The sequence below is a fragment of the Ixodes scapularis genome, unplaced genomic scaffold (assembly GCF_016920785.2).
Source record: "Ixodes scapularis isolate PalLabHiFi unplaced genomic scaffold, ASM1692078v2 PGA_scaffold10__122_contigs__length_95168666, whole genome shotgun sequence".
NCBI classification, from domain to species: Eukaryota; Metazoa; Arthropoda; class Arachnida; order Ixodida; family Ixodidae; genus Ixodes; species Ixodes scapularis.
In genome coordinates this window covers 74,794,675-74,866,763 of record NW_024609836.1, presented here as the reverse complement: position 1 = coordinate 74,866,763, position 72,089 = coordinate 74,794,675, and the positions used below count along the sequence as shown (strand labels likewise).

Sequence of the window (72,089 nt, the reverse complement as noted above, 5' to 3'; positions counted from 1 at the left end):
TCAACTCAGCGTTGTTGATAAAATTGAGTCATTGTCAAACCTTTGAAATATCAACATTAAGATAAATTCAGTTAGAAAATGTTACAACCTGAAACAGCCATTATCTCGAGAAAACTTGCACGCACCTTGCGAGCGTACCCCATGTTCATCGATGGTACAGCGTTAAGTTCGGTGTGCGCTCCATTCACGAAATGTTACGAGCACGGTCGAGAGGATAGCGTTGGAGAAAAGTCTTTTCAGTTTACAGAAGCAAACCACTGCCACCGGAGATTGGGGTCATGTAGAAACAGCCGCACTCACCTTGCCGGATTCCGTGCAAGATACATAGGTCCTCAGACTGTATTCAACGCTTTCTGTCGTTATTCGTGTACCCTAAAACCGAGCAATGGTGTCCCGATGACCGAGGGACTGTCGCCATCGATGCTTGTTGCTTGAATTAAGTTTGGGAGTTTAGAACAGAGAAGAAAGCGCAAACAAAGTTAGGGCAATGCAGATGCCTAACACCGGGACGCCAATAGAGGGCTTGACAAGATCTCTTGGCCAACCAGAAGCCGAAAAGAATCTCCTAGCCGTGGTTTGGGATTGGAGGGCAATGTTAAAGAGCACCTCATGTTTAAGAGAAAAAAAAAAAAAGCCGCTCACCTGATGTGCATTTCTGGAAACAGGCTTTGACTAGCAATAAATTATTGCCTCAGGAATGAAGTGCTGCTTCAGTAATGGTTCCTGCACAAACAATTCAAGTGTAAGAACACAAGCCCCAAAATTTTCTTGCCATCCTCCTCCGTCTACTTTTTTGTGCATCTAATTAATTTCATCCCTTGGCAAATCCTAAAGATTTCGAAGTGCTTATCCTACGTCTTTCTCTTAGAGCCTAGTTCATGTTGCAGAAACTTAGCTGAGTGGATAAGCTGGAGCGTTCATTGTTCATTGAGACACTTTCTCTTTCACCCCATCCTGTTCTTGAAAGCAGAAAATCCTCTCCCTTGACCACGGTCATTAACGACTTTTTACAGATCATACACAGGAGGTTGGCATTGAGAACACAAACTAATGTCTTTACTTTGAGCATGGAATAAATGTATGTCTGATCTACGGAAAGTTCCTGTTATACTAAGGCTCGTACTATTCCGTTGTCAAAGGAGCAGGCATTGTTCATAAAAACTTCGCTTCATTACATTGTTTCAGAGAACAATTGTTCTTTTTTTAATAGGGATCAATTAATCATATTAGGACAATTGTCAAATAATGGCAGATTCACGCGATGGATTGAATCGCAATTTTCATCCGTGGACCGTTTGTCACGTTACCATCATGTCGGCTATTCCTCCGATTTGCACCTCGTCAGCAGACGCCCAGACTTAAGGGCAAAGTGCCCTTCCATGCCCAGATTTTTAGCGGGTGAGTAAAGACCCGTTCACACTCTTGCGACCGAGTTAGACCGAGAGAGACCAGACCGGTTTTTAAGCCTCTTGCGACTTCTTAGGTCCAACTCCGCTGCATCGCATCCGGTCCTAAGAAGTCGCAAAAGGCTTAAAAACCGGTCTGGTCTCTCTCGGTCGAAGTCAGTCGCAAGAGTGTGAACGGGCCTTAACAGTAAAAGCGTTTACGGTAGAGCACCAACAGCAGAGCAATATTTTTGGTTTTCGAATGAGCCAAACAAAGATAGTGCACTGTACTTTGTCCATTCGCTGTTTCATTTTGTCGAACCATTCTTATTTTCCACTCGTGAAAGAAGCGGCAAGAACTTTGCCCAGCCGACAAGCCGCAAGTTCTGGTACTCCTCCGGGTCGGTGTCAAGAAGCTTCAGTAAAAACTTGCCTAGCAAGCTGCAAGCTTCCCTGCGTGTCCACCCAGTTTTCAACCCAGCCAAGACCTTTCTTACGGCTTTAGTGTGCTGAAGAGTGGTGCACAAGCAAGCAGTGCGTGAAGGTATTTCCAAATGCCCCTCCGCAACACCAGGACTTCATCACTTAGACGCTGAAGCCTCCTGGAGCAGGACGATACTTGTGTCATGTGGTTAGTAAAGCTAGTAGCACTTCACGCTAAGCCTGTCATGATGCTTTGTCTTGCTCGGTATATAACAGCAGCACACAATACTTTTTCATAATAGCACAGTGATCGTAGTCGCAAACATCACTTCTGACCTTGGAAAACTGTGCCACAGTGCGATGTTGGCATTTTGCGGAAATGCAGGGCCGGGAATAGGTTCAGTTTGTCCTCGCTGTCATCTGCTCGTCTCCTCCGTATGGATGTGCTTGGAGGACTGATGTTCCGTGGACGTCTTGTCACTTGATCAATTTATCTGCGGATAAGTTCATGTGAATCGGCAATAAGTGGACAGCGGAGTCTGCGGTGACTTAAAGGGGTTATAACACGAAAATTAAACGGATCTATTATTCTTGAAATGGATTGCTCATAGACTACATAGTATATACACCAAGTTACGCAATTTTAGAGCTCTGGTAATTGCACTATTCAATTTACGAATTTGTATCATTTTCATCTGGCGACCAGGCAACACTGCCCAAGTTAGTCACATCATGGTGCCCATAAAGCATGTGACCATGAACGCTCTTTCATTCTAGGGGCCCCCATGATCGCCCAAGCTCTCCTCGCCGCGGTACGATCAAAACCGCTCGCGCAACTCGGCAACCCAAATGCTTTTCTCGCTCTCGCCGCCGGCCCGTTGACCTTCCACCCTGCATGCGCCTGCGAGATATTCCCGGGCGACAGTGACCACAACGAGTTCGTCCGTAACTCGCCGTCACTGGAGTTTGTCGCCAGCGGGTCGCAGTCAAAATGAACAGCTTTCAACATTTTTTGATAGCAATCATACGCATCGCTGCTGCAATCAATGTCGAACACTCTGACAAGGCGAGCGATGTCGTAGACGTAATCATCACAAACCGCATGCTCGAAACGTGGAAGGTAAATGAGAAAACTGAAGCTCGAGACGCCAAAATAGCCAAATCTGTCAGTGCGTGCAAGGCAGACTTGTACCGTACGCATTACAAGTAATCAAATTACTTGTAATCGATTACTTTTTCGAGTAATTTTGTAATCAGTTGATTACTTTTATTAGGCAGTAATCAGAAGAGTAATCGGATTACTTTTTGAAGTAATAAAATTACTTGTAACCGTTACAATTTCTCCACAGGACCCCCCCCCCTCCCCCCCCCCCCCCCCCCCCCGGGCACACGCCTTTTTTTTATGAAACGACAAAAATAAAATTTGCTCTTTTTTTTTTTTCTTTTTTTTTTTCGAACGGAAAGACGAAAGATTTTTGCGGAGCTGTAGGAAACGAGGTCAATCTTTTTCTATGTACAGTTTCTGTGAAATATCCGTTTTTTTTTTGTTGTTTTTTTTTAGTTGGGACGGGAGTGGGAAGCACCAGTGAGTGACAAAGGCTATTCAGGGCCAAGTTTGAGGAAGCAGAATGTAGCTTTGTGAGTCCTTCGTTCAAACTAGCCCCCTCACGCACACACACAGAAATAAAAAAAATAAAAAAAAATCCTGCTTAGGGTACCTACTCGCGGCCCGTAGGAGAACCAGAACCGAAGAATGCCTAAAGCGGATCCAAAATATAACAAAGGCAGTTGAAATATTTCCACATTCCTCCTACGTGTCTTTGTGACAAGCAATGTGTTTCGAGTTGAGAAGTGGTCGGGGCGATCTCTTCGGCGAATGGATACTACACATGATCCGCTTCAAATCCTGGAGCTTCTGCTCTTTGTATCACATGCGAGCTCATTCACATGTGAATAATAAAATGAGCGACGCAAACTTTGAGCGACAACACTAGCTCAAGCTTAACAAGATCTAGAACCCCCTCCGCTTCCCCCCCCCCCCCCCCCCCCACACACACACACACTGGCGAACGCCCAAATCATCAAACGTCTTCAAACAAATTCTATGCTTGTGTCCGCATTGTGAAGGTGCAACGACCACGAAGAGGGAGCCAGTTTTTCTTCTTCAATACTTGTGCAAATGTGAAATATAGGTTGGAAATAGTTCATTGTTATGAGCGCTAAAGATGTGTCTTCACACAATAAAGTAATCGGAAAAGTAACGATTACTTCTTTAAGTAATGTCCAATTACTTTTGCCGTCGAGTAATCAAGTAATCTAATCGAATACTTTTTAGCCAAGAGTAATAGTAATTGTAATCGATTACTTTTTCTTAGTAACGTGTACAAGACTGGTGAAAGGAGACATCGCGCTGGAGGCTGGCTACAAAGCCAGCCTCCAGTTCTGCTTGGATCCGCCCCTCCGAGGGATTCACATTTAAGTGGATTTATCCACGAAACTATTGTGCCATTCTCAAAACAAATCTAGCAGGGTTACAGGAACATACAATGGGTCCTAGCAGTGTAGCTATCTTATATTGTATTTTTGGCGTGTCATTTCACGCCAAACATTTTTGTTGACGTTGCCTGCACGTCATAAAAGTGTGTCTCCTATCCAATTAGACATTGTCGAAGGAACGAGGAAACTGCTTAATAATGTCGCACACTGTTTACCTTAACCGTTTCTTTTTTCTTCAGTTTTTGATCCTAAGTTGTTTTTTCTATATTTATTGCACGTACAGCCCAAGCTGCACATGTCTCCACAATCAGTCGCCATCCTTAAAAATGTGTACAATAAAAAAAATACATGCTGCCATCTCTGAGCAGCACCGCAAACTATGCTCGGAACAAGCCTGGGTGTCCAAAAAGAGCCAAGGGGCGAAGTATAGTGCGCGGATGAGTTACACCCATCCTAAACGGTTTAGGAACAACCCTAGGTGGACGAGCGAGGCTCGTCCAAAATGGATTAAGGTGCACCAACACCTTCCACGTTGTTGAATCTTATGTAGTAGTATATGATCCTGAATTACCAGACTAGGTTACAGAAAGTAAAGAGTAAGAGGAGGACGGGACGTCATACCTTTTCATGTTCTCATTTTTTCGCCAGTCCTGTATTAAGTAAGAGGTTTTCATAGTAAAAGTGGCGGTTGTATTTTATCTACCCTTTTGTTTCTCGCAATCTCCTGCCTACCAACTCAACCAGCAAAGTAATGCCCCCACCCCAACACACATCCAACCCACAATAGATATTTTTGGATACAAGATGCCATGAATGTGCTGTGCACGTGAACCAAGCTGAAGGCAAATTTGCGGTCTGAGGGAATAAAGAGTTACAAAACTGACAAACATGGCAGTAGCATACTTTTCACTTTTGCACATGTACAAGAACCGCTAATTTCTATTAGAAAAGCGGAAAAGCCCAAGGCTATCAGGTTACTCACCGACAGCAACTACCAGGAAGAGAAAGGGGGGGGGGGGTCATGATTGTGAGGGCAGCTGGTCTGTAATGCTTGTGCTTTCCTGAAAGTTGCAAGTAAGACTTTTAAAGAAAAATGACCCAAACTATTGCAACAAAATATTCTTTCATTTCATTTCTCATACCAAAAAGGTTGGCACGAGGAACTTTGCCCGACTGACACGACGCAGAATCTGGTACTCATCTGCGTCGAAAAGCTTCTGTAAAGACGCGTCTACCACGCCGCAATCACTTTGAATCTCCAATCAATCTTTCACCCAGCAAGACCTTTCTTGTGGCTGTGGTGTACTGAAGGCACAAGTGCAAAGTGAGTGGAGGCATCTCCAAATGCCACTTAGCGGGCCCAGGACTTCACCGCCTCCACGCCAAAGTCTCCTCGAGCAGGACCATGCTTGTGTCTCTGCCATGGTTTGGTTTAGTAAGGCTAGTGGCAATTCGCACTAAGCCTATCATGGTGTTATGTCTCACTCCGAACGTAACAGTGGCGCACAGTTCTTGTTCAAAGCAGCAAATGTCGATTTCGATCTTGGACAACAGTGCCACAGTGTGGTCACAAAGATGTTTGGCTCGTCCTGGCTGTCATTTGCGTGTCTGCTCCTTCGTGTGGATGCGCTTGGGAGACGGACGAACCGCGGACATGATCAATCCGTCTGTGGATCAGTCCGTCGTGTGAATCAGCCATCAATGAAGAGTGCTGTTCATTTTGAACTTGATATAAATAGCCCTTTTGCAAAATCCCTCAAGCACGAAGATTTGTGCGAGACTGTCCCTCGCCTAGCCGCTCTGCCTTGAGATTGCATTGCCTTGTCGCTTGCCTCCTCTTAATCCTCTGTTTTTCGATTCCATTACCTGTCCTTATCTATTCCAATGTATATTTTATTGCTTCTAAGCATAGGGTAGACTTCGGGGGGGGCATCGAGGCTCGTGCCCCCCCTGGTGAGATCCGCGGGGGGGGGGGGGGGGGAGAGGGGGGCAGGGCAGGGCCTTACCCTCGGGCCCTGCCCCCCTAAGATACAGCGGTGTGCTGTATCTTAGTTAAGTAAGCGGCAGTCGAAGGCATACGCTACAGTCCGAGTAAATGGAGCGAGCGTGGGTGGCCAAATCAGAGCGCGCTCGGCTCTCGCATCACGATAGTTGATTCAGAGCTGTGCCTATCCCTATGACATGTGCGCGGCTGTTCATAAACGGCTCCTCTCGACTGTACGCGGGTCTAATTGAACCAACACAAACAGCTAACAGTGCGATAGGAATCTGTAGCAATGGTAGTACTCATACCGGGAAACGACGCGCGAAGCGGCGTGTCGGCACTCCCATCGAAAAAGGCAAAATAAAGACACAAATACTATATATATACAAGAAATATTGTGCACAGAAGAGAATAGAAACCCTTAGAAGCGATAAAAAATACACTGGAATAGATAAAAATATGTAATGGAATTGAAAAACAGGATTAAGAGAAGGCAAGCGACAAGGCAATGCGATCTCAAGGCAGAGCGGCCAGGCGAGGACAATCTCTCCTACAATTCCTTGCGGGCGGGCCGGGGCGCTCGGGAAAATAGCGAATCGTCTGTTAACTGAGCAGCACCTTTCTGTAGGATGGCTAACCCAACCTAAAACCCCTGGATATGTTTGTGTTAGTTTCTTAAGTGGTCTCAAAGTGCCAGTGCACGAGGCCCGTGCAGCACTTGGACGCAAATGTCAGTGTAGCCCTGAAATGAAAGGCATTTGGAAGTGAGTTGCATGTGTCTCTCGCGTTCATACAATTCAAGCTGAACCGTATGTACGCGATTTAGCGAGCAACGGCAATGAGCGACGGAGAGCTCTCATTGCTCGGTTTTTGGATCTCTAGAAAGCTTTGCTCCTCGCCTCGGTCGCTTGCTCCCGTCGCTTTCATGTGGCTTGCCTCGTCGTGCAGCTGATCGAGCGATAGCAAAAAGGGTCGCCATCACTTTTCTTGTTGCTCGATAAATTGCTTACATGCGTTTTATACTTTATAGTTGTTGGCACTTGCCAAAATGTGAAGCATGCATTTTATTCAGGGCTTTGCCCTTGCTGACTCTCAGACTGCTGGGATAACTTTAGGTTCCAGTGAAATACGACCACGTGATTTCTCCCTTTGCTTATGAGCTGAGGAGGAAGTAGTTTAAAACACTTTTTTTCTGTTTCTCTTAACACTATTCAATGCGCTTTTTTGTTTTTTCTCTCCTAACCTTTACAGTGAAGTACTGCCAGAGGGTTAGTAAATAAGTGCACCATACACATAATTTTTTTTTATAAGAAGTCAGTGCCCCAGTCGAGAGAGAACTCGTTTATACTCTTCGCAAGCAACAACATCAATACAGACCTTACTTCTAAAGGCGCACGTCACGCAATGTTTCGAGTAGTTTCCGAGGACGAAAATCGAACTTGAATCTAACCTCGCACAGTGGAAGCGAATACAAGCGCCATCACACTAACGGGTACCTTTAGCAGTCGTGGGTTCCGCAAAACACACCGCCTAGCTGTCTGGTACCAAGCCGCCACCCGATTTGCAGAAATCAAGCTCCTTGATACACTCACCAAGTGTCTCGCTTGGCCCCCCTTGCCTCCGGTGGGACCTTTGCCTTTGGTTGCGTTCCCGCAATCTGAGTGCCCGTGCAGTGACAGGTCGGTTCCGTGGCTTCCTTGGCAAAAGCTCGAGGGTCATCCAATGCGAAAAGCACCTGTGCGACAAGGAACCGCACACGTTCGCTTTCACGCCGACTGCACACAAAAGGATCACGTTATAAACGCTCCGAACAGAAAGGACTCAAAAAGTAAAACGAGTGAGCGAGCACTCACCAATTAGACTCATATCCACAGCTGGTATTATGGGCACGCCGGCACCTAGGACACTTTCTTTTTCCAAGAACGTTCATTGATGTTTGTTCCTAAAGCACCTAAAGTCTGAAAGCGCCCGAAAGTTGCGAAAGTTTTGAAACTCGCTCCGTTTTTGAAAGTTTTTGCGTTTTGTTACGATGGCGATGGCGATGCGGCGATGCTCGTTGGTTCCGAGTTCCGACCAAGTTTATTTAACGCAACGTGAATTTGCTTGTTTTATTCGACTTAAATTAAAACTTTAAGATATAAAAAAATTGTTTTAAGATTTATAAAATTATTTGTAATAAAGCATGTCGAAACGCAATGTGTACTAAACTGGAGCTTGGCTTCGTCAGCTTCGTTTCAATTTGACATGGCGGCGACCACTATTGTGCCGTGTACCGTGCTCGACCTATTTGCTGTGCATTGGTTGTCCTGTTATCCACCTCTTGCGATCCTCATCAGCCCCAAGCATGCTGCCAAGCATGCTGTCTAAGTATTGTGTCCTCGCCGGAAAGAATATCCAGTCTTCTTGGAAGCGTTGCTCGAATGTCGTCGGCACCCACGAACCGACTCGGCAAGCCTCACGTCGTTGCTTGGTTCCTCCGCGTTTCCGGCGATGGATCCCCCAGCCCTGGCCTCAGCCCTACAGGACGTAGCCGGTGAAAAACAATCTACGACAACGCGGTGTCTTTGGAATGCGATTGCTACGATCAGTGGCTCTTAAAACCTCAGTAGCCCCCCTTCAATAGTAAACTCTGCGATGTGAACGCCCTTACCTTCAGTGTCCGGAGACTGCTGCAAACCTCCGACGAGAGCGGACGTCTTCTCCGGGCTCCGCAAAGCCCAGAGAACTGTACGCGACTGTACGTGATCCTGGTATAAACATCGCCGCGCTCCGTCGGCCCGCCGCAGCACGTCCGCCGAGAGATCGGTTCGCTCGAGTCTCGTTCTGCGAGCGGCACGCCCGTTTCTGCTTCAAATATGGCTACAGCCGACATCGCCGCTTCGCAGCTCACCAATATCTCTGCGTCCATCCTGAGACAGGACATGAAAATCTCTCTAGAGCGAGACGACCAAGGTGGGAAATGGATCACCCCTGGAAAGCCCCGCAAATCTCGTCTTCCGGCCGACTTTGACCCCGAACTTCACGTAGTTATAGTGCATCTCCCAGTCCGTCCTGCTGGCGCAGCTGCGCTGCCTCTTGACAGTTTGCCGGCGTTCTTGCAAGCCGCTCAGCTCCTTGCTCATACATGTACCGATGTGTCGCTCCACCTCCGGCAAAATAACCGTCCTCCGCACCCATCACGAAGCGATCGTCAACTGGCTACTTCGCATCACCAATATCACCTTACAAAACATTTCCCCTCCCGTCCACTCCTACCTACCCCCGACGAGATCATCAATGATCTGGAGTCTTGTCAAGGTGACACCCTTCAAGCAAGGCGAGTAGGCACAACAGGTTCAGCCATCATCACCTTCATCGGAACCCATGTCCCTTACACAGTGTACTACCGCCGCCTTGAATTTCGCTGCCGTCCCCACAAACCTCGAGCCCATCATTGCAACAGCTGTGTCGAGTACGGACACCGCACTCTGGCCTGCCCGGGCAACCAGCGACGCTGCCCCCCGTGTTCCACCACCCTGGCCCGCCCAGACGAACCCCATCCCTGTACTCCCTGGTTTGCGTTGCCTCAACTCGCAGTGTGGTTCTCAAACAGGGCACTTGGTCCCGAATAAGCTGCTGCACCTTCACTCACTCCATGAGACGCATCCCTGAACAGTTCTAGCGGCATGTAAAGCGTGGATGCAGGATTCGGTTTATGGCAGTCACCTTGACAATTGCTACAGTGGAGCACACTGCTTACAGAAAGGATCGTGCTAAGAACTGTAGGGGTGTGCTGGTCGTGGTACCTTTTCTACTACCCTTTTGGCGACGCCACGACCTGGAGCTGGAACCTCTCACAAGCATGGCAAGGGGCTGCTATACTGTGCATGCTACCTGGCTTCCGTGAAAGCTGAGTACTATGACCTGCCCAGCGAGCCACTGGTGCTCATTAACACGATTTAATTAAATGTGTGCATACTAGACGTCTTCAAGTTGAGTCGCTCGGAATGCAGTGTATACCATGGAACCATTTCTAGTGGCCCCAAATACTCGACAGTTCGACGGTACAGTGTGCTCAGTCCACTTGTTCTCAACATGTTTATTAATCGTGATCCCTGCAATCAACTCGACTGCTGTTACGTACGACCTGATACTGGTGCCGCTTATCAGGTGGCCCAAGAAACCACCAGGGTTTGCAGAACAACATCGACAAGGTCTACTATAAACAGCCAGCTATGCTTCTTCGCACAGCCTGACGACAGTTTTGTTCAAAACGTGCGGAACACTGGGTTTTGTACTTAGCGTGTCCAGTAGACCAGGCCATAACAGACTTACGTGCCTTTCACCAGTGGCGTACCAACTTGGTTCTGAGAGGGGGGGGCAAACTAAACCCCCTTCCCCTCCCCCCCCTCCCCCCCCCCCCCCCCCCCCCCTGGACCGAGGAGCGGTGCCCTTGGTATCCCTTGGGCGCTGCCAGCCAGTGTTTGCCCTGCCCAGTGGTGGCTGTTTTAGGGGGGGGGGGGGGGCAAAACACATGACTTGCCCCCCCCCCTCCACTCTAAGAACTGGGGGACAAGCGCCCCCTTGACCACCCGGTTGGTACGCCCATGCCTTTCACAGCCCTGGTCCTGCCACACCTAAAGTATTGCAGCTCCATATGAGACTCCTGTGAGGTTGGTCTTGTAAGATCAGTTGAAAGTGTTCATCGAAGGGCAACTATACACTATTCTTCGGCAGCCAAGCTCACTCCGGATCACTCACTGCTTTGACATTGGCTAGAATTCTGGCCCTTCACTGGACGACCAGAGTTGATCTCAAGTGTGGCCCTCCAGCGGGTTGTCTTATTATGCCTCCTAAACAGCGTTGTGGAACTGCAAGTTCATGAGACAGCACTGAAGGGAGTTTGCAATAATTGGGCTGGTGCCTTTCAACCGTTTCGTACTGTAGAGCAACAGCCTTCCTTCTTGGTGTGGTCTTCACTGTTCTGGCAATCCCTTTATTTGCACTCACGCAGAACCCCCCTAACAATCATCACAAGCTCGAAAACATCTGTAGACAGGAAACTCGCTACGTTCACTCCCACTGATGTAGAGCAGTGCCTATGTGCTTTAACGTGAATTGCAGACTTTTACTTGATTTCTATTTTGTGTTTCCCCCCACTTTTATGTGTTCCTTTTGCAGGGTACTGCGGGTTTCTTGGTATAGTCTTTGGCCTCTTTACTATAACGAATTGCTCTTAGCAGGATTAGACGATAAAAGCACTTCTAACGCTTTTATCCTCTACTATGGTACTCTTTGGCACACAACTGTACTATTTTATTCAACCTAACGAAAAACGGGTTTTATGTCCGTTAACTAAGAAACGGACACACTGTCCGTCAGAATTACGACAAATTGTTTGTAAAATTACGGAATTTTTTTACAGTGTGCGACGTCCTTCTGTGGCGTAGGTGCAGCCCATGTATAGTACGGGTCTAGGCCAACTCGTCGAAAGCCAACTCGTCGACGGCCAACTCGTTGGCGGCCCATTCGTCGAATAGGCCCATTCGTCATAGGGCAACTGGTCGAAGGAAAACTTTTCGAAAAGGCCATCTGGTCGCCGCTTCTTTAAAGCCAAATATATAATCCTTTTCCTTCAATTTTGAAGCCAATACTGCCCTATAATAATCCGTGTTCTGTCTTTTATGTGCAACTCTTCCGCAAAAAAAGGTTTACAGTAAGCACTCTCTTTAAAAAAAACTGACATCCAGTCTGCTCTTTCTTGTCGAAGGTAACAACTTGCCGCTTTCGCCACTTTCACGGAACAGTGGGGCACGGTCACTACGTCGCTCGTGTATCACTGGGGCGCGTGTTAACCCACCCGGCCCATCAGTTGATGCAGCTTCGCGGCGACCGTCAGGGGCGGATCATCACAAAATTGTCGACCCAACTGACCCACCTGTTCACGCCATTCGCGGCGACAGTCTGCGGCGGCTCATTACAAAAGAAGTAATAAAGAAATGTAACTAAGGGACAATCCTGATATGACACATTTTTCAACTTGTCTAAAGGTTCTCTCCTGTCTTTACCCTCTTGTAAGTTTTCTTTCAATCTGGTAACTTAACAAAGGCGGTGTCCCTAGTCCAAACACAAATAAAAATTTACGTGAGAAGATAAAAAGGAACCACGAACTTTTACCGTGGACCGTCAATCAACCCACTCGACAAATCGCCCTTCGACCGATTGCCCCATTCGACAAGTTGCCCTTCGACGAATTGCCCTAATACGAATTGCCCTATTCGACGAATGGGCCAGCGACGAGTTGGCCGTCGACGAGTTGGCTTTCGACGAGTTGGCCGGATCCCGTATAGTACAATGGTTTGTTTTAGGCTTCATCTAGCAGTCTGAAGAGTCCAGGACATTTCGGTGCTCGAAATATTTGGTGTGCGGAGTTTTTGTTGCATGGTCGGTGGAAAACAAAGCGACGCAAAGAGTCGCTTTCGTCCTTATTTTACGATTATTTTTTGCCCGAACTTCATAAAAAAATGTCATCTTCTCTTTCTGCTCGACTTTTTAGCAGATACCACCGCCCTACGGGGGTTAGAGCATGTGTCTCTCGCCTCCGACCACAATGAATAAACTTGCACCCCTGTGTAGCGTCTTTTGGGAAGCCGGGATCAGGGACTGCAATGGTGCTCGACGATTCCTCAGGGGCGTTGCTAGCAACGCCGATTAGGTCACAGAGCAGTGAGCGCACGCGTTTTGTAAATAAAAGGGGTCCACATTACCCTTTGTGCATGATTATATTTCTTTAGAAGGCAGCTGGCCTCAGACTCTTACTTTATTACGTATACGACGACTCACTTGTGATACGTGGCCGTTATAGTATTTGGGAGGGCTAGAAACTGGCATTCTTTCCGGAATATATTATTATCAAACCACACATGCGAATGACTTCATATGCGTGTGCTTATGCACGTTACATACCTATCATCCAGACATAATTATGACAAATCTTAATAAAGATGTCCTAGACGTATATTCTAACCTTCAGAATATTAAAGCATGCTATTGCCAGAAATGACGGGCCGTTTACACCGAAATATCCGTGTACCTTACGTCTTCTATGAACATGTCCTCACAGGATCACACAGGCCAATAATTGCTTGATTACACCTATCGTATTTTTTCATTAGGGGGAAAAACATAGTCAAATAAGACATCTCGATAATTACATCCCTTATATTTTATGCGCCACTGCCGCCACAATATTTGAACATTCAAATGTCCGCAGTGCCTGCTGGAAAGCTCAGCCATTTGAACTTCCAAACGTGTATTTACACAAAAATCTCCATGCAGCAAAAAGTCCTTGCACCGAAAAGTCCGTGCTCCGAAATGTCGGCACCGAAACGACCTACACCGAAACGTCCTACACTGAATTGTTCGGATCCCCAGTCTGAAGAATCCAACAACCTTGCGAATAAAGACAAAGCCATTTGACTCTCTCTGTATTTTCTAAATTTGTAAAACGCCAAGTATCCGGGTTCATCAGAGATTTAAGCCATAACTGCAGCGACTGGCGGCTTCATAATAATATATAAAAACAAAACATATGCAATCTTTCACAAGAGCGGTCGTTGAAACAGGGCGCTCTCGCACTACCCCATGCCTCCCGCGCTTGGAAATATTGAATTTAAAAAAAAAAAGAAAAAGAAAGAAGCAATACTGGAACGGGGTGTGTGTGATTCATGCTGAAAGCGAGGAAGGGGGGGGGGGTGCACTTATCATTCTTCTTTGTTCAGTATACCAGGAACTCTGTGATAACGTTATTGCCCCGTTCAAGGTTTTAGAAACGCACAATGGGTCGCTTTAGAGCCTGCTTGGGGAATTCCTTCGGGTCGCTGAGGTGGGGCTTGATGGAAGTAGGACATCCGGACGCTACAAGCTGTTCCAGCCGATGCACTGCTGTGAGGGTTTCATATGACTTCTCGCTCCTTGGCGCGCATCGCAGCACTAAATCCGAATGCCACGTGTCACTTTTCCCAGCACTGAGTCACCTCCGATGTCTCATGGTATCGAGGCGCTCGAGGGGAAAAGGGGGGGAGAGGAGTCTCCACTGCGTTCTTTCTTGTGTTTGGGTTCAATGTTTCAAGCCCAAGTGTTTAAATAACGGGGAGGCTTGGGAGAAAGCTTCGAAAACCAGACAGCTTCTTGTGCAAATCGTGATTGATTTGAGCTTGAGCTACGAACTACGTGCATAGTGAAATGTCCGAAAATATTTGTACCCTTTTTTTATCCTTTTCATTGCCTCATCTAAAACTTTCTGGTTTTCTCGTGCGTAAATGACATCTTTAAAACAATTGTGATCTTGGGTGTTCCCTATTTTAGACAAGCTTAGTAGCACAAGTGTGACACAAATAGGCGGCGCACACCAAGTCACTGAGCCAGAAACTTTCTGGTTGTCGCGGGGTAGTCAGCACTGCATAGTGTACGCGTGCTTGTCCTCATGCGACTACCATTATATTGCCAGAGAAAAGCAGTTCTTTTTTTGGTCCTGACACTTAATTGAAAATATGGCATAGGATATAGTTGTCCTTCAATGCAAAAGGAACTATTTCCGAAAACGAGAAACGTTCTCCAAATACTATTTTAAAGCATTCAATTAAACGGCTTTGATCAAATGGCGTTTGATTCAATAACGTTCGATGAAATGGCTTCGATGAGACGGCGTTCGATGAAGTGTCCGGACCCAATCACCAGCATTAATGTGAAATACGAGTTAATCCTTCCTACGGGTAGCGGACATTTCATCGAACGCAATTTCATCGAACGCCGTTTCATCGAATGAATGGACATTTCATCGAACGCCATTTCATCGAACGCCGTTTTATCGAATCGCTAAGGGCCGTTTCATCGAATTTCTCTCTATCGAGTTTTGGGGCATAACAGTGCTTTATAGATGTTTTTCCTTACATTTGTTAAGACTAATGCAGTCATTGTGAAACTGTTTTTAAGGTGGAGTCAAATTACTAGAAATAAAAAGCGTTGGTATAAAAAGAAATAAAAAAAAATGGGTATGCGACTTACTGAAAAGTTTTACTCGTGTACACGACAGAAAACATGACACTGGAGGTAAAGGACCGACACTTAAGACACTTTGAAGTGTCTGTGTCGTTTTTTTACCGGCTGTCTGGGAGTTTCAGTAATGTGCAATTCACACCAGCTCGTTTGCCCATTTGCGCTTAGTTGAAGGTTTATTCACGGAAAGCATTTAACTGCCAGGGCAGCACGCTTATAACATAACGATACTCTGCTAGGAGAGCACACAAAATAAAACATAACGATACTCTGATTATCAGCTTTATGCTCAGATTGAACGTTTCTGCTTTTTTTTTTTAGTTTTCAAATTTTAAAGAGACAAAAGCTGCACAAAGTTTCAGCCAACATTGTTTCGGGCTACGCTTGGACTGGAACCATTTCCCCTTCAATGTCAACTTTATCACCGTCCCTTTTTGCCTATGAACGATATTCAGGGCGCCTTCTTACGAAGGCCAACCCGCATCAGAAAATAGTAAAGCCCTGGCTGTACTCTGTCACTGAAGGAGACAGAACCCTTTCGGATCCTCACATAACCCAAGGTTACACGTACACGCTGTTAGACAATAAAACACTACCCGCTTCCCAGAAAGCACATCGTGTTTTCTGGTTTTTTGGTTCTTTTTTCTCATTTTTAATTGTTCTATGTGACATAGAGAGGGGTCATTGTTTTATGGAGGCTTTCTTCTCGAAGCAGGATATGTTCACGATGGAACTTATCTCGTCACTGCACCCTGTGATTTAAAAAAGGGAGAATTATATGACGTTGTGTATAAAAATTAAAATAAATTACACAAATATTACAGGCTGTAACGGAGTTCGATGAAAGGGCGTTCGATGAAACGGCTTCGATGAAACGGTGTTCGATGAAATGGCGTTCGATGAAACGGTGTTCGATGAAATGGCTTCGATGAAATGGCGTTCGATGAAACGGCGTTCGACGAAATGTCCGGACCCACTTTCCTACCTTGCTCAGTCCACGGATAAAACCACCTCATCTGGTTGGTTGCTAATATCAATGACCTAACTTGATTATAAATGCCATCAGTGACATTTTTGCGGTGGCCCGTGACCTGCTTCTTTGTTTCTGTTTATTATTAGTAATTATTTGTTACAGATGTACAGACTATTTCGGCAGTGTATTTACCTTCCGCTCTATAACGACTTCGGGCCACGAGAGCGGATTCGATAAACAAGTACACAAAAGTAGTAATTGTGGTCGCGTTGTCAACTCTATCCCTTGCTTAATCATGTATACAACGCGTAGGAAGAAACGCGTTGATAACAATATAAGGGGAGAAGCTTGGAAAATTGTTAAGCGGGCGTTGGTTTTTAAAAGCCGGGGATCTTGAAGATGTGTGACAAAACGCGGGGGTTTGCGGCAGGCGTATGGAAACGGGGCTTTCGGATTTGGATTATTTCTTAAACTAATCATGGAATGGGGCAGAATCGTAAATGTTGGCGAGGAGCACTTTATTCTGTCAGGAAGACCCGGCTTGCTTTTGTAAGTAAACGGCCGTTGAAACAGATAACACTGGATTCTCCAGTAGCTTCGAAAAGCCACGTTACGTTCTCCGCTCAAACTGTGACATTGAACTTTAAAAATACGTGGAACAGAAAAAACGATCAGATAGAAAAGCTACACGGACTGAGTGTATCTCCGTTTCACCATAACTTGGTAAACGGCGAAAGCTACGATCCCCGTTGGCCAATCAGAGCAAGGGAGCGACGCACCAGACAGCTCTCCGTGGGAGGATCGTGTTTCTATGGCACATCGTCAAGTGCTTTGCTCCGATGCCCCGATTGGCTCACGAGGGTCGTAGCTTTATATCCTGTCTTCACAGGACTGGCTCTCACAACGCTTGAACGAGCACTTAACCCTTCGCCTTGTCCTGTGCGGAAGGTACTCCGTGATAATGGTTTTGTCCGGTTCGACATTCTGAAAATATACAATGACACTTTTGTGAGCTGCTTGGAGATGTTTCCGGGGTAATCGGAGAAGTCAGACATACTGCTTTGGTACAAGATTATGTTCTGTATACCCAGGGATGAACCACACCGGACGCTGCAAGTCGTTCCAGCCAATGCAGCGCTGCGAGCGCTTCATTTGGCCTCGTGCTCCGTGTGTGCCCACACTGAGCGCATGTCACGTGTCACACACTCAGAACTGATTTACCTCCGATGGCTCGTAGCGTCCGCTGCGGTCCATGTTAAGGTAGAACGGATCGTAACAGACTACGCTGCTTTGTGTTTGCGAATAATGGATCGCTTAGAGTGGTTCATTGGTAAATCCTGCTTGAGTTCAGCCTGAGCTGGCAAACTCTGGACACAATAAAACTATGTGGCGTAGAAATAAAAGCTTCTGAAAATGTCGGTATCGTTTTTCTTTTTTTACTTGTAACTTTTGTTATTGCTTGGGACCGAGTTCGGCACTGGGAGCTGTTTGCCGCACTGTAAATTTGTCCAGTTATTAGTGAGTGTAATGATTTTTATGTAGGTGATAGGCCCTTTTGGAAAGAACATATCAGAAATAGTTCAATGCTATATCTTGAAGGCATTGCCAGATAACAACTCACAAATATTGGGTAAAAATGTCAAAGTTGCCTAGTTCGTGTATTTCGAAGCGCTGTATTTTGCATGGAGACAAAATAATGCAACATGTTAATGGAACACCACGCGATATAGTGTAAACTATTTTCCTCGAGAAAAAAAAAAAACGAAGTTTTCTTTTAATTGCACGTTGAAGTTGGGGGACTTTTCCCATTGAAGCACGTTTGAAGCGTTGTAAATATTCTTAGTTATAAAACTCGAGTAAAAAAATATTTTTAGATGATTTACCGTTCCGGAAAGAATATAAAAAAAATTCAACCCTATATCTAGAAAATATTACGAGATATGCACTCGCAAACATCAGATACAAATATGAACGTTACACGCACGCACACACGCACGAACGTACACGATAACCTGGGCTGAAAGCCGAATGCAGTGGCTAATGTACGAGTAGTGATCAAACTGTTTCTGCGGTTGACATCATGGGACGTCGCGTTCATGTGGGAGCTGTAAAGTTAGGTGATAAAAAATGCACAATCATGACAATTAGAGCACATATCTCCAACATTTTTTACCCTCAACAACCTTCTCTCCCCCCCCCCCCTTTTTTTTTCTCGCTCAGAAAAAAAGAAAAGAAAAAGAAGGGAGATCATTTAATGGTGAGACTTTTGCCGACGGTGCACGCGCGCAAAAGTACTTGTCAATCGCAAAAGTGTTATTTACAAGATAAAGCACACAAGAAACTGATTGTCGCTTTAGATGTCATTATAATTGGTTTTAGTAGTGCACCCATACAGTAGCCTAACCACATAGTTTTAACCCAACTACGTGAAAACGATCAGTTCTTCTGTTGACCCGTTCAAGACTGGCAGTTGTTTAAATATTTTAGCAAAGCGAAAACCGGGTGTCGGCGCAAATGATAATTTATACGCAAACCCGAGCCCCTGAGACTTCAACAGTGCCTCCGGTATATGTGTGCGTGTGTTCACCTCGATTAGAGAAGTCATTCCAGATAAAGTCACGGCAGTCTGGAAAGTCGAAGTGCTTCCGTCGCATTCCAATTAATGCTCGGAGCCTTTATTCTTGGCTGTAGGTATAGGTTAGGTTAGCTCGCACCTCACGCGTGAACCTAAGAACAAACGATTCCGTCAAAGCATTTTATGCTGCACAGGTTACGCCACCTCAGCTTATCGGATATCAGTGATACATTACAATAGACTTGAGTAGCTCTTGCTGTGTTGCAACTTACAAGCACAAGAAGAGAATTAAAGAAAAAAATATTATCTTCTTTTTTTATTAAAAACGAGCTTGCGAGAGCACGGTTATGGTCTCATCTCATATGTTGCGCTGTAGTACAGCATGGCGACACCACTCATTCAGATACTTTGGAGTTACTAGCGCATCGTAAAACCTCGTTGTCATCGGCGGCTTTCTGAACAAGGTTGCGCCATGACAGTAATATATTGCGCCTACATTGCACTGTTTGCAACAGCAGACTGATATTTCATTATTGACAAGCAAACTCTACCTGCAAAAATTAAATGTAATACGAAGAGAATGCCCATAGTTTTAGTAATCAGTAATTTGTTATGTGATATAATTAAATTTTACTGATTTTTAAGAAAGGAATCGGTAATGTAAAACAGTTAGTTTTGAAAAATGCTTTTGCCATCTCTCGCCCAGAAATCTCAAGAGGGCGACTGTACTAAAGTGATTAACCATTTCGAGAAGAGATATTGAGTTGAGAAAAATTAACGCAATATTATAATTACACCCCCAAAATTTGACTGGTGAACTTGTACTTTAAACTTTTGCTCACGGAAAGGTGGAGTTCTAGTCACCATTGTGGCCACGTGCAATATGACGTCTAAACACGGCACTGGTCACTAGTAGGATCTCAAAACGCAATATAAAAATGCAAGGAACCGGAAAAAAAAAAGGCTCTGTTTCGTATTATGGATTTTTGCAGATCTCAATATTTGGAGTTTCGGTCAAATTTCAGAACAAAAACAACGGTCTGACAGCCTCCAGCACTGTTTATTTCAACGTGTCCCATTTAGGCAGCACCATGTGGGTTGGGGTAAAAGCACCGGACATATTAGAGTACGCACGCTGGCATGAGTTCCCGTCCCGTAAACACTTTTTGTAAGGCTCGCCACTTCCTCTTCAAGTACCCAGGGTCACAATACACTCTGTAGTACCGTATTTTCCGGACTATACAAGTTTAAAAGTTGAAAATGCACCCGATGCGGACTATCTACAGGTGCGTACAATACAATGATTTAATGTTTCTAGATACTTCACTATGACAATCGTAAAGGATTTTATGACTAACGGACTATACTAATGTTAATTTACGTACGATAAAGCTTCATCGTGAGCTAATACAGTAGGCGTTTGTCAAGGTCTGCTGAGTATGGTACTTTTTACGTTCGGACTAGGTGCTAAGTGCGGGCTTCGCAATGGGTGCCGATTGTGTACCGGGTGCGGACTATCTAAGCAAGCACTTTTATTTTTGACGCAAAGTATTTCCCTGCGGACTATGCACCGGGTCCGGGCTATAGTCCGGAAAATGCGGTAGTTCCTTCGAACTCTAGGGTACTTCGACGATGGCTCTTAGCCGATGCCCATCCTCACATGGCCTTGGGTCACTTTACATGGACGGCAGAAGCAGTCAAATGCTCGAAGTAGCCAAGCATGCTTATCGCAAAACAAAACAAAAATTCAGAGACAAAACCGAGAGGCTAGGCTCTGAAATGCTGCAGAAAGGAGAGTTCGGTTTCGGGCGCTTCTCTGGTATCGCCGGAGGAAAGGGGTCGCTGTGCCTCCCGCCGCAAATCGCCCATTATGCGCTTAGCTTGGCTTATCTGGCCCCGAGATGCAGCAACAAAAGGAGCCTCCCCGCCGTCAAGTCAACTGTGGGAGAGGAGGAAATGGGAAGTGTGTCGAGGGGAACTTTTTTCTGGTTGAAAAATATTCTGCAGGTTGGTCTTTGAGCGCCGCGTGGTGGGAAGCTTTGAAACTAGCCCGGATGTCTCGGAATCTTGGCCTTGCCTTCCCCGTATAAAAGGTTCGAAGTAAATGCCCAAAATAAAGTGTTGACGAACGCTCGTGCAAGATGCCATTTGTTTTAGGGATTTGCTTTAGAAAAGTTACTGCCGCTGAGGCCAGCACGTGCGGCGCGTGGAACATCAATCCCTGCATTCTCCTTGATGCTTGAGTAATATAGCAATAGGACTATTGGACGCGAGTGCCGCGTAAGCGTTCGCGTGGGGACTCGCCTCCTATCATAGTCCCACGACAACGCTGACGCGGCACTCGCATCCAATCAGCGCCCGTTCCGGCTTCCCGGACGTGACGTCATGCGACATGAAACGCAGGCTTTGCAGCTGTCTGGGAGGTGCTGGGTTGCGCGTCGACAAATTTACAGACAGCCACTACAGGGACTTTAAAATCGCCAAACACAAAGTTGGAGCCGAAAGTTTGCGAAGCGGTTCGATTGGCCTTCGGCGACAAAAGCGCTGCGTCATTGTCGCGATAGTCCAATTGGCGCGCGCCGTGAGCTTCGACCTCTGCTTTGTATTTGACGAGTTTAGAGTCCGAGCTCTTACGTTTCACTTAATAATAATATTAATAATAGTGTTTATTTCCACCATAAGATGATGGTGGCGATCAGGAAAAAAAGCTCTGCGGTACAGCTTGACGCGGGTTCCTGACCGCCTACAGCAGCAGCGACAGAGTGGGGAAATAATACAGCAATCAAAAGAGAAACACAAATGTACAGAAAATGATCGCCATCACAACATGTTAATCACAACACCTTACACTCAGAAAAAAAGGTGTATTATTACGCCCTTCGTCCCATATAATACACCCAAAAATTTCAATTCGACGTACAGCGCCCTATAATCGAACAGGCGACCCAAAATTTTTTGAGGGGCTTGATAGCCATGATGGTGCAACTTATTAAGATAGCTAATGTACGTATTATTGACTACGAAAAAGATTATCGGAATTTTCTGGGCCCTACTGCAAAAACTGCTTGTTTTTTTTTCTTTGGTCTTTGATACATACTTTAACAATTTAATAAGTTATATCCCACCGTTATCAAGCGCCTCGAAAAATTCGGGGCCGTCTGATCGACTATAGAGCGCTGTACGGCGATTTCAAGTTTTGGGGTGTATTATATGGGACAAAAGGGTGACCTCACTTTGCTCAACGATAACTTGTCCCAATCAATACCTTTAGCTAAAAACAGAATAAATAATTTAAGAACAACGCATTTCAGCGTTTGTGTGCCATAGTTTGTTCTCGGTGTGACCACCTCCCAACATTCAGCTCCGCGGGTAGGGTAACTATGAATGTCTTTCGAGATTTGTGCAAGATTTATAAAAAAAAGTTCGTATTTCTAATTTGCTCCACTTTTAGGCTAGTGGCGAGCCTGTAATCATACAATGTGTGGACATTTATGACATAAAATGTTTTTAATACGCTGGCGGTATGAAAGTCAAACGGGACATCTCCTATAGCTCTAAGTGCCTTCTTTTGCAACTCATGCTGTTTTTCATGTAGCTTTTGCTGCTTACTGCTTGTAAACTTCGTTTCAGCCTAAATCCAGGCGCAGCCGACGCTAGGAGCTAATGGGGCAAATCAGACAGCGTCCAAAGCGGAAGTCACTGGTCCTTTCCTGTTTATGATATATTCATTGATAATAGAACACGTCCAAAAACACACAGAAAGCCATCATGGTGCGCTTCTAGCATTGTCTGACTGATTCCGTCAGTTCGTACTCGTAGTGTCGGCTACGTCTGGACTAAAGCTGAGACAGAGAGTGGACTGCTTGGCTTTTACTGCCTGGCTGACGCTCAAAGATTCCAACTCTTACCGCCAGCCACTGAACAGACGTAAGATATATGAGAGAGAACAGCCTCTCACGGTATATTTGGAGCACTTTTCTGTCATTATTAACGTTCTGCTCTAAACTAGGGCTGAAACTTAAAGTTTGGGCTTCTGTCTTTTAACTCTGAGAAATTGAGATTATGACGGTTGTGGACTCTGCAGTCACAGCAACAAGGCCGATGGGCTGTTCCCGCTTATATTTCTTACAACTCTAGTTTGACAATTTACATGCGTCCGAAGGAGTGATGTCGATATCAGTCCTTCGTTTACGTTTTCTTTAAGACCAACTCGTAATCTTGACATGAAACCGCTGAGTGGCGCACCGGAGTTGGGCTGGTTTCCATCATCTTTGCCACTCGTCAGAGAAACGTGCAATTGAAGGAGAGCTAGATGGACTCCAAGTCCATTAGCCAGCGCAAACAGCGATCGATGAAATTCGGCGTCTTCATGAAGGACGCATTGTCCAAGTCTATGCCAAGTTCTTTCAGCAGTTTCTTCGTCCAGTGCTTGCAGTTGTTTGTGAACAGGTTGTAATCTTCGTTCTCATTCAAGAGTGCCATGACTTCCATAAGTCGGGCCTTTGGAAGGTTATACTTGCCAAGGTGCACCTGCAAACATGAAACTTGAGAAGTTAAATTAATGCGACCACGGGTTTTTACATTTCTTGATTTTATAGCTCATCTAATGCTAAGACCTGAAATGGAAACGTGCATATATGCCCATGGCTTATGGGTGAGTGAGCACTGAAATAAACAATGTGAATTTATCTTTATTTTGCCGTTTGCTGCAGTTTTCCTCGAAAAATAAACAAACGAACAATCGTATTGGGTACATAATAATTTTATAAATAGAGATGATAATTTGTTTTTCTTGTTAGAACGCCTTCGAAGATTTTAGGTGCCATAACAATCAACGCTAATAGACCCCTTTCGAAATACGGTACTCTGTTAGCAGCTGTGAAATCCCTGCACAATGGCGGACTAAAACATCAACGTCACGGCACACTGGAGAAAACACACCCACAGAAAAAGGTGATGATCGCAGTGACGTTGCACTTTTGACGCTGTTTGATTGGCTCGTCGGCTCGGAATGTTGGCCGCGCTCCAGCGATCGCTATTTTATGGAATGACTTGCACGTTTCTCGATGCCGTCGCTCCGCCATTGTGCAGTGGTTCCGACCGTCTAATATTCAACACGTGACTTTTGAAAGGGGTCTATTCTTTGTTTAAATTGACATCATAATGCTTCCCAGACTGGTCAGCTGATATTAAATAAGGTAACGCAATATTTCAGTTGTGTAATATTCGAACTGATTATGTTAGCACAAACATGTCGGCCTTCTTTATCAACAATTAAGTAAGTTTAGAACGAGCTGAATACAAATAGTACCATCATTGTACTAGTCTAATGTGAAATTTTATATTAATTAAAAAACTTTATTTTTTTTGCTTCTTGTCAAAAGTTCGTCATCACCTGAAATGTTCGGCAAAGAAGCTTCGAGCGTCGCGGGCTCGGGGCGAGAATGAACAGGCACTTTCTAGTACAAGAAGCAATGGCGAAAGGATGAAAATTACGCCCCGAGTAAAGATAAACGGGAATCTTCTGAAATTCCGTGACCAAGCGTTGTTTGCTGGGCCCTGAGCGCGGCAATATTTAACTTGCCTGAACCCTCAAAACACTCGGAAATGCGTGACAAAACATAGTGAGTAATTTACGAGAATATGCTTACCTTCTAAAAGCGATGTTTATTTCACAATCTTGTTTCAAAGCTTTTCGAAAAAAAATTGTTTTTTACCCTTTGGGGTTTGTTTGCCGCAAAATCGAAATGTTCATAAAAAATTAAATGAAATAAATAGCTATAGCAAAATTATCTTGGAAAGGGTAATCCCTGCGTTTTTTGTTTTTTACATCACCAATACCACCTAGAATTTTTTTAGACAGAATTTTTCAGGGTTGAATTTATGCCTGGATCGTTTTCGTGAACTGACTCAGCAATGAGACGTGACTGCACAAACAGTTCTTTCTTTTTTATTTCTTAAATATTTTAACTTCGAGTTGAAATATTATACGGTGCTATGCCGCGTGTATATGCTACGTTGTGCACCCCTGACAAGAGGCCATGCACATTATGAAGCAGACGTAACTCATTAACTGGTTATGCTTTCCCTTGCCTGCGCAACTTTGGCTGCGACGAAGCTACTCAGTATGAAAGAATGTTGCTTATCTTTGGGGTCATCCGCTCCCACATCGTTTGATTCTTTTCAGGCAACAGACGCAAGTACGACTTCAGCTTGCCTCCAACTTTGGTGGCTTCGCAAAGAAACGTTAGGTCATCATAACACATCAGGACCGACCAGTGCTCGAGACACGTCCACAGAGAACATTTGGATGAGCTAGAAAAGGACCGAGTGGAAGAAAAGAGTAACCTGGCGCTTGTAAGCCCGATGTCTTCGAAACAGACGTAGACATCGCACAGGGTTTCGTGCGGCATCGTTCTGAGCTCAACGGCGGATTTCATCTTGTTTTTTGAAAAGGTCGACATGGTGTTCTACCCTTCTTTGACTTTAACGGTGAAAAATCACCTAGATGAATGGCGGGAGCGGCTATTCAAAAGTGGAGTCGGTCTCGACGGCGCTTGCCTGTGAAGGTTGTGCGAATGATGAACTTCGACAAGAGGAGCTTTTTCTTGCCTACCCGCTTTAGAGCTCTGTGCTCTCTTATCGTTACATTATCGGTGCGTGAGGTCGCTTACCTGGTGTTTTGTCTCCCGCCCCGCCGTTATGTATTGTGGATAATGTTGCCGCATTATCCGAACAGCCAAAGCAGTAGACAGATACGAGGAATTGTCACGGCCGAACTATATTGGCTACACTGTTCTTTCTTCTTCAGTAGAAGAGGCCGCCTCCGATAGCGTATCAGTTCTCAAAATATGGGAAAACGGAATCATGATGTATATAGTGACATGAGACAATAAATTGAACTAAGACAGCAGACACGAACGTGCGGAAAGTCGCCATATAGAGGGGTCTGTCCTGGGGCTTTTTTTATGGCTTATTTTTATGAACGACCTGGGTTGCCGTGTTAAAGCGAAATTAAGAAAGTTTTCGGTCGACTGTACCTTGTTCCGCGATATAAAACCACCAGAAGACAAGCTTTATTTCACTAAACCTTTGCAGGATTTCTCAAACTGGTGCTCTGCCTGGCAAAGGTCATTTAACCCAACCAAAAATGTCAGTGTGACCATAGCTAGAAAAAAGTGTCCGTTTACGTTTTGCTAAACAATAAACAACTTTCTCCCAAGCCTCTCGAACTTTAAATGCCTTGGCGTAACACTTTCAGCGGACCTATGGTGGAGCATTCATGTTGATACAACTGTACGCTAAGTCCAAGGCCAACTTTGGCACCTAAAACCCAATCTAAAGCATTGCACCAGATCAACTAAGCTGATTGCATAAACAAAACCTTGCTTCGCGCAGTACTCGAGTACGTATCAGCCGTTTGGGACTATCCTACACAAGGAGATACAGTCATGTCTCCTTAATACAGACCCCGTTAATATGAATGCCCCGCTATATAGACACCCTTTTCGAGGGCAAACTGGGAAAATGCATGCATATTTGGCTTGTTATTATGGACAACTCACATTATAACATATTTGGGAGGAACAGAGGCGTCCATATTACCGAGGCATCAGAGTGTAAACAAACTGGAAATGGTTGAAAGGAAAGTACTGCGTTTCATATACAATCAATATATGTAACAACCTTGACACTCTTTCCCCTCTTTACGCACAAGACGGTTGCACACGCCACGTCCTGGAAAAGCCCACGTTGGCTGCTCTGCGCCTCTGTTGAAAAGTGAAGGGATCCAAAACGCGGGTTACAGCAGTTTCGCCACTCCTGTGTCCTGTAACGGCCACGTACGGCATACGTGGGTCATCGCAAGCGCCCGCGTCTCGTCCTGTCCAATCGCAACCCGGCTCCCGAGATTCCTCTGCGCGTGCAGGGGGGCGATACTTCAACTCTGCGAGCAAGATCGCCTGAATGGTGCGCGCCTCTCTGGCAAGTGTTTCCATGTTTCCAGATCAGTGAAGTCACGTCCGCACAACTAGGTTTTAAAGCTAAGGTGGCACTAACGGATCGCCCTAGCTACCTTCTCGGCGTCTGACGCTGTAGGTTCGGCTCTGGAGTAGAGCTTCTGGAGATCGCGGATGTACTTTATGAGGCTCTTGTCCGGGTGTTGAGTACGGATGACTAGCTCATCTCTGATCCGTATCTCATAATCGGGAGGCAGATATTTCTCCCTGAACCGTGCACGGAAATCTTCCATTGAAAGGAACGGCCTCTGCATTCGTCTCCAACGCGCTGCGTTGCCCGTCAACGCGATTGGGATAATCCGTATCAGGGCCATCACTCCGGACGCGCTCGACCCGGGAGTGTACGAGTCTATATCCTGCAGAAATCGTGTACCGATGTTCCGTCGGAGTAGCCCGAATAGGCCGGCGTCAGCACACTCAACCGCGGGCGGGGCACGGGCGTAGGCACGGGATTCATCACCCTGGGGCCAAACCCATCTGTCAAGAAAACGTCGCGAACATCGCCGTCATGGCGTGCATTAGATCGCTGGTGTTTTCCTTGTTCACCGCTGGAATTGGGGACTCTAGCGCTGCCTCAACGCTCGCTTGCCTACTCGTGCCTTCTCCCATGTCCGAGTCAATGTCTGCCACTGACCGGGTTGAGGCCTCTGGCGAGGTGGCCTTATTCCGAGACCTGTACATGGCGGCAGAACATTAAAGTCACTGGTGTCCAGTGGGGTAACAAAATTTCTATAGGAAAACTTCCCGCCTTTCCAATCTGTTGAAGAAGGGAGACCAGTGAAGCTATACTATGGTGGGAATAAAGTAATGGCCTGCCGCAAGTCGGCAAGCCAGAGTAGAAAGGCTAGAAAAGTTGCCACCATCAATAAATAACGGCGACGACCAGACAACCGACAAGCCCGTTGTCTGGTTGCCGCCGTCGTTTATAGATGGCAGTAAATGTCCAAAGTTTTGTGTCGGCATTTGTTTGCCCTCAGACACGACACTGGGAAAATTAGCTCTTAACAGCACCGCTGTAAAAAAACAAAGGAATCCTAAATTTAGATATTGCGATTCGTGGGACTCCCTGGGAGCGAACAGAAAGAGCGGCAGACTGATCGGGCCCCACGTTGGAAGCGCCAGTCATGTGGGTCGCCCGTCCATATTGCCCGGTCAGGCCGAATTCCTTTCGCTCCGAGGAGGTTAGACGGGGAAGCGCTATCATCACAGAAAGGTTTAATCGATGCTCATGTATCGATGAGTCCTCGGAGGGTGGCCAAGGTTGGCAGTGGTGCGGCTCTTTTCTGTGGGCTCGATGTCTTCGACTTTTCGCCTTGAGTCCTGGTCTTGTTCTGCCTCGCGCTTCGCCCCGCCACGAGCCTTGTCTTTCTGTCTTCCCCTTCTTTCTTTTCTTCCCACTAGCGGCGCCGTCTCTCCACGTGCCGTGCGGCTTCTTGTCCCGACAGCTTAGACGTGGTCGTTGTGAGATGTTTTGAAACAATAACAGACAACAGTGTTGAACTATCGAAAGTAGTAGATCCATTGGTATAAACATGACTCGTTGAAGCGTGATTATACACAATGTTATATAAACTAAGTTGCATAATCGCAAATATTGGCGTGTTTGCTTTTTCTTTCTACCTTTTTCAACTGTGACATGAGGCTCAGGAACTCTCCATGGTGGCGCTTTTGAAATTTTAGATGACGCAAGATCATCGGGAACAGAGGGTACCATTTGGGACAGAGCTCTTGAGGGACTTGATTATAGTCCTTTTAAGTCATTATTGGCAAAAGAGAATTGCCATGTTTTGCACTAAGTCTTAAATTGGCTCTCACTTTTTATAATATATAGATATTCTAGTCGTGTTTCTTGAGCCTCTGCAATTGTGACCATGACCGAAGTACCAACCAGAATTCCAAGACAAGTTAAACGCGAAGAGCACGTGCTTCTGTTCTTTTCATTTTCTTTGGATTTGTTTGAAACATCGCATAAAGAGTGGGGAGACACTTTTGAAGCAAACCTAGTAATAGAGCCCGATTTAACCGCAGGAGAGCCGGTACTGTCGCGCTCAACATAGTGCCGCTAATAAAAAAAAAATGGCCGACAAAGTTTGTGAGCTTATTGCTTTGCACTACGTAATATGATGTGACCATGTCTATCCTCTGCTTATAAACAAAGGAACATTTTTCCCGTTACGTTGATAAGTGTTTGGCCGCATAAACGTAGCGGATATCTCTCCACTTTACGTAGGCTAAACGCGATGGCAGATGATTTGGTGACAAATTTCAGGGCCTCAGTAGCAAAGGTATTTATGGAGCCCCTTGAAATATATTTGTACTCTTGCCTTTGCTTTCACCCGAGTAGACAGGATGCCTATATCTGGATATATCTGCAAACAATTACAAATTAAGGCGGAATAGTAGCAATTGATCACGGCAAATTAGTGTCATATTAAATAGTGTTAAGTCTAAGAAGCCTCCCTGAGGAACACCTCGAGTGAAGTAGTGAACGACGGATTTACGCTCTCGTGATATCATAAAGATTGCAACTTTTGAAAGGTAACTTTTTACCTATGCGTAGGAACCGCTTTCCAAACCAACTTCCCGTAGCCTTTGTAAGATAGCATCGTGTATGACACGATCGAATACCCCGTTCACGTTCAGTAAAGCAGCGATCGTGATTTTACATGGCACTCATCCTCTTCTACAAAATTAACACGGTCGAGAACATGACCTATTGAACTCCGTCCTCTCGGGATACCATACATTCTTTTGGGGCACACATATTGTTCCTCGAGATATGCTAAGTGACTATCAATAATCTTTCCCATCGATTTTTCTGCACGGTTTTCAAATGCCACATGGCGCGGTCCCGACTTTCCTGTCTTCAGTAAAAGAACACTTCTTGCCCGTTTTCAATCACCGGGTACTTCTCCATCTGCCCAAGATTGATTAAAACATTTTAGCAGCTAAATCCTAAGACCGGCCCCCATGTGAGCTAAGAAAGCGTATGTCATGCCATCGGGACCGGGACCAGATTTTGGATTTATGTATGGAAGGGCTACTTCTAGTTCGCCTTAGTGAATCATTATAACTCATCCAAGTTCTTTTCCTAAACTGCAGGTTCATTACTCATTTACATTCTGGTGTCATTTTTCTGGGTCGCGTTTCCCGTGAGAGAGATGCGGAACGCGTAGGCCTCCCCTGTTGACCAGGAGGCACTGGGTAAAGGAACTTGGTAGGCCTTGTTTTGGGTAGTACAATCTTGAACATCAGACTGCGCTTTTTGTTCTAAACATATGTTTCCGCATCGTCTTTCGCTGAGCTGCCTCCATAAGTTGCGCTGATTGGCTCTCCGAGTGTTGTGCGTGAAACTAGACGCACAGACATTTTTTAGAGTGTGGACATTTGGCGAAAAAGTTGTCGAGAAATCTGGCGGCCGTGATTGGCCAACTCCGCGCTTAACTTTGGCGCCGGCCAATCAGAGCCGCGGGATTTCTCGCCGACTTTTTCGCTAAGTGTCCAGGGGCCCTAACCTGAACACTTGGCGGAAAAGTCGGCGAGAAATTCGGCGCCTATGATTGGCCGGCGCCAAGGTCAAGTGAGGCGTTGGCCAATCGCGGCCGCCAGATTCGTCGCCGTCGTTTTCGCCAAGCGTCCAGCTTAGGGCCCCAGATTAGGGCAGCTGCTCTGGTGTGGAACGCGATACCGACGAGAATTCAAAAAAAAAAAAAAAAAAAAAGAAAAGTTATAATGGCGTGGTGCGGAAGGCGATAACAATAAAAATACAAAGAAACAAAAAGAAGTTATAGCGCCGTCGATGCACTGGTCAAAGCTTAGACGATAAGAGCGTGAGACAATAGTCGCCGTATGACGTAATCCAAAGGGAAAAGTGTGCGGGGGAAATGACGGGATGCCAGAGTCAAGACACACGACTCGCGAGATTAGAAACGCATACCTTAGCGGTCTTATCATAAATGTGGGGTTTTCGATTGTCTCCCGGCGTTAAATCTAACGTATCTCGGACGTACAAAAGTGCTTTTTTTGTTCTTCAGCACTACACAGAAAGAAAAAAGAGACTAGCCGAGGTGCCGCAAGTCGTGCGCGGCCCAATCAAGTGAGCTTTTGCTACCCAAAATGAGGGCGCCACAGGTTGTTCAAAGTTTCATCACAGAAGCCCTATACGCAATAAAGTTCGCAATGTGTTTCATTGAAAATAAAAATGGCTCGGAGTGGTTGTATATTTCAGGAGTTGTTTTGAATTCACTCAAGATCTTCCAAATTGTGCTGAGGGATTTTCGGAAATCGATTTTGGCACAAAATACTCGGTATTGACGTAGGCGTAGTTCATCTAAATGAAGACATATTTTTTTAATGTAGCCTTCTCGCCGCACGAACATCTCCTGTCAGTTTAGATCGTCTTGGACCTCTTTCTGCCAGTCGAATTTTGTGGATACGATAATCCTCGGCATGAATTACTGTTTGATTATCCGGCAGTTGATAACTGTGCGGGGATTATTCTGCAGAACAGATATCTGCATGTTTAAAATCGAAAATATTTGTCTTTTTTTTTTTTGGGGGGGGGGGGGGGGGGGCTTTTTATCGCCTTTTTGAATTCCCACCAATTCACCCTCCCGTTCGTTCAAGTTTTTCTTTCATGACAAATTCATGAATTGTAATATCAGTGGGTATATAGTTTCTTTCAGGTGTTTCTGCACCTGTGGACCAGGCAGCATGTGATACCAAGCTAAATGGCAGCGCAAGCTACTTATTGCATGGAGGAATGTGGGATTTCCGTCATTCAGGGTCATGAATATTCGGTTTATCAGACGTTGTTTTCTAAGCATTGTCCCCCAAATTTTTATTTCGGCGGTATATATGGTGCAATTTTTGTATACGAGGTATGTCATTTAGAAACTCTTGCACAAACTTACTCGTTACCCTCGTGGGGTAGAATGAAATATCGCATGTACGTGAGTTCTCGATCGATGAATAGCGTTACTCGGTTCTCCCCAGCAGTACGTAACGAGTAACCTTCTTTGTACACTAACAGCCGAAATTTCTGGGGGAACCTTGATTTGCATATTACAATAATGGGTATTTATACTTACAATCTAAGTGACGAAAGTCAGACAGCCGTGATCATATCGTCCGTGCGTTAGACTGAAATATTGTAGCATTCTTATGGGGAGCGAAAAAGGGACTAAGAACAGGAGACGGGAGCGTGCGGGACCTCAGAACGCAGAGCTCTGGTTCGGATGTTTAGTGGGTAGACCTAAAGCTTGCTGCCTTTTTCTTCACTTTCTCGTCGAACGCGCTCGATTGCAAAAGCCAAGCGCCGGACACCGGTGTTCCGCGTTTTGACACGTTTGGCGAGTGCAGTGGAGAAATCTGCTCTTTGTCACTTTTTCGGCGTATTTTTTTTTTGTTTTTCTTCATTAGCTGGCATATTGTTTTCTATTCTTTCAATTATCATCTAATGAGAATAGCAAGTGTTGCATTGCAGAAAATGTCCTGACTTCTGGAAAGTTTTAAGATGAACTGGATGCCTTTACATGGCTTTTAGTGCCAAAAAAGAAACACGAGCCTTTATCTGGCGCATACCACCGTTCTGGGGAGAATCAGATGGTCTGCAGATGTGAAGATGCTGTAGGATTCGTAGGGCGGTATTTTCCTGACGAGGTTGGTGTTTTTATAGAAGATCCTTGATTTGGTTGCTCGGTGTTGTTTTTTTTCTGTTTCTCTTTGTTGTTATGTGCCCTGCGCATTTTATTTGGACATTTTAGCATGCTGGTGTATATAGACCGCCGGGACATTGCCTGTTGATTTTCAAGCACCTCAGCAGGTACTTGGGCAATTTAGGAATGTGGTGGCTGTGCATGGCGCGTTCGATTCCTTTTATGCAGCATGTTGAAGTTGAACGTTTTGGACGCGGTTTGCTTCCGTGAGCGTGCAGAAAAAGTGGGTGAAAGAATGATTCCCGCCACAATAAGGAATTTCATTTCGTGCCTATTGGTGCAGTCCTTGTAATCATGTGGTCCTTCGCAGATCTTGCAACGGTGTTGTACCCTGCACAATTTTGCAACATGGCCGTATCTTTGGTACGTGAAACACTGCACATTGGTTCCGAAATTTTCCTTGACTGGGTGTCTTGTGGAGACAAGAAATACGTGCTGAAGCATTGGCCTATCGACCCGAAACATAAGAACAACATTTTCAGATGGTTTCTCTTCGACGCTTTCGTGCCCTTTACTGCTGATACACTATTTTTCGACGAACGGATGATACGTCGTTGTCAAGTAAATACCCTAGCAGTTCAGAGTTGGAGTATTCGACAGGAAGGTGGTCGATATTTTCCAGTTTCCTCAAATACGTCTGGGTTATGTGTGCAGTTATATATACGGCGTCCAGAGATTGTAGGGCTAAACAGAGCGATGACACATTCACTGAGAGGCTATCGTACTTGCTGATTTCATGTGAAATGGTGTCCTGCGTAACCCCAATAATGTAATTTTTTATTGAGTTGTGGTTCAATAGCTAAAATGATCTGAATCCGGTCGCTTTGAAGTTAACGGGGATGCCAGATGGTCTGCTCTTCGGATATGTCACCTGATTTAAAGATGTTAATTCGTTGTTTTTGCCATTCGCATCAGGAAGTAGCATGACTTCTCGTCGTTATCCTTTGCAGGTGTCCCGTCTTTCTGCACTTTTTTGGTATGGATCATGGCGTCTTTCTCGTTAGTGTTTCTATTTTCAGTTAAGTGGTTCATTGTAGTGCTGTTTCGGGGGTGAGGCCAACATGCGGATTGGGACTTTGTAGCCTGTGGCCGCCTTTTGCAGCTCACGCCAATGTGTTGTTGACCATTCTGGACCAGCGAGGCGCCGAAGTGCACTATCGCCATTGGTGATATGTTCAGATGTTAAAAGTTGTGGTAGGGTTGCCTTGCTGCATGCCCATCCGGGAGGAACAACACGAAGCCTAGGTTTCCGTAAGAAGAAACCACATTTATTAGAGAAACAGGAATGGGTTGCTAGTACCAAAGTAAAACATTGCCGTAGAGTTCGAACTACACGCCTCCGTGACCTCGGTCCGTCCCCCCCAGTTCTGTGGGCGTGTCCTCCTTTTATTGTCTCTTTCCTCATGCGCTGTTGTGCGTTTCGCACTGTGTCCTCATTGGGCGGTCGGTAGCGGCCCCTGGGCGGGGTGGCAGGCCCTCGCTCCCACAAAGTTAAGCAGGAAATGAAATGGTTGCTTACAAGAGTGTAGCAATATCTATGAAGGACGAGACGACGCCATGTCACGCTGGACTCTAGACTCCAAGCGCGTGTGTCACGCAGATTGTCTTCCTTTGTTATCTGACTACAACCACGTCTCCCCTCGTGCAATGGAGGACTGCATAGAGGACAAAATGACAGTTGTAAACATATGGCAAACACGAGTATACATAGAATTGGCGAAGACACCACAGCACATATATTTACACATCTTTTTTCCCGTTCCAAATCTCTCTGTCCAAAAGTAATTACGGCTTATACCATCAACTGACATATTTTAATTTTCGCTTTTGAGAGTGCAGCTCTTACGCGCCCGTTTCCGGCTTGAGCGGCGTCGCCGTTGCCGTCGGCGTCGGCGTCAGTGTCGCCGTCGGCGCAACCGTTAGGTCACGTGACCTCAGGGGGTCATGTGACCCCCTGAGGCCACTTGACGTTCATAAGGTCATGTGAGCGACCTCGGGGTCATGTGGTCCCCTCCCTGAGGTCACGTGACCTCACGGGGGCGACGTGACCTCACGGGGGCGACGTGACCTCACGGGGGCGACGTGACCTAAGGGGGCGACGTGACCTAAGGGGGGTCGCGGGACCTCACGGGGGTCACGTGGCCCCCGTGGTGGAGTAGCGCCAGTATGACGAGGGGAGGAGGAGGGAGGATGGGTATAACCTCCTCTCAGTACCCTTCCATCATCCTCCTCAAGAGCTGCGCTCTAATTCGGCGTTACAGGAAGTTGCAAACGATTTTCATTTTTTCATTTGACTGTCACCTTCCAAGACAGATCCGATTTTTTAAGTGTAGGCCTGCTTGCCTGCTTGTCACCTTCGAAGCCTACGCCCACCTCTGCACAGGTATAGTCCTATTCCATAGACACGTCACTTCTGTTCCAACTCGAGTCCTACAGGGTCGTTACTGAACCTTATGCCATGCCTGTGGCGATTTCTCTTGTCTGCGGCGCTGCACTGATGCACCGTCCGAGCCGGTCGCATTATCAGACTTTAGTCCCTTTTTACCAACGACTATGTGGTATTCGAAGGTTTCACCCTCGCTTACGCTACGCATAATCTTCTGCGGGTCGTACTGCAGGAAGGCAGTCCAGTGAATAAATGTCTTCCCGCCTGTTGTTGCAATTGACGAATAAGTACCTTTTTTTGACGTTGCCGGACGTCCATTCGGTGAGCTCGGACTCCTTCTTTGGGCTTTTTGCAAGAGTTTTGTCTGTGAAAGACTGCACAAACACGGCAAATCCACGGTTTGCACTGGCCTCACGTCCAAGAAGCGGTTCATCAAGGTTGCTCACAGCATCGACGTCATCATGTACTGACTGTGGACCATGTTGAATTTTTGCACAGAATTTGACGGTCACCGCAATTTTCTATATCACGGGTCAGGAAATTTTGGCCGCAGTAGGTTGGAGGTTTTCGAAGATATATTTCATGTCACCCCAGTACGTGGCACTGAATTGACGTCGGCGCCCATGTCAATCTTAAACTTAACGACGTTTTCGCAGATTTCGAGCGGCCCTCTCCAAGCAAACCTAACAAAAGATTCAAAACTTCCAAGTTTTCATTCTCTCCGGGTTCATTTTCTGCATTGACTTTCCTCTGCATAAGTTGCCCTGTTTTTTTTTTTTTTTTCTACAGTTTAGGCTTTTGGAACCGATTGCCGGATAATCGGATTGTGTGCGGGCTAAAATACTATATTTTCGGTAGGTAGGAGTTTCCGCGTCATTCCTTGACACTGAATTGCTCGGAGCCTTCCATTGCTGTGGTCTTTTACTAAGGACGTCTGCCGTGCATTACATCCGTGTGCGCAGTGTAAGGTAAATACGACCTATTGAGCCCAATTAACAGCGGATGGACAGCGATACACAGGAAGGGAGAGCCGAGCGACGGGCTCGGCTCTCCCTTCCCGGAGAAGCACAAGACGCCTGTAAGTAACAGACTGCACGTGGTCGCAAACATGACAAGATGCTTCTCTTAACACCGACCGGTTGTAACCTAAACAGTTATATAAAGGTATCTTTGCATTATCCCAAATTAACTGATAGATTCAACGCCGACGAGGATGGGATTCACGCTTCAACGACGGATATAAACAACTGAGTGACATCAGAACAAATGAAACAGCGGTAACGTGAGTGACGCGCAATCTCAAGCCGAAATAATTCCTCGCATCGGGAGAAATGAAGAGTTCGTTCAGGAACTGAAATCATGGTCCTTGTACATCGAATGGATTAAAGGGTTCTTCTCTGCGAACGGCATTCCGGCATCAAAGCGAGCCGATGTTATTCTCTCTATCGTCGGAAAAGAAATCTACAGTCCAATACGGAACTTGGCAGCACCTGCCGAACCAAGCACCAAGACATACGTACATATCGTTCAACTAGCGCAGAACCACATAGACTCGACGCCCAATGAAATGGCATAACGCTACAAATTCCATTACCGGAAGCCGCTGGAATCCGAAACCATCGCAGACTACGCAGCTGCGCTCAAACAGCCTTCCCTGCGATGCAACTTCGGTGTTTCCCTTAACGACTGACTTTGACATAAGCTCACAGACGGCATTATGGACGGAAACATTCTCGAAAAACTGCGGACTGAACCGACGCTGACATTCGAGGCAGCGGTGGATCTTGCCCCGTCGATTGAAGTAGCCATTAAGGCTGCGGAGAAAATAAGGAGTGAAACCGAAACCCAACATGATGTCAGTCGCTTGGGGCAAGGGCGGAAATACAATGCGTCACTTCTGAAAAAGGCGAACGAAGGAAAACGAAAATTTTGCACAAGCAGAATCCAATATCACCGCTACGACAAGAGCAATCACGACCCTAAAAACTGCTTTGCAAGGAGCAAGACTTGTAAAATATGCCGAGAAACAGGACACTTTCAAATGGACTGCCGCGCAAGAGACATGATTACCAAGATCAAAAGGAAAGTATAAATTAGACTTCACCAACCATGTCACCACACTGAACTCCGGAGACGAAACTTTGTTTTATTTCATCGACTCAAGCTACCCGAAACCCATCACGGTAACTGAAAAGGTTTGCGACAAACCTCTACAGATCGAGTTTGATACAGGCTCACCCGTGACTGTGATCAACCTGGAGATGTTTCAAGAAATACTTCCAGACATCCAGTTGGAACCTTCAAGAATAACGCTGAAGCCGTACATCGACAAGCCCATCGTTCCACAGAAAATGGTTCAAATGGAGATGAGGTACAACGGGCAAGTCAAGTGTCATGAAAGTTAAGAATGGGGGACCTCCCGTACTTGGAAGGGCATGGCTTCAGGACCTTCAAGTGAACTGGAATAATGCGCAGAACCTGCATGCAGATACCTTAACTCTCGCAAGTGTGCTACACAAACCCAATACCATGTTTGAAGGTGTAGGAGAAGGGAAGGGCTACGCCATGAAACCCTGCACGAATGAAGATGCTGAACCAAAGTCTCTTAGACCAAGGGCTGTTTTAAACGCCCTCCGACAAAAGATCGAAGAAGAGTTGGATTGCCTTGAGAGAGTGCACATAATCACTCCTGCGGTGATGAGTGAGTGGGTGACTCCACTCGTTCCAGTGATAAAGCCAAATCGACAAGTGAGCATATGCAAGTTCGCCGTATTAAACGTTTGGTTTACGCTAGTTTTTATCTCCTCAGCACTTGTCGTTCGAGACATTTTGGTGGAGGTGCGGGGTATCACGATTTATGCCTTTGGAGCATAACCCTCCGAAGGCATCCCGGCCAAGTGAGCTGCTCAGCTCCGGAAGGCTACCCTTCGCAGAAGACGCCGAAGCCCAAATAAGCCGTCATACCAGAGGTCAGTCCTCCGAATCGGGTCCCCTGCTGCAGAAGCCAAAGAAAAATATCCCTACGATGACCACCCCCCCCCCCCCCCCCCCCCCGGTCGTCGTCCTGCCCGTCGCTCCGCGCACGCCTACTCCCTTCCTCGGCGAGATCTATCAGGACGTGGAAGACTGGATCAACTCGTACGATCGCGTGGCCCTCCACAACGGGTGGAGTGACGAGCCGCGCTTACAGAAGCTTTATTTCTCGCTTGACGGTACTGCATGGAGCTGGTACGAAAACCACGAAGCCTCCCTCACTTCGCGGGACCTTTGCAAGAATAAGCCGACGCGTGCCTTCGCCAGTCAACACCGAAAAGAGAGGGCCGAAGATCTGCAGTGCTACAATCGAGGACCCAGGAACAGAATGAGAGTGTCACCAGCTTCGTAGAAGACGTCTTACGCCTGAGCTCCCGCACCGACCCTATGGCCAGCGAGGAAAAGAGGCTACGCGTCCTGGGGCGTAAAAAGCGAAATCTTCGGCGGCCTCGTTCGTCATCACCCCACGACAGTAGATGAATTCGTCGCTGAAGCCACGAACATGGAGCGGGCTTTGCAAGCACAATCGAACCCTCGCTTTTCGCATGGGAGGCAGGCACAATAAATGTTAGGCCACGCGCGCGCTGCCTACTTGGCCAGCTGCGCGCGCGGCAGTATAAAGCTTTCGCCTTAAAAATAACGCGTCACCGGTAACGCCGTTACTTATAACGCGCTACCCCCGACACTACTTCGCACATAACCCTTTTCTTAAGCGCGCGTTTCAGTTCGTGTTTCCGATATCAGCGAAAAACGCAAGCTGATAATCCAATTCTCAGCTCGTGTCCTCAGCACGACGAGCGTCACACAATTGGTAGCGATAAAAAAATAAAGATGCTAAACGCTACTTTACAAATCCATTAAACTTAATAATAATTGTCTCTTGCTTTTTGCATCTGCTTTCGCAGTTAGGTTTGTGTCGAAAGTCTCGAAAGGTGTTTTTTCGACGGCTTCGGTGACAGCAAACGCCGCTCACCGGCGCCTGCCGGCATTGGTGGCGCCATCAGGCGAACGCAGCACCCGGCGTTCGGAGGAATACCGCAGAGGCCAGCACCGTCGTGCATATGATTATGGGAACAGCACCCCTACAAACGCGTGGCGTTGGTGGCGTCGTCGTCGTGGCGTCTTGTCGCGTGGGGAGCAACGGGAGCAACGGTCATTGTCTCGTCAGTTTCGGATGCGCCGGACTCGAAGGAGTTCTGCTGGCTCTACGGTGTCGGCGGTGACGGCAGGGAGCAACGGCCCCTGACTCGTCGGTCGGATCCGCCCAGCCCGCCGGAGTTCTACTGGTTGTACGGTGACGGCAGAGACCAGTGTCGGTCGGCTAGTTTTGGTTTGTGTGAAGAAAGTCGCGGTGGCGCGTCTGGTCATAGACGAAGTGTGAATCATGCCTGGAAGGTACTGCTCTGCGAGATGGTGCGGCAATTCTAACAAGTTCTTCACTTTGCTACTGCGAAGTCTGGTGAACGTTAGTTCTTAGTATATGTTATTATTGTTAATTTAAGGTACGAGAGATGGGCACCGTACACCAATTTGCCAAAAGATCACAAGAGAACAAAAGAGCGCTATCTCTGTTTAGATCATTTTTCGGCGGACGCATTTATAAACGAAAAGCGCATAAAACACAACGCCGTGCCTTATAACTTTACCGTTTACACTTTTGGCATTTAGCTGAGCAGGACTAGAACTTGAGATAAGGCTGTTTTCAGCTTTTCTTCGTTCCTTTTCTTTCCTTCTTTTTGTTTTAAGACATGGTTGAGAAGAACCATGTCTCTAAAAAGACATGTTTTTTTTTTTCAATGGCAGGAAAACAAAAAGCTTTTTTGGTTAGCAAAAAGTGTCGTCCTTGTATGTAACTTTTAATTTAAGTTGGCAGTTTTAACATTTGCAAACAAATGCACCGCCTAATGAACCCCTGGTGTTTTCGTTTCTTTAAAGATTTATTTGAAAGGGTCTGGAATATTGTGCTATATAAATCAGTGTAATAATTTGTAAATTTGTGGTCATTTGCTGTACCTTGTGGTGTGTAAATAATTCAGTGCAATCATTTCCGTGTTACCATGTTCACGAAAAAAAATATAAACAATAAAATACACGTGGAAAAAAAAACCTGCTTCTGTGTTTTTGTGCACGAAAAAAAAAATTACGCATATATATATAAAGGCATACAAGAAAAAAAAAGTGGAGAAAGGGAAGCGAACGGGCGCAAACCACCAGGGGGCCACCCGTTCGCCACTGAACCCTGGCTAGGTGGCGCGAGTCAACGCCCGATTCAAAGGAGCCAGCCGTATAAGTCTATCCGTCCATCCTCTGCATTTCATTGACTACTTGCGCCCCTAGCGGCAGGCGTGGTGCATACATAAAGTGCCCCTGCAAAACTCTCTCCTACCGGCCACCTTCTACCGTGGCGCACCCTCTCTTCTTTACTCCCCCTTTTATCTTCCTCCTCTCTCCCTTGCTCCTCGAGCGCGTTTCAATGGCCAAGACTACAACTGCGTGAGCCTGGCGCCATCTCACAATAAGCCGGACAAACACGGCCGTCGTTCGATCTTCCTCCGACAGCTGCCGCTCCACCATTGAAAAAAGTCAACTTTTTAAATTTTAATTTCAGTTTTATTGGGAGTAGAAAATTAAAAATTTAGTATGTTAAGTGGGTCAGTAAAATAAGTATTTGAGAAGAGGTACAATTTTATATTTCACGTTTCTGAATTTTACGAGCTATTTTGGTGTGTACTTTTTGGGGAGACACGCTGTATATCAATCAAAAGCCGCAGTATCCTTCAGCGTCTTTTGTATTTCTGAATGTGCTCGCTAGCGTTAATCCTGGCTATAGCTACGCCGAACGATATTAAAGTTCAGATTTAATGTTTCTTGCCATCAAGGCGTTCACATTTTGTCCCACCGTCGCTGAGAACAAATGCTGCTGAACGCACATCTGTGGTAAAATAATAACATTTATTTAGACGTAGAATAATTTATACATGGTGCTTCCAAACAGCTTAAAGGCTTTATTAGGGTTACGCGCACAGAAATTCTAAAACAATAAAAGGAAAAAAACTTGGAAGACGCTTAAGCTTCGCCGTTAAGAGTGGAACGCGATTGCGTCTACACCCCGTTCGCATCGCCTTCTCACTCACCTCTCTTGCTCTTGAGTCACACAATGACCTAGTTCTCGTGACATAACATTAATTTCTTTGTTCACAGCACGACTTTCCTCTCATTGTTTGGACTGACACGTGATCTTCACATTCTACAAAACTACTTCACTGCTCTGTACACACTACAAAGTTTCTTGCTTCCTTGTTCCTTCGACGTTCACGCGCATTGAGGATCTCACTCACTCACTACATACACACTCACACACACCACACTTTGGTCCTTTCACTTATCGTAGTCGAGATCGTTGCGATTCCTTCATATCTCTCTTGTTCCATGACATAACTAAACTACAGTTGTCCCCCCTCTTCTAGAGCACTTTCATCCAGACGTGCCTATCTTAAATACCCTACTCAAGATACTGTATTTGAAATACTTTTGGTAGAATTTCGGCATCTTGCAAATACATTTGTCAAGAATATTTCCTTCTCTTACTTAGTTACATTTTTCACTACCTTGTACTAAGTATCTCAAACACATTTTTCAGCAATGGTGAGGGTGCAGGCTAGCTGGTGTAAAAGACTTCGTCCCTGTCGTTTTGTGTTTTGTCCCTTGTCCGTATCCCCAGTCTCGGGTTACAACTATGCAAATTTTTCAGCCTTGCAAACAATTTGTCGCTTGAACAATCTTCCGAACTAGGAATCGTCAGACTCCAGGACAAAGCTGATTCGATTTCAAGCTTATCGCCAAGCGACCGAACACTGAACACGAAACAATTCAAGACCAAAACGCAGTCTCCAAATGCCTACAAAAGACCAAATGGATAGCTAGCCCCAAGCACACCCCTCTTTATGTGTCATCTTGTCCGCTTTTTTTCGGGTTTTATTTCAAGGCGCGTTACGCTTAGCTCTAGCAAAGTGCTGGCAACGTCATCCGAATTTGACGTTTTGTCTGAAGCTAGAGTTGAAGATTGTGAAGCCAACGCTTGGTATGGTTACCATTTTCGGAAATCGCCGGTTCACGGGGCTCTAGTAAGAAAAGGCGCGAGCACTTTTTTAAATGAGCGCAGACACTCCATCGACTAAACTTCTGCTCCCATGCTCGTTAAGAACATTTCTTTGATCTCCTTCCGATTGCGCACATTGTTTCATCCCCAAAATCCTCAACCCCAGTTTACCGCCAGGTGGAGCCAGTTAATTCTAAACTGGTGGATTTTGATTCTAGAACCTTGACCTCAATGAGTCTAGGTTGGATTGAGCTGATGAGGAAGGGAGTCAAGGGAATGGGGATTATAATCGGTTTCGTAGACATTTTTTCCTGTTAATTGTGTTTCCTTCTTTATCTTCAGAATATATTTTTGACAATTGGAAGGTACAGGTCTCCGCGTTTGCCGGGGAGACAAAATACTCGCTCCTGGGGCGTTGATCAGCGACAGGCTGGTTTCCTCGAGCCGATGTTTCTCCAGAGCGTGCGGGTGTGTCCTTTACTCGTGTACTCATGAACAAGTCTGGCTGCGTGGACAACTTCTAATTCTGCTATCAGAGATAGGAAATGCCGTACTGTGTGTTAACTCACCCAAACCACGTCAAGGCATATTACGAACTTAGTGCGGACAGCGTGAGCCGAGCACTGCTTTCACCAAACTCAATATTCGCGATGGTGACGTGTCGTCACACACGTGATGTCACACGTCACGTCGCGCGTGTAACTTCAGATCACATGACCTCTCGCTCTCCGCGTATGTGACATCACGCCACATGGCCTCGCGTTTATTGTCACACACGTGCCTGTGAGGTCATGACCCTATCGACCAATCAGGGTTTTCTTGCCCACCAACGCCGACACCGACACCGACGGCGAATTTTCTGAGACACGAGCTCCCTAACGCTATCGCGTTAAAATAGACAAATATGGTCGCAACCAATTGAGCAATCATTGATCCTAAACTTTTCTTAAAGATTTCAAAGAGCATAAAAAATCAATATAATCGTTATTTTATATCAGCGCTACACGAGGACTGACCATGGAGTGTAATATGTATATTTTAAACCACGAGGCCCTGCTGTTCTAAACGTGTGGAGTGATTTTAAAATCTTCATTTAGTACTCCACAATTAAAAAAAAAATTGTTATTGTTTCTATTGGAATTAGTCTTCCTCAGAAACCAAATACATTTTTAGGAGTTATAGGCTGTATTACCCTGCTAAAACGACATTTTCTGTATTCGCTTAGAACCTTAGTAGAATACAGTATTTGACAAGTCAGTAGACACATCACGTTAAAAACGACCAACAGACTATTAGCGTGCTCAGTCAATAGTGCTCGGATTTTGTTTTCTAGTAATATCTTGCATAACATTTAAGATGCGTAATGGGAAGCGTGCATATCATTACTAGACTAGAGTGCTTTTGCAAAGTAGCTAAGGCATGATATCAGATAAACGTATGTTCGGCAGGTTTACACACTTTTCACTAACTTTAGAACACTTCTAACGAACCATCAAAGTTTTTTTTTTTTTTTTAATTTACAGAGGTATAAAGAACAAAATAGCAATTTTATGCAAAGCTTAAATATTATAATACTTTTTCCAGCTGCAAGTTAGCCTGACACTTGCGCACCTTGTGCGCTTGTTTGCCCCCCAAAATGCGCTCACGTTCGCTTGCTTACCCCCGACCATAGCCTCCTTCCTATATAGCGACAAAGCCTGGCAGATCGCCACGAGAAGCGGCCACCGAAATGAAAAAGGTTGAGTGGCAGACAACGGATGAGAGGAGAGCGACGTGACTGGCACCCCGCTGCGGCGAGACGCCGAAACACACTTTTCCCGAGCGAACAACTGTGTTTCGGGTCCTCGACGCTGGAAAAGCAGAGCGCTGACGTCCGGGTTCCCCTAGAGTTCCTGTATAGGCTCCCTACGGGAGCCAGAGTTGCGCATTTGTTTTCCCCGCGCCGCCACGCCGCTATTCGCCGAGATCCATCACGTGAGGAGCAAAGCATCCGGTGGCGTGCAAGAAAGCCACCTTTACGGTCGCTCCGCCGACGTTTCTCTTGCCCCGGCGTATGTTTCCCTGCTTTCCGCCTCCTTTTCCTCCTCTCCTGTTTTCCATGCGCGGCGGCGCGCGCGGCGCCGCTATTCGCCAAATTTAGTCACGTGAGGAGCAAAGCATCCAGCTCGTGCGGAAAAGCGGGCGCTACGGCCACGCGCCGAGGCTGAATGCGCAACTCTGCTACCGTAGGTAGCTATACAGGAACTCTAGGTTCCCCTAGAGCATTAGGTTCCCCGAGAAATGGCTCTTTTATGCTCTGTGCTACCAGATCTTAGCGCTCCAAATCTACGACCGGGCACCCCATGGCTCCGTCGTCGAACTGCCAGGATTTGTGAGTATAGAGGAGGCTATGCCCCGACATCATCTTATGAAGGCGCGAGCCTCACTGCCTCGTCATCGGGTGCTCCCTATGCGGCCTCAGTGTTTCCATAGGATTGGCGTGCCCCTCTTTGCGTTCCGATGTGCCAGAGATGGATATTGGTACACTTGATCAGCGTATGTATATATATATATATATATATATATATATATATATATATAAAAAAGAGGAAACTAAATCCTTCATATAGGATTTGCCCAATAAATGTTTGAGAACCTAATAATGTATATATGGCACATACAAGGCGTGGATACGCCCTCGTGTGTTTCTATTACACATGCATATTACTGCGTTAGCATTAGTACCTACATGACAGGGAAGAGCTGACGGCGTCCGTCTGTGGACAATGCAGTGGAAGGGGAAGCGCGCCGCGTAGAGAAGAGGAACGTAGTGAAGAACAAAGGCGAGAGGGAGGTGACGTCACGGGGAGGAAGCCAATGCGCGCGCGTATACTGGGGCGAGTCTGAACTTGCAGGTGTGCGGAGTGCGTATGCCTTGGTTTGTGCTACAAAAGGGAGTGTGAACCAAGTTTTACCGCTGGCCCAACTAGGAAGGGGAAAAAAATAAATGAAGATTCATTGGTGGATCCTTAAGAAATGCGTTAGCATGGCCTTTGGGAAGCGGCACACAGGTCACCCTTTGGTGAATGTAAACACTGCCCCCGTAATAAAGTAAAAAAGAGGCAGAAAAAAAGAAGAGGAAGCGTAAGAGAAAGCCAAAAACATAAAGTGAACGGGTCAGCGTTTGCGTTTACCAAAAAGGGACGTGTGTAACGTTTTCCAAGGGTCTTGCTAACACATTCCCTGAGGATTCACCAATGAATCCTCTTATTTTTTTAATTGGGGAAGAAGGGTGTGTAATCTTACCTAACTTAAATCTTAACATATTGAACTTTTCATGTGCTTTGTGCACGTATGCATGGTCTTTAAAACCTTCACTGTTGTAAATGTGGAGAAGAGTCCAGTCCTGTGCCTCATTGCGTGCGGCGTAATATATATAAAGTGATTGAAATGCCGAGGTTTGACCTAAAATTGGCCATTAAATTTGATACCTGCACGTAACAATCCAAACTTTTTCGTCAAAGGTGTATTTTACAGGTGGGTTTCAACTTGTAAAATTAAAAGGCGTATCTCCCTTTCCGGAAAATATAAAGCCAAAAACTTGCTTGGGCCTACGGGGGACGCTAACGCAGACGACCGGCTCATGTGGCGGGACGCGTTTGGCGCACGTATTGGTAGATGGCGCTACCTTGTTGTTCCGACTTGCTTAAAAAAATAAAAAAATCGAGACTGCGTTTGCGACGACCGTGGTCTATTGAAATGAACAAAATACTTTTGTAGTATACCTTTGGTCCATAAATAAATGTGGACAATAATAGCAAAACTTGAAGTGACTAAAATAAAAATAAAACCTGGTTGCATAACAACGACGCTCTTGCTGCCGACGGATTTCGTCTGCGTGTCGTCTTGTTTCGCTGATCGGCTATACCTTCCAACGCTGCTCTCGACGCCATATATCAATACGTGCGCTAAATGTGACCCGCCACTCGACTTGGTTGTCTGCGTCGCCGTCACCCTTGACACTTGTATATTTGTTTACGGTATGTTCTACAGGAAGAGAGCTAAACATTTCGAAAAAAAAAAACCCCGAGACTGGAACAATAAGGGACGGACAAACACACAAGGGAGCGACGCCTCGCAATTTTACAAGGTGAAACCCAACTTTGGAATACACCTTTGACGAAAGGCTTAGGCTGCTACATACGGGCGCCGATTTTTACGGCCCACTTTAGAATGAGCCTCGGCATTCCTAACATTCTGTATATTTTGGCGAGGCACACAGCACGGCGAACTCTGCGACGCGATCGACAAAATGAAATCATCTTGGCGCGCACCTCCATAGCACCAACCTAAAACACTTCCGCCGAAAATAAAGAAAACACAACAAAGGAAAACAACAAAATGTTTCTCCGATTGGGGCTGACGTTTTTCCCGCTCGGAGCGTCTGCCAAGACTTTGACGGACGCTGGCTCGAACACTGCGCCAGGGACCTTCCCGCTTCAACGCATTCGTAAAGGTGGTATAGCCGCCGTTGAGGCAAGAAACTAGAGTCAGTGACAAACCAGTATCAAAGGAACACGCGTAGCGCATGTGGTAAGTTCTTGCCCCCCTGACGTGGCACACCTAAAAAACACCTCTAAAACAAGCGGGTCTGCCATACAGAAGCGCGGGAAAACAAGCCCCCCACAGGCTGCCATTATCCGCTAATCGTGGAGTCATCTGGTGGCGCCGCTTGCAACCAAGGTGAGGAGAGGACTCCATTTGGCAGCTGCGGCGCCCGCAATGTTCAGACCTGTATATATATTTTGCGCCCATGCTCCATGGGGCACACTTGTAGAAGCGCAACAGGGTTTGAATCATTGGTTCTCTGCAAACATTTTGCTTTTAGAAGAGGTACACTTGTGTGACTAGGACTGAGATCAAGTTACAGATTCTGTGCCACAAATGCTTACTGCGAGCTTCTACGCACCCTTAGAACTTTGTGAAAGAACAGTGGTTTCAGCAATGCTAATTATTTATGGTAATTCTGTCTTTCCATTTTCATATCTGACTAGTCTTCTAGCGCACTTTTAGTTTGTTTACAACAAAGTTAGGTGTACAAGTACATCTTCGGTGCACGTTTGTTTGGGAACTAATCACAATCGTAGAACGAAATGTATTACTATTTCCGTATAGCGTCAAAGAATAAGGACACTGGGAAGAACCGCGATAATAATAAAAAAAAAGACAATGTGGGCGCCTAATGAGCGTTCATGAGGAAAAATACGGTGACTGTTTTTGTTAAGCATTAACCATCGAGTTTTGAAGCTGAATCCTGGAGATATTAAGCAAATGTTTTCTGTAGGTCCCTACTTTCACTTACATTTATAGGCTCATAGCGCTCTTCAGGTGTCCCATAGCTTCATGCTATGCGAGTTGAAAGTTTTAATTCGGCAGGCACTGAAGTACCAGTTGCAAAACAAGAATTATCACACCAAAGTCGTATAGTTTTGCGACTTCTCAAATACCTTTGTTTATTTCTGGAAATTGGGAATGCGACTTAAGAATGAAATATTTTCAAGAGTCCCGCCAGAGCTCGAATCATCGTGCTCACCCTGCAGAGAATTTGTGCGTATGGTTAGCGGTCTATAAAGCAGATCAGAACCAGTTTTCTGGAATGTAATAATGGCTTGCCATAAGAAAAAAAAATGTTTTTGCAATTTCTCATATATTATTAAACTCACATGACGTATTAGCTAAGAGCTTCACAAGTGATTTCTACATTGAAATCTACTGTCTTGTTTCACATTCCGGAGGATTAACTAGCTGCAACACTATGTTGAAATAGCCCTGCAGCTCAAGAGAGTGTTTTGCTGCGTGCTTTTACTGGAACTGCAAACCCACTGTCAAATATCCACAACGTCTGCAATTTATGTCAATTATCCAAGCAAAGCTTAATAAAAGAGCACGACAAATTCAGTATTTTTTTTTTTTTACTGCTGTGCTGTTTGATTTATTTCAACAGAGACAAACATCAGGACATGTGTAATCAATTCGTTTATGGCTTGAACACCTTTCGTTTACATCGTTTACATCTTGAAAACCTGAGACTTAAGAACAAAAAAAGTGGACAACATTATTGGACGACTAAAGAAAGAATAAACATGTAGGACAAAGACGACGCCACCACGTCTTTCAGCTGGGAAACGGAACAAATGGTCCCGGAATAAATGGTCCTGGAATAAATGGTCTCGGAACAAATGGTCCCGGAACTTACGGTCCCAAGTACGAACTAGGAAAAAATGGTCCCAGATAAATATTGCCCATATGGGTTTCGCGTTTTCGAATTAATCCTATAATATCCAATAAAACTTGCCGGTAAAACATTTTACGGTTTCCAATTTATACGAAAAGCTCCGAATTTCGATGCTGCCGGTTGCACGAACTCATCCGGGTTTTATATTTTTCTGGGAAGCTCAAAAATGTTTTGCGCTGGTTTTCTTTTTTTTTTTAAATTTAAGTTTTTGTGCTACAAGTGTCATAAAATAATATATTTTCAGCCCATATAAAAAAGAAAAGTTGCGTAGCCTCTCTACGACAATAATCGAATGGGGCTCGCTTATATAAATATACTGCTCAAGAACACTGCTATATAAAAAAAGATGCTCAAAAACAACTGCGAGGCATGTAACCGGGGATTCAGCAGCATAGTCGGGCATAGCCATCCAACTGTATGGAAGGCGGTCGACGCTCTACGGGCGGAAGCTTTATCTGTCTCCCTAAAAACTGCTCAGGAGTTTTTACGGAGAAGAAAACAAAAACAGCGCTGGTCCAGATGCAGCGCCGACTGCAAACCCTAGGAACAGTACGACCAGGGAGCAAAGACGATGGAGGAATTCCTTCGAGGTGTCAGTCGCACTCTTCGGTTTTGAACACCAGGAGTAAGATGTTAAGGCACGTCCATATATGTGTTATCAATAAATTGTATAATTTCTGAACAGTTTGTCGTAAATTATAGTTTAACCTAGCTAGTGCAGTTACTGATCTGGTTAAAGAGACATGGAGGAACACCAAATGTGCATGGAAACTTAATGCACCTATAAAGGAATCGAGCTCCGCTCGTTCTGTGTGCTACCATCACGCGTCATGGCGAGATGGAAGTAATTCGAGTTTCAAGGCTTCAACAGAATTACTAAGGGTACTCATTTTTTGTTTCAAAAGAGCCTACTGATATTATAAATATCCTAAAGCCCCTTATATGAAAATAGTAATAACTCCTATAATATCGCATAAGGTCACTAAATTAACAGTTAGGAGATAACTGTTGGACAGTATTCATTTCGAAAATATTCTGACGATTTTGAAAAAAATTAAGTTCAATACCCGACCACTTTCTTCGAAGTAACCGGACTCAAAATATAAACGAGATCCCTCATTCCACCAGGAAATCAGTGATTGCATAGCGGATGAAGTGTATTGTATATACAACATACTTCATCCGTTATGGAATCAGTGATTATCGCTTAGAAACTAAGAAACATCTTAGTTTCTAAACGATATTCTTACGGGACCATTTTTTCCTACCTTGGACTTGGGACCATTAGTTCCGGGACCATTTGTTCCGGGACCATTTATTCCGGGACCATTTATTCCGGCACCATTAGTTCCGGGACCATGAGTTCCGGGACCATTTGTTCCTACACCCCTTTCAGCTAGACAAGGACACAGAGATTCCAAAAGCGAGCAGCCGCTTAAAGGCGGGAAAATCGAGAATAGGGAAAGTAACTGACACTAGGCGCGGGAGGGAAGAGACAATAAGATAAAACGCAAAGTCAGGTCGAAGAAGTCCTCTCTGATTTGAGAAATTCAACTTCAGTCTTGGCTTGAATTTATCAAATCGGAGATGACTCTGTGGACCTGACTTTGCATTTCACCTTATCGTCTCTCCCCTTCTTCCTCTCTTATTAGTTACTCTCCCTTTCCTCGATTTTCCCGAATTTAATCGGCTGTTCGCTTTTGGAATCTCTATGTGTCCCTTGCTAGTTGAAAGATGTGGCTGCGTCATCTTCGTCCTACATGATTATTTTTTGGTCGATCCTGACACGCATCAACAGGCTCTTCGTCCACTAATTATTGAAAGCTTCCAATAATGCTAAACTTTTTAGAGTAAAAAGTTTTTAGATCTTGATTTTAAGCCTTCAGTCGCCAAGAAATTCAAGTGACAAAAAAAAGAAAAAGCTGCGTGAATTTTAGGCTAAGCGGAAGTGAATTTGGAAGACTAAATGTCTTAAAAGCATCTTCCCCACCCCCCTTTTCACGTTAAAGATGTTTCCAAACGCTGGCTTTCTTTACGTTCGTACCGGATATGATAAAGAGACTTGTCTTAAGTTAGTGAGTGGTTTACGTGATAGAGAAGTACGTTGTAATTATGGCTGAACAATTTATCAATTAACCTTCCGATAAAAATAATATCGTTTTAGTCATGATACATTTTTTATCCGGTTAATCGTTTGGACTTGGGGTTCGAAATTGCGGGAAAGTAGAAACTCTTGCTTTACTACTGGCGCGCATATTTGCAGTTTAAGAGAAAGTAATGTCGTTTTCCACTCTAATACACGTTCCTATTTCCTATGGTAGTGATTCTGAGTAATTGTCAGGTGTAAAAAATATAAAATATAATTTATCTCTAAGCGGTTCGCCTTTTTTTGTGGGCAATAGAGCGTCAAGTTTTAGATGTGGCTGCAAGTTACAGCATTGATGATATAACAAAAAAAAATTAAGAAAAAATATGTAGTTTTGACACTTTCTAAATATTACGCGAGAAAGCCCACGCAACCTATAGTCGGTGACAGGTCAAGAACGAAGTGGAAGCTCCTCTCACCTCTTTCCACTTTAGGAGAGCGAACGGAGGAGAGGAGGCGACCTCCTCACTACCGTTCGCTCCGCTGAAGTGGAAAGGGGTGGGAAAAGCTTCCACCTCGAACCTGACCCGTTACCGGCTATAGTAATCGATTATTTAATTCGAATAAATAGTAGCGTAAAATCGGAATAAAATTTTTAATCGACGCCCAGCTCTAGTTATCATGCAAATGAGAAATACATGTCCTACCGAATCGCCTCAATGAATTTCCTTCTGTACCCATTTAAACATTAAATACCAGCTGGTATTTAGAGAGGGGAAGTTCCCTTCTCCTAGTAATTCTCATACAAAGAAAGAACAAACAAACAAGCATCAGAAGAATTAGGTACGGGGCGTGTTCTGATGCACCAACATACTCTTGCCTTGGATTCACGATATATCACTTTATATTAAAATCTCACACTACGGCAGGCTGACCCTTCCTGGTTCTGATGTAGCCTACCGGGTAGCCAGCGTCTCTATTAAGCAAATAGTTCTGCATTTTCGAGCGTTATTATGCATTAAGGTTAAAAGTACAGTCGCATATTCCGAAGATACATATAAAGTTTGGTAAAAAAATACGTACAGATTTCTCGGTTCAGGGTTTCTTCTGAATGGCGCCAAACCTGCTAAAGAAACAACAGCATATCTCTTTATCATATAGCTATCCGCATTTCACGCAAGCGTTCTGGCAAGTGGGCATGCACGTTCTCACGAGGATACGCGCACCGCATTAAGTAGAGTCATAGCCTCCTCCGTACTCACAAAGCCTGGCAGTTCGACAACGGAGCCATAGAGTGCCCGGTCGCAGATTTGGGGCGCGAGGATCTGGTAGCACAGAGCATCTCTCGGGGAATCTGGTATTCAGCACACAGCTTTTGCAGCGGCGAGGATTCCAAAGATGGCTTTCGAACTCGACGAGAAAAGAAGCAGTAGCGCGATGAACGTGAGAAGCACGAGCGGACATTACATCGCTTGGGAGAAGTGCGTTTCGGCGTCTCGCTGCAGCGGGGCGCCCGTTACATAATTCTTCTCTCATCCGTTGTTTGCCATTGCACCTTTTCACTTTTGGTGGCCGCGTCTCGTGGCGATCTGCCATGCTTTGTCAGTACAGAGGAAGCTATGGTAGAAAACATGTCTTCTTGATTCACGCGAATGTAGATTTGGTAGGTATCAGCGCGTGGGCGTGGAAACTGTAGGCAGCAATGATCAAATCATCCCATTTATAAAACAGAATTTGTTTTACGGGTGGCTACCTATGAGAAAATCGTCACGGACGAGCTTTATGGATCAGCGTCACGAACCAGTGACAGGCGGGAGGGTTAAACGACGGTAAATAGTAAAAATAGTATAAACATAAAATACAATATAAAAATATAAAATAATAATACAAAACGGCTGCAATAAAAAGAAAAGAGTAACAAGAAGTTAGAAGAAACACGTAGCGGTCCTGTCGCGCGTGTCTAGTGACGTGCCTACGAAGAGCAACGGCGGGAGTGGCAACGAGAAGGTTAGCGGCGGCGGCGGGCGGAAAACACCGCCCTCTGTGTAGTGTGGTAAACAGCCTCGCTGATCATCCACCTTCAAAGAGTGGCATGGCTAGTAATTTTTACTTAGTGTTTTTTGTTTTGTTAGGTGCTGGTTGTCACTTTTTTTTTCTATGAATGGGCAGTTGTCACTTGGCGCCGAGGTCTTAGTGGCTGGTGCTAAGTTTCTATATTTATTTTGACGTTCGCACATTTTTCGTGCTTACTCACGTGAACTACCTTCATCACAGGAACTCCCATGGCAAAGGTGCGTCGTATCTCTGAAGACAACATGAACAACATAACAGATCAATATGTCTGTTTTGATTGATCAACAGAGAGCCAGCTCCTTACCAAAAGATAGCGTCGATATTCATAATGTAATGTGGGGTTTCGAAATATTGTAATATGTTTGTCGGAATACTTATGGAGCAGGAAATGTGCGGTAAAAACGATCAAACATTGGAAAATTAAGCTCAGCAAGATTGAGCATAAGAATAGTTAAGATCAACACGACCCGCAAAAAACTTAAAAAATTCTTGAAAGGCGAGTTCGTAATAAATGCTCTTGCGTTTGTGCCTTCTGCAAAAGATCTAACAAATAATTTAATTCTGTAGCTTTGTTGAGAGCTTCGTTTCAATTTGTCGTGAAGTACATTAGCATTGTTTAAAATTTTAGTACCCTATGAACCACAAGGATATATATATCAAAATGTTAATGTAATAACGTGAATGACTCACTGTTTCTCCGTGAGTAGGTGGAAATTAAAAACATTAAACAATATGTTTCCCGTTCTGACTATGCTGAACTGTAGTTACAGCCAAATTAAATGTCGCCCAAAGTAAAAAAAAAAACAATTACAATTGTTAATTGAAAACTTTTTTATACGTATCCCGAGATATTTTTACCATAAAATGAGATGGCGTAGACAACGAAGCCGTGGGGTGATGAATTCAATAAACTTTTGTTTTGATAGAGGACGTCCCCACATTAACATACCCTATATGAATCAAACAGCCCGTGGTAGAAGCTCGCAAGTATTAGCAGCTACGCATAATAATTAGCTCATTATTTAGTCTTAAACAGTAGTTCTGGTTTATCTGCTGTCACGCGAGCGTTGTCCGTAATTAAAATCTCACCTTGAAAATGGCTTTGCCTGCACCGAAGCATCTGATAGTAAAGTAAAATCGAAAAATCAAAGGCCTTTTCGCCTCTCGCAAATAAATGTTACATCTTCAACTCTTAGCAATTGGCAAACAGATTTTTCTTTTAAATTATTGACTGCAATTCCGCTTAAACCAAAATGACTCGACAGACTGCTCTTAACAATGTTTGCTCTGAGACACTAGTTTATGAGCGTGGTATTTCCTTGCACAGGAATATTCTGGAAATATATTAAACGTCAAGCACGGTGGTACAAAAGAATATCGTAGGCCTTTTGTTCGCTACTTCTCAATATAGGAGCTATATAGTCGCTGACAGGTTAATAAATAATAATAAACCTCGGCGATTCTTATTATGTATCCTCAGCTAATGATAGTGCGGCTTTACTTGGTAAGAACACCGTGAAAGTATCGCGAAGCAAAAAGCATTCTCCGAAACCCTGAGTTTCTCAAGCTTTTAGCGATTATAGTTACCCGTAGTCTAACATACACATTTACGGCTCATTACATCTTTCTTAATATGAATGCCAATGATTCGAAGTTCCAACCAAAGCTGTTTTTGAATATGAAATACAAAAAAAATTACATCATAATAGGCGTAATGGGCGTAGTAAGTGACCAGTCCTTGCAAAATTAGGGTTTGGACTCCTTTAGTGAATAAATATTTTCACAATACATTTTAATAATCTACTACAACGGCCTACTTGAACATTCGTATAAGTTCCATCGTAAAGATGTTTCAAGTGACGCAAAAAAAGCGTCTTTGTAATATTTTTTGTTGTGTAAGTTTATCACTTTACAACTTAGCACCAAGATATTTCTTGTACGCTTTGATGAAGGTAAGTATGCATTCCTTTCTCTAGGGAATTTGAGTTTATAAGCTACTGAAGGTTAATATACGATAAAACAGGTTATATTTCACCCACCAGCACATTTTCTAAATAATATTTTGATGGTAGAGAAGTGTCTTCGGCTGACTGGCGAATATGTTGAAGGTGACTGACTTAGTGTCCAGGGTACTTACTCGCAGTGATAACCACAAGGACGGAAAGCAACAGAATTGCGACCGTCATAATAGAGCCTTACGAACCTTCTACATAATACCTCGAAGCGTGTTGTTGGTTTGCAAGTCCAACCACTAGGTTTATTTGCAGATAAATTGAAAAGACAAAAATAGCAGGGAGAAACGAGATTTATCCTTTTTCGGGTTTAAGGCCCCAAGCACCACGAAACCTTGTATCTTTTGTTATATACGGCGCCTGTCGGGGGCGCTCGCGGAATGTTACATCATTTACAAGACACGACTTGCTGAGTGTTTCCACAAATGCTCAAAATTATGTGGGCTTGGAACTGGAGTGCGACAAATATTTCGCGCGTGCAAGAAAACCCTAAAGTTTTATTATCGTCTCATCTAGTTGTAGAAACTTCGTGACCCCCGACCACAGTTAAATTACTATGCATGACTAGCTTTTCGTTTAACAGCAGGTGGTGCTGAGATAAGAAGGAATTTGCGTACCTGGTGAGGCTCGACCTCGAAGAGGTTTGTCTTCTCCGTAAATTTATCGAACGGTACGATGAAAAATTCGACTGAAGTTCGAGTTTTGTGTGCGTGTAGAAAAATAGACATCAAGCTTAAAATAGGTGGCAGAAGAAAAGCGCTACATTCTTTTTGAATTCTTATTTTATTTTTTCTGATTAATAAACTAACTATATGATCAAAACTAGATATGTCTGATTTTTATATTAGGCAAATATTTGCATTCGTTTTATAAAATAAAGAGTAAACTACCTCATTACTGAACTTTTCACTGAGATTCTGAGATTGATCAGAATTTGGGCAGCACTGTTTATAAATGAAACTTCGGGGAATATTTGCTGAAAGTTTGAAGGTTTGCAGACTCAGTCAAAGCCAGGTTCGCGAAATCCCCATTAAGAATGTCTTGTTTCGTAGCGCCAAATCGACTTCTTTTCGCTTTAAGATGAGTGATACTAAATAGTAATTGTAAAATAACGCTACACAAAAAAAAAACTAGAATTCAAAGATGTAAGTATTACAAACCAAAATATTCGGTTACACGTGAAGTTTAAACAATTCGATGTGTGTTTGCTTTGATTTTCTCATGTGGCAAGTGCTCCGAAAGAATATCTACGGACTTGGGTCTCTATTATTTTAATCCTTGGGCTACTATTACTTTCTACGTTTATTAATGATATTATTCACTTAAAATCCCACTTTATCGCAATGATAAACATGTTTATTTTTAATTTTTTTGAGCAGATATAGGTGAGTTTACGTATTGGCGAACGAGTGAATACAACAACTAACTGCACGGTTGGTATCTAACAAAATAAAATTGGTCCCTGAAAAACAAGATATATTATATAAGGGTCTAATAATGAAAGACTAATCAAGCAATCAGTACTAGTTTTAGAAACCAGAACATAGCTTATATAAAAGCGCACAAGTTTTTGGAGGTATCCTCTCAAGAAAATTTAGATTTATCTAATTTATTATTAAAAATCTGCACGCAACCTTCCGGTCAATTGGTTTAATAAATAATGTGAGACTTAACCTTCAAGTTTAATGAAAACGCAAGCTCTATAATAAACCTGTTCATTCCCGCTTAACTTGCTGCAGTTTAGTATGCAGTATCTGGTAAGAAGACCTCTGTTTGTGAATGTCTCCTCCATAAACATGCGATAGGGTCAACCGCCAATGTTGCGTATCATGTACAGTCTCCCAATAGTCTACCCAATATTCTTACCTTTATTCTATCACTCAAAGATTTACAATCTCGTTGTTGCAAAAATAAAAGAACACTTTCATAAAGTACGTAAAGATCATACCAACCGGGCCTCAACATAGATATTCCGCCATACTCGAATCTAGAACACACACAAAACTTCGTGCACAAAAAAAAAAAAAAAAGGCTATAATATTTTAGAGTTATTTATTGAAAATTTCACAACTTCAAAGATATTAGCAATGATTAATAGCTCCAACACAACATACAAATTTAAAGCTGCCTGAACTGAAATGCGTTTAGCATAAACATAAAGAATCAAACTCGCTCGGGCGAGCTACAACTGCAATGTTCCTATATAGTGTAATGAATTTTGTTAATTAATAACGTAATTATTTATTCTATAAAGCGATCTTTTTACTACTTTTTTCTTTAATCCAGGCGCTCTACAGCTAATCTCTACTAGGGGATGGGGTGTAGTCAGAAGCTTGTAATCGCCTTTTGTTGCATTCTTTTAGATATTTGTCTAATAAAAACAACGTCACCACATACCTTGTTGGAGATGACAGAAGCATTCCGAATGACTTGTGAGGGCTGCGAGAAACTTTTAGAACAATAGGGGGTAAGCGGAGTTTAGTTAATTAGTTAATAAAATTTGTCAAACTTTTGCCTTTCTTCCGCAGGGGTTAATATTCCATAATTTCCCATTAATATTCCATAATGGAATATTAACTTACAGGGGTTAATATTCCATTAGATTATTTCATCATTTCCCGCGCTCCTAAAAATATTCCCGGCTCGTCGTCATGTCACGTGAACAACGGCGGCGACCGCCCAAGACGCTCGGCGACCTGCTGGACTCAGTTAAATTGCTGTGTTAAAATTCAGCGGACTTACGGCCCGTCGCGTCACATTCCGCCATGACAACGTTTAACACTGCAAAGTCATGAGGCATAGTGACTTTTTTTTTGTATGTAATTTTAGTAAATTGGACACCGAACATTTCCCGCTCAGATTAGCAGATTATATTTTCGGCTAAATTTATTGCATACAATTTCTTACGCGAGAGCATCTGGGAGACGACGTACAGTCGGGAGCAAAAGTTTGCGGGGCACGGGAGCGCGTGCCGAAATGCATCGCCGCGCCGTCCGACGGCGCGCCGCCGCATTAAAGAGACGCGCTTTGCGCATGCGCGCCTTTCGTGTTCGCATTCATGTCTCTTTCGCTCGTTTCTTTACGACGCACTCCTGATAACAGGAGTCGGCGACAGGGGCGCGAGTTAGTGCTTCGCTAGCTGTCATGCTGCGCGTCTGCTTCAGCCGCCGCGCTTTGTCACGGAGCTCGCGTAGGGAAGGAGGGAGGGGGTTAACCAGGCGCTCCGTCACCCAGCGCGGCTGCTGTGGCGGCTGAAGAGGACGCCAGGCATGACAGCCAGCGAAACGGCAACTTGCGCCCCTGGCGCCGACTCCGGTTATCAGGAGTGAGTCGGACAGAAACGAGCGAAAGAGACATGACTGCCAGCACGAAGGGCGCGCATGCGCAAAGCGCGGCTTTTTAAAGCGGCGGCGCGCCGTTGCACGGCGCGGCGATGCATTTCGGCACGCGCTCCGGTGCCCCGCAAACTTTTGCTCCCGACTGTACGTACACGAACCACACAAGATATCTTCTCCGAAACTTCGTCAATGACAACTCTATCGAACATTCGACGAACAAAACCCCGTATAACGCCTGGGGAGACCATCTCAGATGTGGCGAATCCATAGAAGGTTCTAAACACCTAAAAGTATCCGCATGGGTATAGACGCTGTCCTGCGATACTAACCTACATTCGTTAGACCGAGGAACTACTGGCTAATGCGTTTTTTATGAGGCTCGCATGCCGCATGCTTAGCCAAGCTAAGGTCAGTCCGTTTATCTCCCCCTGTTTTGGAACGTTTTTATATTTTTTTATCAATTACCGACCGATAAGATGTCACGGACACGGCGGCCGGTATTGTAATGTTGTACTTTTCTTTTGACCATATCTTTTATCGGAAACTAGTGGAAAAGCCCAGCTGACTCAAGTAGTACAATACACACTAGCAAAAAGACAAAAAAAATGGCAGCGACTTTTATGTTTATAATTCATGAAATGCGTTATAGGAAATCGGTAAAGAAATTGGTGTGTTGCGTGACGTAAATATTCCTGCGAAATTTAGTGGGGAAATTGAATGGTTTTATAGGACACGTGACGCCGATTTTGCCCGGTAAATTTAGCTGGGAAGCACGGCGGGTGTCTGGGTCACAAGACGTGAATTTTCGCGCTAAATTTAGCGATTAAAGATTAAAACAGCGCAAGGACACGGACAAGAACAAGAAGGTAGACAAACAAGGCGCTGACTTGCAACTGAAGTTTATTCGTTCTAGCAGGGAGTATAAATACTGTATTGTCACAACAAACAAACATGAATAAAAAGCGTGACCTGGATGCCACGTGCTCACTAGCCATCGCTATGCACTGTCACTGTGTGTCTAAATAGGAACGTTTCTTATCTGATAAATATAGTGACGGAGTGCTAATACAGTTTTGCCCCAATCTTCCAATTTCCCGCGTCTCAATGATTTCCCGAGGGAGTTTGTCTTTATTTTTCCTAATCACTTCACACTTGTCAGAAACGGGAGCGCAGCAACAGTCTCGGCAGTGCAGGCCAAGGTGACCTGACACAACTCTAAACACGTTATACTTGTGCTCCCGTAGCCGATCATTGATGCATCGCCCCGTTTGCCCGACGTATCTCCTGCCACACGAGAGGGGAATAGAGTACACTACTCCCTCCACACAGTCTACGAATTGGTCCTGGTGTTTTTTGGTGCAACCCTGGTTTTCTTCAGAACAGGAGTTCACTTTTCTGCACAGCCCAGACAGCTTCTCCGGAGCCGAAAAAACCGCATCAACACCAACCCTACGGCCAACTTTCTTAAGGTTGTGAGATATCTTATGCAGGTATGGTAAAACAGTTACTTTTTTGATAACCCTACGAGCCTGCTGGGTAGTTTCCTCACGTCCTTTCGTAAGTAAGCTCTCAGCAACTGTCGTCAATGGGTAAGACGGATATCCCGCATGTCTGAGCCTTGCTGCTTGTGTGTCGAAGCTTTCTTTCACCTGTGAGGGCAGTACCTGAACAGGGCATTTCTAAAACAGAGGTTAACAATTCCTCTTTTCACAAGTTTGGAATGCGCTGAGGAAAAAGGCAAGATGGGTTTCTTTGCTTTTGGCTCATATATCCAGCACACATGGCCATGACCAAGTTGCAGGCTCAGATCCAGAAACGTAATGGCCCCATGTACAGGTACAGTGCTAATCAGACTTGTCTATAACGCGCGAGCGTGCGGCTTTCTCCGGGAAGCGCCAGACTGTTGGCATTCGCGGAAACTAAGCTTGTCACGTGGCGCAACATAGAACGGCCCGCTCGAGGGGTGTCCTGCCCACTCTATCAGCTTGATAAGCGATAAAAGTGAAGTGCTTTATGATATTTTTTTTGTTTTTTGATGACGACATCGTTGATACGCCTTCATGCTTTGGTTTGTTTATTGTTCGAGCAATTATGCTTGTAAAAAGCGTGCGAGCAGCCTTCCGCGTTCGCCGCCAGCTGATAGAGTGGGCAGGACACCCCTCGAGCGGGCCGTTCCATGCTGCGCCACGTGACTAGCTTAGTTTCCGCGAATGCCACCAGTCTAGCGCTCCCCGGAGAAAGCCGCACGCTCGCGCGTTATAGACAAGTGTGATTAGCACTGTACTTCATGCGTCAGCACCAGCGGTTTCAGACACTCTTTGAACGTTGACAGGACAAACGACACAGCCGAATCTATTTCCTCATTTTGACAATCTAGGAGCACCAAATAGTCGTCTACGAATCTAAAAATTTTCCCCACCTTGGTTCCTTCCAGCTTGCCTGACAGGACTTTATCGTGGAACGCAAGAAATATATCGCTAAGTACTGGGGCTATGCATGACCCTTTGCACACGCCATTTCTCTGAATAAAAACACCGTCATCTCAGATCGCGAACGTCGACTTGAGATAAAAAGATAAAAGTTCTAGAAAGTGACTCACACTAAGTCCAGATTCATTCTGAGACGCCACGGTACTATGATTGTCAATACATTCTTCCACAGAAGCCAGCAGCTCTTTATGGGGAATCGAATAGTACAAATCTTTAATGTCAATTGAGCAAGCCAACAAGCTTCGGTCTGGAGGGTCTTTAAAAAAATCTATTATCTGATAGGAGTTCTTCACCCGAAAGGGATCATCAATCATTAACACGCGGTTGACGAAACACACAAGCACACACAAAAAGAAGAAAAACGTTGTTATTGTCAATTTATGGATGAAAAGAAACGCAAAAATAACGTGTTTTTTCGAGGTAACGTAGGTCGGTAACGCGCTCCTTTATTTTTTGGACTAACGAGTAACGTTACTTTCTTTCGGTAACGAATGCAACACAGGTATCACGTGACAAATTTAGGTATACCGGTGGCAGTGCGAAATAGATATTAAAACGGCAAAGTGCGCAAAACGCCCAAAGAATGCCGCCCCCGCAGTTGTAGCGGCCTCACCGACGGTCTTATTACGTTTATACACATGGCAAAGAGATAAACATTTCAATTGCAGTATCGCTCTAGAAACAATTTCGTTGTTTGGTCGCGGGAGACCTACTTACACACACACACACACACACACACACACACACACACACACACATATATATATATATATATAAATAAAACTGAGAAGAAAAAAACCCTTAGTGAAAAACAGCAACAACGGACGATTTAATCTTCGACGTTTCGGCCGGAGTCCGGCCTTCGTCAGGAAGAACTTTTTCAGATGAACGCGGGTGGTATTCATACAATGCTACGGTCGAGTCCAAATTTCGGAGGGGTGGCGGTTGAAGCTTTCGAGAGAGGGAAGCGAAGGGCAGTTCTTACCCGGGTGAAGAAGCTTGACGGTCGGTGCCAAGTTTCAAGGACGGCGGGATGACGGTTGTAGCTTCTTGAGAGGGGGCGCAGGGTGACTTTGTGTCCGGGCCGGCAGCGGTGACCTATACAGACGATAGCGTACAATAGACGAAAGTTACACGCGCAAACTAAAGTGCTGTCTCAAAAAAAATAAAATAAAAGGCGGCACGGTCAGTTGTGTGCATGCAGGCATGCATGAGTCAAACCTGGAAGGGAACAATGTTAAACCTAAAAGTAAAAAGAAAAACAATGGATATCAGAACCTAGAAATAAAAGAAAAGTTGATGGTTCTAGGTTCTGATATCCATTGTTTTTCTTTTTACTTTTAGGTTTAACATTGTTCCCTTCCAGGTTTGACTCATGCATGCCTGCATGCACACAAGTAACCGTGCCGCCTTTTATTTTTTTATTTTTTTTTCAGACAGCACTTTAGTTTGCGCGTGTAACTTTCGTCTATTGTACGCTATCGTCTGTATAGGTCACCGCTGCCGGCCCGGACACAAAGTCACCCTGCACCCCCTCTCAAGAAGCTACAACCGTCATCCCGCCGTCCTTGAAACTTGGCACCGACCGTCAAGCTTCTTCACCCGGGTAAGAACTGCCCTCCGCTTCCCTCTCTCGAAAGCTTCAACCGTCACCCCTCCGAAATTTGGACTCGACCGTAGCATTGTATAAATACCACCCGCGTTCATCTGTAAAAGTTCTTCCTGACGAAGGCCGGACTCCGGCCGAAACGTCGAAGATTAAATCGTCCGTTGTTGCTGTTTTCACTAAGGGTTTTTTTCTTCTCAGTTTTATACCCACGCCTTCGGCCACCCACCACCATGCCCGTTATATATATATATATATATATATATATATATAGTAGTTTTAAGTGCGATAAAAGACTTCGAGGATGTTGATGAAAATTATTACTAAAATTTGGAGATCCAAGTCGTTTAAAAAAGAAACGCTTTTTCTTGAAACTACCCGGCTCTCCAAATTCTAGTAGTAATTTTTAATATCATGAAGCAATAGGGGACGTTAAAAAAGGCCATCGATTTTCAAAGTCAATCCGCGCGACGAATTCGTCAATAATTGTTTACAGTTCCAACGGAAAAAACAGACCCCGGTACGACGTAGGTGCCGCACAAAATGGGAAAACCCGGCGAGAAAAACCCGCTCGTTGGCAATCAGCATTCATAGAGATATGGCATTGTATCCATTGTCTATCTGCGTAGAGCAGTCATGTGCGATGCGACAAAGTTTGCACTCGTTACATTCTCTGACGAAACGTCTCGACGCTCTCGCACACGTGGTATATGACACTACGTGACACAGGCATCTCACCTATTTAGGTTCTGCGCTCTCATCAATCAGGTAGCACAGAAGGAACAATTATTGGTTAGATCCCGGCGGCAGGTAACTTATCATAAAAGCGTTACACGCGCCGTTCTTTATCAATTAAAAGGGCCGCTCCACATTTAATGAAGCATTTTTCACGTGCTGCCGCTCAGATATTCATCGATAGGAATAAGTCGGATCTTTCACGTTTTATTGAGGCCAGTATTCGCCGTAACGCGTTGTAAATACCGACGTTAATTACTTTTTCGGTAAAGTAGTAACGTGCTTGCTACATTTTCAAAGTGGTAACGGATAACGTATTACGTTACTTATTTCGAGTAACGGTTGACGGAGTTACGCCACTAGTTTGATACTCTAAGGAGTTAACAAATTACACTCCTATGCTATTTGTTTCTATTCTTTTGTAAGATTAATATTACCATAATGAATCAGTCAATTAATAATAATGATTTTATTCGTTTCTGTATCTTCAACAGAAATATTCGAACCCGTCAAAGCCTTGAAGGCTTGAATAACGTGGTTCGGCAGTCAAATGAATCGTTGCCCTTATCCCCCGCACACCTTCAAAATCAAAACCACAAGAAAGATAATTATCTTGAGTTTCTAGACGGTGAAAACATGTCTCGAATAAGGGAGCTTGGGCACGCCTGTAAGGCCATAACATAAAATGTTTTCATTTGTAAATTTATCGGCAATAGTAAGGCGTACTCAGTATAAAAGAATGTTGCTTACCTTTGGGGTCATCCGCTCCCACATCGTTTGATTCTTTTCAGGCAACAGACGCAAGTACGACTTCAGCTTGCCTCCAACTTCGGTGGCTTCGCAAAGAAACGTTAGGTCATCATAACACACCAGGACCGACCAGTGCTTTAGAGACGTGCACAGAGAACATTTGGATGAGCTAGAAATGGACCGAGTGGAAGAAAAGAGTAACCTGGCGCTTGTAAGCCCGATGACTTCGAAACAGATGTAGACATCGCACAGGGTTTCGAGCGGCATCGTTCTGAGCTCAACGGCGGATTTCATCTTGTTTTCTGAAAAGGTCGACATGGTGTTCTACCCTTCTTTGACATTAACGGTGAAAAATGACCTAGATGAATGGCGGGAGTGGCTATTCAAAAGTGGAGTCGGTCTCGACGGCGCTTGCCTGTGAAGGTTGTGCGAATAATGAACTTCGACAAGAGGAGCTTTTTCTTGCCTACCCGCTTTAGAGCTCTGTGCTCTCTTATCGTTACATTATCGTCGCGTGAGGTCGCTTACCTGGTGTTTTTGTCTCCCGCCCCGCCGTTATGTATTGTAGATAATGTTGCCGCATTATACGAACAGCCAAAGCAGTAGACAGATACGAGGAATTGTCACGGCCGAACTATATTGGCCTATACTGTTCTTTCTTCTTCAGTAGAAAAGGCCGCCTCCGATAGCGTATCAGTTCTCAGAATATGGGAAAACGGAATCACGATATATATAGCGACATGAGACAATAAATTGAGCTAAGACAGCAGACACGAACGTGCGGAAAGTCGCCATATAGAGGGGTCTGTCCTGGGGCTTCTTTTATGTCTTATTTTTATGAACGACCTGGGTTGCCGTGTTAAAGCGAAATTAAGAAAGTTCTCGGTCGACTGTACCTTGTTCCGCGATATAAAACAATCAGAAGACAAGCTTTATTTTACTAAACCTTTGCAGGATTTCTCAAACTGGTGCTCTGCCTGGCAAAGGTCATTTAACCCAACCAAAAATGTCAGTGTGACCATAGCTAGAAAAAAGTGTCCGTTTACGTTTTGCTAAACAATAAACAACTTTCTCCCAAGCCTCTCGAACTTTAAATGCCTTGGCGTAACACTTTCAGCGGACCTATGGTGGAACATTCATGTTGATACAACTGTACGCTAAGTCCAAGGCCAACTTTGGCACCTAAAACCCAATCTAAAGCATTGCACCAGATCAACTAAGCTGATTGCGTAAACAAAACCTTGCTTCGCCCAGTACTCGAGTACGTATCAGCCGTTTGGGACTATCCTACACAAGGAGATACAGTCATGTCTCCTTAATACGGATCCCGCTAATATGAATGCCCCGCTATATGGACACCCTTTTCGAGGGCAAACTGGGAAAATGCATGCATATTTGGCTTGTTATTATGGACAACTCACATTATAACATATTTGGGAGGAACAGAGGCGTCCATATTACCGAGGCATCACAGTGTAAACAAACTGGAAATGGTTGAAAGGAAAGTACTACGTTTCATATATAATCAATATATGTAACAACCTCGACACTCTTTCCCCTCTTTACACACAAGACGGTTGCACACGCCACGTCCTGGAAAAGCCCACGTTGGCTGCTCTGCGCCTCTGTTGAAAAGTGAAGGGATCCAAGGCGCGGGGCAGAGCAGTTTCGCCACTCCTGTGTCCTGTAACGGCCACGTACGGCATACGTGGGTCATCGCAAGCGCCCGCGTCTCGTCCTGTCCAATCGCAACTCGGCTCCAGAGATTCCTCAGCGCGTGCAGGGGGGCGATACTTCAACTCTGCGAGCAAGCTCGCCTGAATGGTGCGCGCCTCTCTGGCAAGTGTTTCCATGTTTCCAGATCAGTGAAATCACGTCCGCACAACTAGGTTTTAAAGCTAAGGTGGCACTGGCGGATCGCCCTAGCTACCTTCTCGGCGTCTGACGCTGTAGGTTCGGCTCTGGAGTAGAGCTTCTGGAGGTCGCGGATGTACTGTATGAGGCTCTTGTCCGGGTGTTGAGTACGGATGACTAGCTCATCTCTGATCCGTATCTCATAATCGGGAGGCAGATATTCCTCCCTGAACCGTGCACGGAAATCTTCCATCGAAAGGAACGGCCTCTGCATTCGTCTCCAACGCGCTGCGCTGCCCGTCAACGCGATTGGGATGATCCGTATCAGGGCCATCACTCCGGACGCGCTCGACCCGGCAGTGTCCGAGTCTATATCCTGCAGAAATCGTGTACCGATGTTCCGTCGGAGCAGCCCGAATAGGCCGGCGTCAGCACACTCAACCGTGGGCGGGGCACGGGCGTAGGCACGGGATTCATCACCCTGGGGCCGAACCCATCTGTCAAGAAAACGTCGCGAACATCGCCGTCATGGCGTGCATTAGATCGCTGGTGTTTTCCTTGTTCACCGCTGAAATTGGGGACTCTAGCGCTGCCTCAACGCTCGCTTGCCCACTCGTGCCTTCTCCCATGTCCGAGTCAATGTCAGCCACTGACCGGGTTGAGGCCTCTGGCGAGGTGGCCTTATTCCGAGACCTGTACATGGCGGCAGAACATTAAAGTCAATGGTGTCCAGTGGGGTAACAAAATTTCTATAGGAAAACTTCCCGCCTTTCCATTCTGTTGAAGAAGGGAGACCAGTGAAGCTATACTATGGTGGGAATAAAGTAATGGCCTGCTGCAAGTCGGCAAGCCAGAGTAGAAAGGCTAGAAAAGTTGCCACCATCAATAAATAATGGCGGCGACCAGACAACCGACAAGCCCGTTGTCTGGTTGCCGCCGTCGTTTATAGATGGCAGTAAATGTCCAAAGTTTTGTGTCGGCATTTGTTTGCCCTCAGACACGACACTGGGGAAATTAGCTCTTAACAGCACCGCTGTAAAAAAACAAAGGAATCCTAAATTTAGATATTGCGATTCGTGGGACTCCCTGGGAGCGAACAGAAAGAGCGGCAGACTGATCGGGCCCCACGTTGGAAGCGCCAGTCATGTGGGTCGCCCGTCGATATTGCCCGATAAGGCCGAATTCCATTCACTCCGAGGAGGTTAGACGGGGAAGCGCTATCATCACAGAAAGGTTTAATCGATGCTCTTGTATCGATGAGTCCTCGGAGGTGGGCCAAGGTTGGCAGTGGTGCGGCTCTTTTCTGTGGGCTCGATGTCTTCGACTTTTCGCCTTGAGTCCTGGTCTTGTTCTGCCTCGCGCTTCGCCCCGCCACGAGCCTTGTCTTTCCGTCTTCCTCTTCTTTCTTTTCGTCCCACCAGCGGCGCCGTCTCTCCACGTGCCGTGCGGCTTCTTGTCCCGACAGCTTAGACGTGGTCGTTGTGAGATGTTTTGAAACAATAGCAGACAACAGTGTTGAACTATCGAAAGTAGTAGATCCATTGGTATAAACATGACTCGTTGAAGCGTGATTATACACAATGTTATATAAACTAAGTTGCATAATCGCAAATATTGGCGTGTTTGCTTTTCCTTTCTACCTTTTTCAACTGTGACATGAGGCTCAGGAACTCTCCATGGTGGCGCTTTTGAAATTTTAGATGGCGCAAGATCATCGGGAACAAAGGGTACCATTTGGGACAGAGCTCTTGAGGGGCTTGATTATTGTCCTTTTAAGTCATTATTGGCAAAAGGGAATTGCCATGTTTTGCACTAAGTCTTAAATTGGCTCTCACTTTTTATGATATATAGATATTCTAGTCGTGTTTCTTGAGCCTCTGCAATTGTGACCATGACCGAAGTACCAACCAGAATTCCAAGACAAGTTAAACGCGAAGAGCACGTGCTTCTATTCTTTTCATTTTCTTTGGATTTGTTTGAAACATCGCATAAAGAATGGGGAGACACTACCGAAGCAAACCTAGTAAAAGAGCCCCAATTTAACCGCAGGAGAGCCGGTACTGTCGCGCTCAACATAGTGCCGCTAATAAAAAAAAAAAATAGCCGACAAAGTTTGTGAGCTTATTGCTTTTAACTAAGTAATATGATGTGACCATGTCTATCCTCTGCTTATAAACACAGGAACATTTTTCCCGTTACGTTGATAAGTGTTTGGCCGCATAAACGTAGCGGATATCTCTCCACTTTCCGTAGGCTAAACGCGATGGCAGATGATTTGGTGACAAATTTCAGGGCCTCGGTAGCAAAGGTATTTATGGAGCCCCTTGAAATATATTTGTACTCTTGCCTTTGCTTTCACCCGAGTAGACAGGATGCCTATATCTGGATATATCTGCAAACAATTACAAATTAAGGCGGAATAGTAGCAATTGATCACGGCAAATTAGTGTTATATTAAATAGTGTTAAGTCTAAGAAGCCTCCCTGAGGAACACCTCGAGTGAAGTAGTGAACGACGGATTTACGCTCTCGTGATATCATAAAGATTGCAACTTTTGAAAGGTAACTTTTTACCTATGCGGAGGAACCACTTTCCAAACCAACTTCCCGTAGCACTTGTAAGATAGCATCGTGTATGACATGATCGAATACCCCGTTCACGTTCAGTAAAGCAGCGATCGTGATTTTACATGGCACTCATCCTCTTCTACAAAATTAACACGGTCAAGAACATAACCTATTGAACTCCGTCCTCTCGGGATACCATACATTCTTTTGGGGCACACATATTGTTCCTCGAGATATGCTAAGCGACTATCAATAATCTTTCCCATCGATTTTTCTGCACGGTTTTCAAACGCCACATGGCGCGGTCCCGACTTGCCTGTTTTCAGTAAAAGAACACTTCTTGCCCGTTTTCATGCATCGGGTACTTCTCTATCTGCCCAAGATTGATTAAAACATTTTAGCAGCTAAATCCTAAGACCGGCCCCCATGTGAGCTAAGAAGGCGTATGTCATGCCATCGGGACGGGGACCAGATATTGGATTTATGTATGGAAGGGTTACTTCTAGTTCGCCTTAGTGAATCATTATAACTCATCCAAGTTCTTTTCGTAAACTGCAGGTTCATTACTCATTTACATTCTGGTGTCATTTTTCTGGGTCGCGTTTCCCGTGAGAGAGATGCGGAACGCGTAGGCCTCCCCTGTTGACCAGGAGGCACTGGGCAAAGGAACTTGGTAGGCCTTGTTTTGGGTAGTACAATCATGAACATCAGACTGCGCTTTTTGTTCTAAACATATGTTTCCGCATCGTCTTTTGCTGAGCTGCCTCCATAAGTTGCGCTGATTGGCTCTCCGAGTGTTGTGCGTGAAAGTAGACGCACAGACATTTTTTAGAGTGTGGACATTTGGCGAAAAAGTTGTCGAGAAATCTGGCGGCCGTGATTGGCCAACTCCGCGCTTGACTTTGGCGCCGGCTTTTTCTCGCTGGAGTTCTCGCCGACTTTTTCGCCAAGTGTCCACATTAGGGCAGCTGCTCTGGTGCGGAACGCAATACCGATGAAAATGCAAAAAAAAAAAGAAGTTATAATGCCGTGGAGCGGAAGGCGATAACAAGAAAAATACAAAGAAACAAAAAGAAGTTATAGCGCCGTCGATGCACTGGTCAAAGCTTAGACGATAAGAGCGTGAGACAATAGTCGCCGTATCACGTAATCCAAAGGAAAAAGTGTGCGGGGGAAATGACGGGATGCCAGAGTCAAGACACACGACTCGCGAGATTGGAAACGCATACCTTAGCGGTCTTATCATAAATCTGGGATTTTCGATTGTCTCCTGGCGTTGAATCTAACGTATCTCGGACGTCCAAAAGTGCTGTTTTGTTCTTCAGCACTACACAGAAAGAAAAAAGAGACTAGCCGAGGTGCCGCAAGTCGTGCGCGGCCCAATCAAGTGAGCTTTTGCTACCCAAAATGAGGGCGCCACAGGTTGTTCAAAGTTTCATCACAGAAGGCCTATACGCAATAAATTTTGCAATGCGTTTCATTGAAATAAGAATGGCTCGGAGTGGTTGTATATTTCAGGAGTTGCTTTGAATTCATTCAAGATCTTCCAAATTGTGCTGAGGGATTTTCGGAAATCGATTTTGGCACAAAATACTCGGTATTGACAGAATACTCGGTATTGACGTAGGCGTAGTTGATCTAAATGAAGACATATTTTTTTAATGTAGCCTTCTCGCCACACGAACATCTCCTGTCAGTTTAGATCGTCTTGGACCTCCTTCTGCCAGTCGAATTTTGTGGATACGATAATACTCGGCATGAATTACTGTTTGATTGTCTGGCAGTTGATAACTGTGCGGGGATTATTCTGCAGAACAGATATCTGCATGTTCAAAATCGGAAATATTTGTCTTTTTTGGGGGGGCTTTTTATCGCCTTTTTGAATTCCCACCAATAGACCCTTCCCGAAATTCAGTGCCATCTGGTGGTTTGTAAAGCAGTTTAGGTTTTGCATATCAATGGCGGAAATGAACGTGTATCGGCACCGTCACATTCGCAAGTCAACGGCACGCGAGGAATTGTTCAGTGTGAGTTCTTTCTCAATCACTTTCAGTTCGATGGTGACCAAGAACCTGCATTCAGAACAAAGCTCCAACCCGCTCAGATGCCTCGAGAAAATTTTATACACCAAAGTGCTTTAAAGCCGATTGTGTGCCGCCCACAGATTGACTGGATCTGAGTTATTAGAAATAAACGCTTACGTAGCTCTTCTGTTCCATTCCTACGTCGCGTCGTACTGACCCTCCGAACGTACAGGCCTCGCATCATCCGCTTAGGAGCATCTTAAACGTCTTCCTTTATCAGTCACTAGAAGGTCGCCATTGGTATGGCACAGATGCCGTTTCACAGATGATGATAGTGATCAAAGTGGCCAGACTGAATTTCGGAAAGGGTCTATTCACCCTCCCGTTCGTTCAAGTTTTTCTTTCATGACAAATTCATGAATTGTAATATCAGTGGGTATATAGTTTCTTTAAGGTGTTTCTGCACCTGTGAACCACGCAGCATGTGATACCAAGCTAAATGGCAGCGCAAGCTACTTATTGCATGCAGGAATGTGGGATTTCCGTCATTCAGGGTCATGAATATTCGGTTTATCAGACGTTGTTTTCTAAGCACAGTCTCTCAAATTTTTATTTCCGCGGTATATATGGTGAACGTTTTGTGTACGAGGTATGTCATTTAGAAACTCTTGAACAAACTTACTCGTTACCCTCGTGGGGTAAAATGTAATATAGCATGTACGTGAGTTCTCGATCGAGGAATAGCGTTACTCGGTTCTCCCCAGCAGTACGTAGCGAGTAACCTTCCTTGTACACTGACAGCCGAAAATTCTGGGGGAACCTTGATTTGCATATTACAATAACGGGTATTTATACTTACAATCTAAGGGACGAAAGTCAGACAGCCGTGATGATATCGTGCGTGCGTTAGATTGAAATATTGTAGCATTCTTATGGGGAGCGAAAAAGGGAGTAAGAAAAGGAGACGAGAGCGTGCGGGACCTCAGAACGCCGAGCTCTGGTTCGGATGTTTAGTGGGTAGACCTAAAGCTTGCTGCCTTTTTCTTCACTTTCTCGTCGAACGCGCTCGATTGCAAAAGCCAAGCGCCGGACACCGGTGTGCCGCGTTTTGACACGTTTGGCGAGTGCAGTGGAGAAATCTGCTCTTTGTCACTTTTTCGGCGTATATTTTTGTTTTTCTTCATTAGCTGGGATATTGTTTTCTATTTTTTCAATTATCATCTACTGACAGTAGCAAGTGTTCCTTTGCAAAAAAATGTCCTGACTTCTGGAATGTTTTTAGATGAACTGGATGCCTTTACATGGCTTTTAGTGCCAAAAAAGGAACACTGGAGCCTTTATCTGGCGCATCCCACCTCTCTGGTGAGAATCAAATGATCTACAGATATGAAGATGCTGTAGGGTTCGTAGGCTGGTATTTTCCTGACGAGGTTGGTGTTTTTATAGAAAATCCTTGATTTGGTTGCTGGGTGGTTTTTTTTCCGTTTCCCCTTCTTGTTATGTGCCCTGCGCATTTTATTTGGACATTTTAGCATGCTGGAGTATATAGCCTGCCGGGAAATTGCCTGTTGATTTTCAAGCACCTCAGCAGGTACTTGGTATTTGGTGTCTATATAGCGGTATCTCAACCTCACTAGGTGATGATATAAGAAAGTCATAAAATTTACGTGTCTAATGCACAGTGGCGGCCAACATGACCTGGAGGCAGTGCAGACCACGAAGACTGCAACACGGGAGGCATCACAGTGACAGTGATAACGCTTAAATTCTGAAAAGCCCTCCCCCCCCCCCCCCCCCCCTCCGGCTCAATAGTCAACGCGAATCTGATTGATTTGAAGCGCACACTATTATGAATTCCGCGGAGGGTGTGCAGGTTTTGTTCGTCGGGGTTGTGGAACACCGCCTAGATAGCAAAGCCTGCGCGTTACGTCACATGACGTCACGTCCAGGAGGCCGGCAGGGGCGCTGATTGGATGCGAGTGCCGCGTCAACGTTCGCGTGGGGACTCGCTTCCTGTCATAGTCCCACGAGGACGCTGACGCGGCACTCGCATCCAATCAGCGCCCGTGCCGGCCTCCCGGACGTGACGTCATGCGACATAAAGCGCAGGCTTTGCAACTGTCTACGGCGTGTTGGCTTGTGCGTCGACAAATTTA

At 45.1% G+C, this 72,089-nt stretch overlaps 1 protein-coding gene across 1 annotated transcript; it reads right to left on the bottom strand.

Annotated features, from left to right (window-relative positions):
- Positions 1-23,055: 23,055 nt before the first annotated feature.
- On the bottom strand, positions 23,056-63,704 carry LOC120843967. The gene is made up of 5 exons (XM_040215495.2): positions 63,691-63,704; positions 63,489-63,574; positions 56,968-57,019; positions 25,019-25,104; positions 23,056-23,402 (listed from the first exon to the last, which is right to left on the bottom strand). The coding sequence occupies exons 2-5, from the start codon at positions 63,510-63,512 to the stop codon at positions 23,181-23,183; spliced, it is 384 nt and encodes a 127-aa protein (XP_040071429.1). The 5' UTR covers positions 63,513-63,574; positions 63,691-63,704; the 3' UTR covers positions 23,056-23,180.
- Positions 63,705-72,089: the final 8,385 nt, after the last annotated feature.

Coding starts and splice junctions, on each gene's coding strand:
- LOC120843967 (XM_040215495.2), bottom strand. CDS start 63,512: ATGTGGGAGCGGATGACCCCAAAG. Junction 57,020..63,488: donor GGGAGCGGATGACCCCAAAG/GTAAGCAACATT, acceptor TTGTTCTAAAAG/TTTCTCGCAGCCCTCACAAG. Junction 23,403..25,018: donor GGGAGCGGATGACCCCAAAG/ATAAGCAACATT, acceptor TCATGTTTGCAG/GTGCACCTTGGCAAGTATAA.